The sequence below is a fragment of the Dreissena polymorpha genome, chromosome 12, assembly GCF_020536995.1.
Source record: "Dreissena polymorpha isolate Duluth1 chromosome 12, UMN_Dpol_1.0, whole genome shotgun sequence".
NCBI classification, from domain to species: Eukaryota; Metazoa; Mollusca; class Bivalvia; order Myida; family Dreissenidae; genus Dreissena; species Dreissena polymorpha.
The window spans coordinates 24911031-24983119 of record NC_068366.1 but is presented as its reverse complement, the minus strand read 5'-3'; the positions used below and the strand labels follow the sequence as shown (position 1 = coordinate 24983119).

The following is a 72089-nucleotide window of genomic DNA, read 5'->3' as shown; positions in this document are numbered from 1 at the left end:
CTTATACTATGACTACTGGTTCATACGATGCCATTTTTAAAAATATCTATGCAAAATTTAATGAAATAGACTTGAAAATGTGTGTCGCCAGGTACCAAGTAAGAAAAAAATCAGCAGTTTTATGTAGGGTCTTCACACAGTAACATTATTTGTGCCCAAATAATAATAGATGAATGCATATTAGGCTTCAATGTTGCTTATTCTATGACGACATGTTCATACAATGCCATTTTTATTAATATATATGCCAAATTTAATGAAATAGAATTGAAAATGTGTGTCGCCAGGTACCAAGTAAGAAAAAAATCAGCATTTTTATGTAGGGTCTTCACATGGTAAAATAATTTGTGCCAAAAATAATAATAGATGAATGCATATTAGGCTTCAATGTTGCTTATACTATGACTACTGGTTCATACGATGCCATTTTTAAAAATATCTATGCCAAATTTAATGAAATAAGACTTGAAAATGTGTGTCGCCAGGTACCAAGTAAGAAAAAAATCAGCATTTTTATGTAAGGTTTTCACACGGTAAAATTATTTGTGCCCAAATAATAATAGATGAATGCATATTAGGCTTCAATGTTGCTTATACCATGACTACTGGTTCATGCGATGCCATTTTTATATAATAATAAAATATAACAAATAATCCAACATGAGACAAAATGTCAAAATAAAGATTATTAAAATAACATCTTTATAGCACAACTTGAACAAATTACAAATTAGACAGGCACACAATATCATTATAAAAAATATGATAGTGATATGAAATGGCCGTAAACAACTTTAAATAAAAAATAATTACGAATTTGTTTAAACTGAAAACTTTTTTAAAATAGACTTTTTTTTCTCCTCAATTATTAATAGTGATAGCTGTTTTTGCACAAATTATAGGAATTCGCGATGCAAATGGTCAATGTTTTAAAAAGCGTGCAACTTATTTTTTCACATTTCACAACAGTTAGCGACTAATGCTGATGTTGTTACGCTGAGTGGCATATGGTTGCTGATGTCGTTACTGAGACTCATATTTTCACAAATTTGAACAATGCTCAATTAATTATTTTCACAATGTTCAACAGTCACAACTCATTTGTTCACAATTTTGAAAAGTGTGCAACTTATTTTTCCATAATTGTCAAGATTGCGAGGCTCATTTTTAAAAATCTTTAACATTGCACGACTCATATTTCACAATTTTCAACATTGCGAGACACTTGTTTTCACAATTTTTAAAAGTTTGCTACTGATATTTTAGGAATTTTAAACAATGCGCGACAATTTTTTTCACAATGTTAAATAGTCACCACCAATTTTTCTCACTTTGATCATTGCGCGACTCCTTTTACCACAATATGAACAGTGTGCGCCTAATGTTTTCACAAAATGAGGCGGCAGAGGTTGCTGCACAAAGATAAAAAAGCCCACTGCCATAAATTTTATCCAAAAAATAGCAACATGGCTTATTGGAGCTAAACAACCCTTTCTACATGTACTTTCAACAAGCACACAGACCAATGTCAATGACCGTAGGACTACTGGCACTGACCGTTGGTTCATCAGCATGAAAAATGGGTGTCAAAAAAAGCACAAATAATGTAAAATGTGTTATATGCATGTATAACGATGAAACTTACCAACCACTCGACCAGGAAACATCGGGATTCTCTCCCACTGGTATCATATGCAGATCGGTGGTCACAAGAACGTACACAACATCATTAATGTCAGCAATATATATCTCCAACTTCAAACACACAGCTTGCAAAATCGCTGAATATTGCACAAAAGCAGCTTCGTTACAAACTTCCAGCAACTCGAAATCCACAAGCAGTCTCGTTCCCCACCCACTTTGACTTCGTAGCGAAGGCATGTTTTTTTTTGGGAAACCGTTAACATCTCACAACTAAACGTATACTACGGAGATTGACAAGTTGAAAAATAAATTACTGTAATCACTTCCAATTTGCGCACTACGTTTAACTCCAGTTCAATTTTGTCTTTATTGTTGAAATGTTACTCTACACATTCGCTTTGAAAATAGCGGTTGGCGTGTTGTTGGAAGTACATGTACATGTCGAATGTGTTAATGTAAAAACTATTGGTATTGTGTTTTTAGTGCAGACATTGTATTTAAGTTTCGATTTCTAGCTTAAATTTATATATTTTGTTAAATAATTTGCGTTTAAATGTGATTGTTTGTTGCTTACTTGCGAACTATTTTTTATGTGTAAATATGCATAGACGCTAGTGGATATGTAATCAGGTTACCATATTTACAACAATAAAAAAAGGTTGTTTGTTTTTGTTTGTTTTGTTAATATTTTCTAAAACGTATGTTAAACGCAAGATGAAATTATTAATTAATTTTGGAATAAAATCGCATTATGTATTATTTAAAATCAATTTTGAATTGCCTAGCGCGTGAATTGTCTCCTGGGGTGAATCGGCTTCCGGCGAGAACTCATTTTACAATAAAAACCCACCACTTTTTCGTGATTTAATAAAAAACTAGATTTTTCCCAGGTATAACGCCTACGCCAACAGGTAGATCGCATTCTGGTCCATTTACATGTCAAATTTCAGCAAAAGTTACCGACCAGTTTTCAAGCGCCTCAAATCGCGACTATATGCCCCAGCTTAACGAAAGTTAGCCCCCTTTATCATTCGTTCGATTGAACGTCATCAATGATGACGTCCAATACATCACTCATTCCATAACTAGATCTAGTATGCTAATCTTTGTCGATTTAAGGCGTAACAAAAAAATATGTTTGTTTCCACTGACATGGCCTAAAAAATTAGGGTAGGTGGTAGGCAAATAATTTTATTTTTAAAAATATTTTTTTTTAGAAAATGTCGTACATGGTGCATCTTCTTCTCATTTTTTTGTGTATAACTGTATGAACAATAAATTTGATGATGTATGTAATGCAATATGGCTTTATTTAAATGCTTTAATGAAATAAAAACTTGCTGTTCATTAATTTTGCATTTGTTGCTTTACTTATTTCCGAGTTTAATGTTGACGTCTGGCAGCGGCTTTAATAGTCCATTTTATTACCAATAAAAGGCATAAGTAAAGTCGCAGTAAGCTTGACCCTCAGTGTCTATAGGGATTCAGTGTTGTTATACTTTCCGTTCCTTTGGAATCATGGAGTATATACTATATTATTTATAATTTATAATATATTAAATAGCCCAAAAGCCATGCTTGGGGGACGCGAGTGGTGTCGCATGTAACATTATCACCATGAACAGACCCAATCAAACTGGGTGTGCTATTATATTTCTTGGAGGCAGTTTATGCTTCCAAAGGACCACATTTTCAGATTATATTATATACTGGTGTCGTGAGGTCTATCTACCAGAGCTAGCGCTGTCCCAAAATTTCTTTGAGCCGACCAGGTTTTTGTTTTTCGCTGTGCGAAAACTGGTTTTGAAATAATTATATATACATTTACTATCAACTTGTTTATATTCTTTTAATGACAACAAGGGCATATCACATATCATAATGTAACATACATTTTTCAATATACAAATAATTAGTATGGTACTTGTCAAAGTACAAACATAAGTTATTTTATAGATGAACATTTAATAGGGGTGTCGATTGTTCCAAATTTGAAATCCTGAAAATTAGGCCGGGGGTCATGGAACCGCAGCCGCAGGAATCCAACAGGAATAAAGGGCAGATCCACCAACCCATCCAGAGCCTTTACTAATTGTTCTTTTTTATAGTCTTTCCAATTGTATTTTCAGGTGAATACAATTTAAAATATTATAAACCACACCGTCCGTATCACCGCATGTGCATTCGTCATTCTATTTCTTCTATAAAGAACTTCGAAAATAAATTATAATCGACGAAAAATAATGTATCCGAAAACGACAGTCCGAAAAATTGTACGCGTTTGCCACATTAATTAAAATGTGCATATCGTTTGACTGCAGACATTGCAAAACCTAGCAAATATACAATATGGTTGCCATATTGCTTAACAATAGCATTTTTATGGGTAAAAAACAACTTAATTATCACCTTTTAATTTCAAACGATAATCGGCAAAAAGGTGTAACATCGTCGAAATAGAACTAATTATTTAATTATCATCCTTTAATTCAGATCGAAAGTCGGGAGAAAGGTGTTAAGTAATCAGCTTATAAATAATTTATTTATTGGTACGCTTCTTTTGATTTGCTAATCTTTAAATACGATGTTTGCCATCGGCCGCTATATTGTTGGCAGACAACAAGATCAACTGACTGTGTATTCCAAGTGTACAGTGTCTGCGCATGAATGACCCAATATCATGTGTGAGCAAACTCATTGCTGATTGGCCAGCTACCACGTGCGCTTCAATAACAATAAAAATGATATGCGGATAACGTAGACAAGTTTGACAAGTTTATTGACCGTCGCCGAAAAATACGCCGTCCGATTTTTTTCGAATTTTGGGCTCAAAAAAGATTAGGACCGGCGGCAAAAAATTAGGTAGGGTCGGGCCACCGGAAACAAACAATTATTTTTGTTACGCCTAATAAGCATATGTTCAAAACAGATATGGTGCAGTTTCTAGTCACTCTTTTAAGTTTCAGCAAGTTTTTATGCATGTCTTTTTCGCACCTCTGTCTGTGTTGTTTTTTGTACTTACATTCTACGTTACATAGGACGGTATACTGTACGACCTGTATCAATATTATTTATGTACAGTATAAAAATAAAAGATGTTATTTATTTCAGAACTTTTTTATTGTTAATTAAGAAAAAAAAACAATGCTAAATTAATCAAGAAAAGTATAATTCAGTTGATTCCACTTAATTGAATATCGGATAATCGAATAATTCAGTTAATTGAATAAAAATTGAAAACACCAAACCATATGCATCTCTTCCCGTTGAAAAAACTCCACATATTCTGATAGCAAATATGGCGTATTTTGGTTAATTGAATAGCTAATTTTCTATTGAACACTATAATCCACACTATAATCCAGCATGTCACAAATCTCCAAGGATACGCATCGTATCAACGATTTTGACAGACAAGCTCAATCCACTGCCTTTGTTTTCATTTCACACTATGCATGTATGCAGCTTCTGTCAAGCGTCACGTGACTAACAGGTGTAGTATGCGAGCAAGTACAATGATAATTCATAAATCTCTTATTACATTATAATTAGTTTAATCCTCATTGTAGACATTATATTTGAATGGTTTAATAATAATGGGAATAATACAATTATTTATAACATATAAATTAACATGCAATAGGAAGCATTCAAGAAACACCCGCGCGCTCGAACGTGCCCTTTTCACAAAATACTGCGCGTCGAAAGTGCCCTTTTGACAAAATACTGCGCGTCGAAAGTGCCCTTTTGACAAAATACTGCGCGTCGAAAGTGCCCTTTTGACAAAAAAGCCCCCCTGCCCTTTTCAAATCCTAGCTGGAGAACTGAGTCAGGTGCAAACTTTCGAATGCAAACTGTTGAGTAACACACTTCAACAGTTTGTTGTTGCTTAGAAACAATTAAAGAGTGTGTTGCTGATTAGAAACCACTATATGGGAAGATAGCCCATGGCTTTGGAATTGGGAATTTTATCGGCATTTTCATGAAATTGGGAAAATAAATTCATTAGCCTTTTTTTCCACACGAAAAGTCCACTGATTAGGGAAATACTAAATTTGATATAACTTTTTATAATCATTCAAATTAAAAGAACAAAATCATATAATACTTTGTTAGATGTAATTGAATTAAAATTGAGATAAAATACACATTAGACTTCTTTCTAAAAAAAAAATAATAAAAATAAAAAAAATAAAAATTTGAAATTGGGAATTTTTTGCCACATTTTGGGAAAAAAGTATACTTTTTGGGATTGGGAACATAGCCGAATTTCTGCCATAAAATCGGGCCCAAAAAAACCCTGAACCTACACAACTGCGTTACAGTAAATCATATCTAAACATGATGTCGAACAATCGCAAACGCCCACATTTGTCAAAACATCGCAGTCTTAACACTGCTGATCATGTTTTCACAATAACCAAAATTAAATCCAGTATTGACCAGATTTTCCGGTAAATCAGTAAACAGTACATTATCTGTTTCAATACTAAACTACCTGAAAGAGCGTAACGTCAAAGATACAGCAATCTCCTCGCTCAGTCTCCGCCAAACATGGTCGGACCGACGGACATGTCCTGTAAAATTTTGTAAGGTCCGGCCTGTCGGTCTAATTTACAGGACCGATTGTCCGGTAAAAAAAAGAACGAAATTAAGGGGGCAGGGGATATATTTTTTACCAAATTCGAGTTCCGAAAGGCCGCAAACAGTCAAATCCATTTCATCAAAACAGAAAGTGACACAAGAAAGCCTTTTTGTGTCAGTGTCATAACATAGGCAACATACATTGAAAATACAACCAAAGACAAGGCTGGCTTCTTCACTTGTGAAACTATGGCCCTTGATCTTTCCCTCCACCCACTTCATTTTTAATGAAAAATTTAGAAATTTGACCCATTTCATGGCATGCACAGTACATTCAAAAAAAAAAAAAATGCAATCCTAGTTTTGGCTACATTAATCATTAATTTCATCCCTGTGCTGTGTTTATTCACATAGAAAAGTGTCTCCCATACGTTTAGATTTTTCACAATTTACCTTCAAAGTTCTGTTATGTTTCTGCAGCGTGAAATATTGACTCTGCCAAAAGTGAAAACCTCTTTTTTGAAGATTCAAAATTTCATTGCTAGGGAGCTACCACTAGTTTCGATGTGTTTTTCCAAAATTTTGAGACATTCTTGCTAAAACACAAGAAATACATCTAATAAATACCTTATTGATTTGTAAAGACAATAGGTTACCCCTACCCTAAAGATATGTAATTTTCATTTTTCACTGATATATCCCCTGCCACCAAATTGTGGTTAGTGTTATATATTTTTAGTGCAGATTATGATGAAACCCTATTCGTCTGCGTCAATAATTTGTCGTAGAATTGTGGTTTATAATAGCGTTAGAAAAAAAAAGGATTAAGTTCTGAGTACAGATTTATAGTGCATATTGTGTAACTTCTATATGCATGTAAGCGTTAGATGTAGACATGCACAACAGATTGAGTTCTGAATACAGATTTATAGTGCATTGTGTAACTTCTATTTACATGCTTCTATAAGATCTTTGCAAGTTTTATACGCGTGGTATAGCGTTGGAGAACAAATGAGCACCTATAAATCTGTATCCAGATAACTTCCACATCGTGCTTATACGATTTAATTCTGGATTATACGAGATTGTTGCCTATTGATCTGTGTACATTGAAATGCGCGTATACGGTCTTAAGGCCCACTCTCACTATGATGCTGGTGGAGCCCCGGTGCGTGATCCGTGATCTACCGGTATAAACCAGGGCTCTACCGGGATGAACCGGGGACGACAGGGATGAAAGGGGACGACCGGGGACAACTGGGGCTCCACGCTCCACCGGGTAAGTATTAAAATGTTTAATACCTAAGGGATGAACCGGTAGTCACCGTGAAGGACCAGCATCGATCAGCCCGGCACCGGGAACAACCGGGACGACGCCGGGAACAACCGGGACGGCACCGTTGCTCCACTGGGGCCCATACAGACTCCGGCCGAGCTACAGCAACGCCCCGGTTGTCGCCCCTGGTGCCCAGATGGAGCCGCGGTGAATGCCGGCAGAGTCCCGGTATAGCCAGGTACATTGGTAAACCGGCGCTCTGCCGGGACGCCACCGGCATTCACCGGGCAGGGCTTTTCATCTGGAAATTGGGAAGAAGCCCTAGCCTTGCAAATTGGGAAATTTAAGCGCGATAAATGGCCATTTTGGGAAAAAAACTTTTAAAGCATTTCATCACAGGTAAATCATTTAATCAATTTTAAACAGTCACAATAATGGTTTGAACTTTATTTTTGTTATGAATTAATGACCTGGAAATGTTCTTTTCAAAGATTGGCCAGCTATATTTTCAAACAGATAAACTTTTCAACAGGTAACAGCAGTTTTTGAACAGTAAACTAAAACATTATGTGACATTTTCAAACTGAAAATTCAGCGATGACACTGGTGACCTCCCTTGCGGCCCTCGTGCAAAAACCGACAATAAAACCCGTACTACGCAATATTCTGTTCTAGACCAGGTACACAAATACAATTAAAATTTGGCTTAGCGGTAGTGGGGAAATACCTGAACTGAACTGGTAGCGAAAAAATCGATACCAGACAACAATTACGCAAAATAAACCTTCATCTTCAGCGCCTTCCCCAGGAATTTTTTCAGGCGCCCCGGGGCCGATCGGGGGTGGGTGCGAGGGAGGGGTATCCCCTCCAGACGTAGATTTTTTTTATTTAACGTGTCAATTGACGTTCTGTGGTGCGTTATAAATCTAAGAAAACCAGATATGTAGTGATTGGTTAGGATAAATGTTAACATTGTTTTAAAGTTGTATCCAAATTAAGAGCATCTTAGTTTTTTAACACTCATTATATACCCGATATTAAAACTGTCATATTATCCTTTCCGAGCTCTTTTTCAGGTAGACGACGAAGATAGGCTAACAACAACTAAGTTAGAAAACTGTCGTTATAGCAGTTGCTTCCCTTTGATTACAACGATACAGAGTCAAACTGCTGCAACGATCGGGAACGTTCTATTAATGACTGATTTAGCACCAAGCTCACGTTTCTGTCACACTGATACTAAGCTTTGCATGCTGTGCCCCCTATTATCGGACATATAAAGAGACGTTGTGTTATCTGAGTAAATGTGTTTTTACTGTTGTTTTTTTACATTATGCTAACTTCTTCGGTGTTCGGTGTGTGTCCGTAATGTGTGCAACAAAGATGAAAGAACAAAATATGTATAACAAATATAAATTAAGCATTAGTTATTCAATCATTCTTATTTATTTTTTAAATACAAAACTATTTCAGGCTGCTGGTGACAAAATACAATGTTCATGTCACAGCACCGCTTACTCTATGTCTGTTCTACGTGGCCTGGCACCGTGCCATTTTCGACCGCAAGAGCAAAGTCAAAAACCTCCAACGAGGGACCCTTGATGCTGACAGTGAGGAGGGAGTTAAGAACCTTGGTTGACAGAGTAGCTCGGTTGTCTGTTTTGATTCGTTTGAGGGCGCTGAATCCTCGCTCACAGTCGGCAGTAGACGTGGGCAGGAGAAGACCGATGGTCGCAAGCTTGAAGATGTTGACGTGGCTCTCTTTTAAATTGCCCGTTACCCACGCCATTGCCTCATCTGCCGTCTTCCCAGAATCGGAGAGGGCACCTTTCACAGTCTTCCACTGGCTAACTGTGGCAGCTACGGGTAGACCGAAGTGTTCGGCCAGACACTGTATCTCCGATTCACCATAGCCCGTGCGGGAGCCCGTGACATCGTCTTCTGGGAGATCCCGTATGATAAAAACGTTGAAGTTCCTGAGAAGGGGCAGGTCGGGGAATCGATCTTCGATGTTTTCGATTTCAGCGGCAAGGAACGGCTGGTACACAGCTGTCTGGAAAGTGTCTGCCTGTTCATTTGTAGGAATTTGGATGTTATTTCCTCCTTCTCGAAGTTCGGTGACGCGTTCCTTTGCGTTGACGAAATTTTCCCCGGGCTTTTCTTGAAGAGCACGTAGATGTGCCAAAGTCCCACGAACAAACGGTCTCACGGTTGTAAATACAACGTCCCGCGTCTGCATTGCCTTCGACAGCTCCGAAAATGGCGGGAGAACGTCGCACATCATCAGAACTTTGCGGTATGTGGTATTTCCTCTTTCATTAGCCAATAGATGTTGCGGAAAGCGCAGACGAGGGCCCGTTTCTGTAATGTTCCCATGGTGGCTAAACCATCTTCTACATTCTGAGGGGCAGCGCGGGCAGCCTCCCACTGAACGGCCTCCATATGACAGGCAACTTCCGCATGACGTTTCACCGCCTTTCGGACGACCCACGTGCACGGAACGTCGACCCACGTGGCCGATCCTACTTTTGTTCGTGCCGGTCTTTTCCCGTGTCGTATGCACAGTGAGCACAACATGCCTGAAACGAGTTAAAATTCGGTTAACTTCAGTATGAAAAGGGAAGCCATAAATATGCATGTATTCAACAGATGCAATTGTTAAAATATATTATTACAGTAAACACGCTTCCATTTGGAATGTGTCTTCTTAAGTCCTCCTCGCAACCGCGCAAATAGTGTAGCCATACATTCAATTTGTATAATGTATTTTTATTAATTTATTTACGATTAAAACAAAGTTACATACAATATCACAGAAAGATAAAAGAACTACGAGCCTAAGTCCCTCATGTTAAAAACGTTGAAGATCCTGAGAAGAGGCAGGTCGGGGAATCGATCTTCGATGTTTTTGATGACAGCGGCAAGGAACGGCTGGTACACAGCTGTCTGGAAAGTGTCTGCCATGTAGGAATTTGGATGTTATTTCCTCTTTCTCGAAGTTCGGTGACGCGTTCCTTTGCGGTGACGAAATTTTCCCTGGGCTTTTCTTGAAGAGCACGTAGATGTGCCAAAGTCCCACGAACAAGCGGTCTCACGGTTGTAAATACAACGTCCCGCGTCTGCATTGCCTTCGACAGCTCCGAAAATGGCGGGAGAACGTCGCACATCATCAGGACCGCGAAGACGAACCTATAGTCTTGCGTGAACAGCGCAAGACCGGCCGCTCGGGCGTCGTGACGTTCCGATGCCTCCCGCTCCAAACTGGCAAAAACAGATGGCAACCACCTGCGCAGCGCATCTGTAGCCTGGTCATGCGACAGCCATCTAACGTCTTTGGCTTCTTTAAGCCTGATGGCCGGATCGTCCGTTATTACTTGCAGGTCACGTAATCCGCTCATTCGGACCGGACTTTTTGAGTAGAACCGATGTAGGTCGCCTAGTATGTCCTTGAACTTCAAAAGGTAGGGAATACCTTTTGAATCTTGGCCGACGGCTAGTGCCAACTTGTGCGCAACGCAGTGGTTGTTTACAATATGTGGCACTCTGTTTCGCAGGCGAGCAGCAACGCCATTCTCGCGGCCTAACATGACACTGGCGCCATCACTACCGAAGGCACACAGCTTCTGTATGTCCAATCCACTGTCCTCGATGAATGAAATCAGTGTATTAAAGATCGTCTCCGCCTTGCCGTCTTTCAGAGGAAGAACAGATTGGAAAACCGTTCTACTCGTTCCATCTTCCAGAAACCGGATGTAAACTATCATTTCCGACACGGTGGCAATGTCCGTCGTCTCGTCGACGAGAATCGTGAAATACGGCGAGGCCTTCACTTTCTCAAGATGGTCACTTCGTATCTGATTTCCCATTGTCAGAACAGTCTATTGAATAAACCGTTGCGAAGTCGCCTTGTTGTTTTCGCCGTGGTTTAGATTGTTGAGTATGCTCACTCCCTGCAGTTTCATGAGCTCCTGAAGATGGCTGAACTTTGCGGTATGTGGTATTTCCTCTTTCATTTGCCAATAGATGTTGCGGAAAGCGCAGACGAGGGCCCGTTTCTGTAATGTCCCCATGGTGGCTAAACCATCTTCTACATTCTGAGGGGCAGCGCGGGCAGCCTCCCACTGGACGGCCTCCATATGACAGGCAGCTTCCGCATGACGTTTCACCGCCTTTCGGACGACCCACGTGCACGGAACGTCGACCCACGTGACCGATCCTTCTTTTGTTCGTGCCGGTCTTTTCCCGTGTCGTATGCACAGTGAGCATAACATGCCTAAACGAGTTGAAATTCGGTTAACTTCAGTATGAAAAGGGAAGCACATAAATATGCATGTATTTAAAGATGCAATTGTTAAAATATATTATTACAGTAAACACGCTTTCATTTGGAATGTGTCTTCTAAAATACTCCTCGCAACCGCGCAAATAGTGTAGCCATACATTCAATTTGTATAATGTATTTTTATTAATTTATTTACGATTAAAACAAAGTAACATACAATATCACAGCAAGATAAAAGAACTACGAGCCTAAGCATAAAAAGACAGCAAAATGAGTAATAATATCAACGAACACAATATTTACAATTGTATGCGTTTGTGAAATAATTGCGTTAAAACTGTCAAACAACCGACACATAACTCTGCACTGAAACTGCTGAGCTAACCGCTCGTTCCATGAGATCTTGTAATACACTGAGCTTTTAACTTAGTAAAACTACGTAAGTTATCATCGTCTTACAGATTTATTAATATCTTAAAAAATGTTATTTGTTTGTACGTCTTGTTCATACAAATTATGTATATGATGATACCAACCGTTGTTTCAGAGCATGGTCGCACAAAAATAAGTTTGTAAAAAAGATAAATGTTAAATGTGCACATACCATTTTCCACTTCACGAACCCAAGGAAACTCCGATTTCCAAGCAGGATTGAACCCGGAAGATCTCTCCTTGTTGCTTGGTGTTTGGGGACTTAAACGGGCGTCTGACACAATGTCCGAGGAAGCACGTGCATCATTAATCTTTTGCACTTTTGGCGGAGGCAAACTTACATGTTCGTTTTCACTTTCATTATCGCTCACAGATGGCAAGAAAAAGCTTTGTATAGAATAAGAGCACCCAGGCCTCTTCTTACCCTTAGGAGTAGACATTATGTACAGGAAACACAACACTAGTAACACACACAAAGTACAAGATCTTTTCATGTGAAGTATTGTCAGTCTTGAAATGAACTAGATTGTTACTCTGTCCTATACAAAAATGACGTCTTAATATCCAAGTTCTCACTTAATGTAAATGAAATAACTGAAGTTATTATGTCGCGGTTTTGTTTAGAAGAAGGACATTTGATTTTAGTACGAGAAGATATAGCAAGTTCAGTTATTGACTCGCAACTTGACACGTTGCATTTATTTTTACAGTTGAGATATTAGGAGTTTTCTCGCTTCCTGACCCCTGTTATTGGTCGTTTATTGATGTAACAACAACATGTCAATAACATGCCAATTAGAAGAATAAACGGGTGCACAAAGGTGCGAATGCAAACGTGAGATTGTGGGTGTGAAACATCTAGATAGCGTCTTGGTTTCAAATGCGTTAATAAATAAACGATTACATGACTGTCAAACTTTATTGAAGCGATGGACATAAATAATAATGATAATAACAGAAACACATATTATTTACGGTGGTTAACCGGACATCACTTATAATATTTCAATATACTTGTATATTATCAACACGGGAAATTCAATAATAAGCATCGGGTGTCTTCATACGGCATCCGTCTTATTGGCTGCAGACCTGCATTAAAATCTTATAACAGAAATGATAACATAGATGATGAACGTTTGCAAAATATAAGCAGTATCAATTAAATATAACGCAACACATATTTAAGTGCATATGGACATTGATTGTGGCAGGGGTATCCCGACTGAACTTTCGTAATACACCTGACGTGATGTGTGCGCATAGTTTTCTGTTCGTTCTATTACAGTGACCAATCGACAACTGACTGTAAATTTAGAGTTCACGCAACATGTACATGTACAAGCCATTTTCTGAACACGGAAAAGTGAAAGTTTTTTTTTTTAACTATTTGTTTGTATTTTAATGGTCAAAATCAATTATATTTTGTGTCGTCTGCGTATGTTTCTTTCGTTTTCATTTCTATTTTAGATAATCTTATGCAAAAAATAACGTTATTTTCGTTTTCAATCAAGTCTCGTTTCCGAGATTATGGGATTTAACTGTGTAAGCTACTTCGTTGTGCTTAGTGACTAACAATATCATTGTTTCGACAGATGACACGTGCTTATCTAAATTTTGGATGTTATAATACACAAGCTGATGGATGTTTGGTTGCTTGATTGGGCAATAAAACAAAGACGCCTATTGAAGCGCATCTGTGTATTTAAACTGGAAGCTCCGTAACGACTTTCAGCTAGATTGAGCCGGTTAATAGGCCCCCTGACGATACCTTAATTACGTAACCTAGCAATAAATCGATGATTGAGACGACAGGCGTTCGCACACTTTGAATAATCATCACAGGGGACAAAAATTCCACTCGTCCGCTCGTATTGACGAGTGAAATCTTGAAAGGACGAGTGAATTTCCCTAAAGCTCTCGTCCTACAGGACGAGTGAAAAAAGCTGATGTTAAAAAATAATATTTCTGACCAGTAAGACTATTTTTCATTTAATAAAATCATTTTCTAAAAGCATATCTATTCCGAAAGTAGAATGCGAATGAACCGGAAATTGTAATTGTAAATTTTATACAGCAGGTGCGCGTTGTTATGCGAGACTTGTGTCCCGAGTAAATATAGACCAGTTCACGCGTGACGTCCCGCGCACCTGCGTGTTTACATCCGGGCTATATTGGTAGTCAAAAGAAAGATACAATCAATGGGGAGAAATAGAGCGTGATCGGTTAAATTTAAACGATTATATTTAGATTTTATTTTTCAACATGCCAACAAGTTGTTCTACATTACTGAAACAAATAAGATTGAACACAATGAATAAATAGATCAATTCCAAATAAAAAAAACATTTACAAATTAACCATAATGGTATTTGTCTGGGCAGGGACCTTTACCCTGGTCCGGGAAAACTAACATGTTGACACATTTAATAAACATTTAATTAAATTAAATGCAATAGTTTTCATTTGATTGTTTGCATCAATCTTAAAATCGTTTAAGCCGTTGTATTCCGGTGTTTAATTGCCCCTTTGTTCTGCCTAATCCGATTATCTCGTTTTGATCAGATATTGTCCACACCTAACTAACAACAGACAGACAGACAGACAGTTTATTCAGACTTATACACAAGTACATCGTCTTCATACCTAAGTTTACATATTATTTTCTGTCACGTAACTAGGTATAACAAATAAACATTACATAACATAAATATACATTTAGGAATACAAATCAACTATCAAAGCGGTAATGAAACTTATGGAACAGTATTATTCAGAATCGTATTTCTTATAACAAGCGCTTCTTTTATATATTTACATACATTGTAAATTACTGATTTGTCACATGAAAGTAATAACTTGTGGAATTTATATACAGATGGGTTTTCATAATAAATACGGCTTATAAATTTTTTCCTTAAATCAGAATAACAGCGGCATATACAAATAAAATGGTACTCATCTTCTAAATCCAAGTCATTGCAACATAAACAATAACGTTCATTACGTGGTATGTTATTTTGGGCGTATCTGCCAGTTTGAATTCTCAAAGGATGTGCAGAGACTCTTAGTCTTACAAAAAATAATCGCAGACGTCTAGTAATTAAGTCTAAATATGTTTCATATTCCAAACAGCTTTTAAAAACTTTATACATATCTAAAACAGTACTATTATTCATTTTACCGTACCACTCTTGTTTAAAATTGTCAACAAGTCTACATTTAAACTCGCTAATAAAACTATTAACTTGAACAACGTTTGGATTTTCAAATACATAACCAAATCCAAAATTATTTAACAACATGGTGTCATAAATCACACTAGGTGGCAGATGACAGTCTGGTCATTAAACGCAATTGATGATGCCACCATGTCTTCATTCTGGTAGTATTAAGTAACTAGGCATTTGGTTGAATAAATTTACCGCCGACATACTTAACAGTTGCTTAAATTAGATATGTTACATATTGTACAAATTTGAAGTCTATAGATTATCGGAAATTGAACAAGGTAAAGATACAAGCCCGTTTTATTTATAAAAAAATAAAGTATTTATGTATTATAACATGTAAATAAAAAATATTTAACGTATTTAGCGGGCATCGGTTAATTATAAATACGTCATTCCGTATGAAGATGTAATGTTACGGCAATGCACGAAATGCATCATAAAAACAAGAAATTACGTTTGACATCAATGGGGGTAAATAATAATGAAACAATATGTATATATTATATTATATATGTATATATATTATGTTGTGTGTGTGTGTTTGTGTGTGTTAAATGTTAGATAGTTGTCACTCATACTCGATCACTAGTAACGAGTTTACAAAATACATGAATACACAGTTCAATTTGCATCATGTGAGGTTGTGTTTTTCAGTTGAATGTTAATATTCCTCAAGTCATTCTCTGAACAACACCCATCCAAATTAAAATTACATGTAAATACCGTCATGAACTTCGCTTTTAATAGGGCTTTGTAGTACGTTTATTTTCAATGAAACACTGACACATTCTAGCTATCACTACTGTAATAATTTTTTATTACTCTAGTTTACGCATGCAATTGATAATTATAATTTTATAATTAAATGTATCATTATTTTTATTGAAGCTTTTCTGCAAATAATTATACGGCTAATGCATAGAGCTCTTTGTTGTGTCGAATTGTCTGTCGTTCAGTCTTCAGACAATCTTTATTACTTTGATGCTAATGACGCGTTCTTTTAAAATGCAAATACATGTGTTAATGCATTCTTTTGGCACTTAATATGATATTTTTTAAATATTATTTAGGTGTTGTTTTTTTAGTTTCTTTTCGATTTATTGACTAAACAAGTCTCGTTATCCATATGCTTTGCGTTAGCTGTAAGCCATGCTTTTGACTACCAGTGCATTGCGCATGCGCGAAAATCAGGAATCAAAACAATAACAATGAACTGGTCTATTGGCTTTTTGGTGTAAGCTTTGCGCGCACATGTTGACAGGGAACCATGCGACTGCAGTCACTGTTAGTATTGACTTTTAAAGAATTATTTAAGCGCGAAGTACGGTTTTAAACCAGATTTAAACCAGTCTGAATTTCGTTTGAAAAATGTCTGACATACGAGCGTTCTTAAAAGGGGGCGGGGGCGATGTTCAAACGTCCGAAACGGAAAGCATGCGAGCATTAGAAAAAAATATTTATTTTGTGTTCCTCATAAATAAAGTAACTTATTTCACTGCTTAGCAGTGATATACTTTAGGAAACTTTATAAGTCATATCAGCCCTTTGCAATCTTTATTTCACACATATTTGAAGGACGAGTGCGTGTGTTTGCAGGACGAGTGAAAATTTTAATGCACTCGTCCTGCAGGACGAGTGCAGTTTATGAATATTTTTGTCCCCTGCATCAGAAAGGGTAATTGCAGTTACTGATAAAACACACAGGTCGGAAAATTTCAAACGCCCCGGGGTCTCTGATTTCGAAATTCAAGCGCCCCGGTACCGGGGCGCTTAAATGGCCTGGGGAAGACCCTGATCTTTGTTTATCGCTCGTGGAAGCTTTCAATGAAATTACAATCATCTACAAGACCAGTAAAACTATACCGAATAGTAACTTGGCTACAAAACACTATCCGCTGTGTTTATTTTTTTGATTTTCAGGGGAATTTCAATCGTTTTTTTTGGGAAGTCTTTCAGCCAGAGTTGGGAAAAAATAAGGCTTTTTAGAATTGGGAAGGAGCCGAATATCGGCCTCTGTTATATAAGGATGAAAAGCCCTGCCGGGGCTTCGCCTGGTCATTACCAGCGATGACCGCCATTAAATCGGGGCATTGCCGTAGCTCTGCCGGGGTATGTTGCCAGGATAGCCCCGTTGAGTCTCGGCGGAGTACGGTAGACCGGGGCTTTGCCGGAACGCTGCCGGCTTTTACCGGGGCTCCACCTGGGCATTACTGGCAACAACCTGGGCTCTGCCGGGGCTTCACCGGGTTAAACCGTAGCTTGTTCGGGGTTGACCGGAAATCTGCCACATTCAGGTTTAATAATGATGAGTATCTGTTGATCTGCACCCAGTTAACATTCACATGCGCATATATACGAACTTACTTGCATTACAGAGCTAAAGGAACCCTATCAATGTGCATCGAGTTGATAGATTAACGTGGCTTATTCGCTAGTAATTGTATTAAATAACTAATGACATTATATTTATCTGCGTCCATACAATTTTCGCATGGCTTGAGACGTATTAAAAAGCGTTGTGGAACTTATGAAAGTCTATTAATCTGCGTCTAGACAACGATTACATCGTGCGTATACCATCAAACTAAGGTTGTTCACGGACCGTTTTACGTCACAACTGAATACATTTTACACATACTCTTGCATGTTTAATTTCCATTAAATGGATCGCGATTTTAACAAGGGCTGTTTGTAAAACATGCATGCCCCCCATATGGGCTGTCCGTTGTACTGGCAGCCATTGTGTGAATACGACTTTTGTCACTGTGACCTTGACCTTTGACCTAGTGACCTGAAAATCAATAGGGGTCATCTGCGAGTCATGATCAATCTACCCATGAAGTTTCATGATCCTAGGCGTATGCGTTCTTGAGTTATCATCCGGAAACCATTTTACTATTTCGGGTCACCGTGACCTTGACCTTTGACCTAGTGACCTCAAAATCAATAGGGGTCATTTGCGAGTCATGATCAATCTACCCATGAAGTTTCATGATCCTAGGCGTATGCGTTCTTGAGTTATCTTTCGGAAACCATTTCACTATTTCGGGTCACCGTGACCTTGACCTTTGACCTAGTGACCTCAAAATCAATAGGGGTCATCTGCAAGTCATGATCAACGTACCTATGAAGTTTCATGATCCTAGGCTCAAGCGTTCTTGAGTTATCGTCTGACAACCACCAGCGATTTTCCTCCTTCTTTATAAAGTCGCGGTAAACGGTACTTTCCCAATCGAACGAAAATTCCCAAATTCCCAAAACGGTACTTTCCCAATCGAACGAAAATTCCCAAATTCCCAATCGGCATCTGGAAAAATCCCAATCGGCGTCCGAATTTTTTCTCAAAACGATCGAAAGATTCGTAACAAAACCCAACTTTCGGCGAGCGAACAAAGAAAATTGTATAGTTGTGTGTAACCACGCGCTCGATTAATTTCGGGTTTTATTATTCAGCGCGTTCAATCAATAGATTCGTTACTGGTTTTAAGCCAGCGTTCTGTTTTACGTGGGTTTGTAACCTTAGTTGAAATGAGTCATAACAGCAAATACTATGCCAAAAAAATAAAAGAGTCATCAGGGATCCATTCCACTGACGCAGTTTGGGTTCAAAATATCAAACCAAGCCTCCGAGGCCTGTGTATATGATAATGAGGCCTTGTCAAATCAGGCCCCCGAGGCAGTGTCTTACCAGGCCGTTGAGACCGAATTACACCAGACCCCTGAAATAAATCAATCTAGTGACGCCGATTTCAGGCCCCTGAGGCTTCTGAATCAACTCAAAGTGGTATTGATGATAGTCAAGTTGAAGATCCATCCCAGTCTAGCCATGAAATATTTTCATCTGAAATGTTGATTGCCACAAAAATTGAAAATGATCCTTCCACTCTTGTCCCGCCCCCAAAAAAGCAAGTTAAAATCAATGCAAAATATGAATGGAACTATGATTGGCTATATTTTAGCAGCAGCAAAAATGGCTTTTTGTGCAAGTATTGTGAAATTTTTGGACCAAAACAGGTAGCCCGTGGTGTACCATCGCCTTTTTTAACAGGCACTGTCCTTGGGGATCATCCAGTTCGGAAACTAACTGCTCATGAGAAAACTCAATTGCATAAGGACAGCCTGAGCAGATATGTTAAGGCCAAAGAAGGTGTAGAGACAGAAACTATTCCAAAACTTTTACAGAGCCAAAAGGGTGAAAACATTTCAGAAACAGAGATTAAAATAAACAGACAATACATAACATGTTTAATTAACACTGCAAATCTTGTTGTGCGCAAACACTGGGCGCTGGATAGCATTCCTGATCTCGTAGAGCATATGGCCAAAGCAAACTGTGATGATATAACTGCTTATAAGCAATTAAGCTCTCCCATGTATACCTCGCCAAAATCCATCACACAAATAGTTTCTGCACTCAGCTCTTACTTTGAAAAACAACAACTTGATAAAATTAGGACAAGGGACTACGTTGCTCTGCTTGCTGACGAGTTTACAGACGAAGCTGGTCGCAGTCAATTGGCGATTCTCAATCGCTACCTGGACTGCGACAATGTGGAAGACCACTTTGTTGGACTTGTTAACGTCAAACGGGGAGATGCCGAAACACTCACTCAGGCATTAGTGAATTTTTTGGAGTCAAAGGATATCAACATCAACAAAGTGATGTTCCTAGGGTTTGACGGTTGCAATACCATGAGTGGAGAGCAGAATGGTATATATAAATAGTTTTCTCAGCTAATATAAAATGAAAAATAATATTAGCTCTTGTTTGTTTTCAGTTGTGCATGATTAAATAAAGATTCTTAAATGCAATTTTGATTATTGTTTTACATTCAACTGCATTGGATTCAATTAGCACCATGATCTAAATGCATAACATTATGCTTTTTTTTGACAGGTGTGCAGAGATCTTCAGGAATATGGTTCCTCATTCCCAGTACATCAACTGCAGATACCATAAACTAGCTCTCTGCGTGAAACACCTGATGAAACACTTTGAAGTTCTCGTGGAGGTGGATTATGTCCTGCTGTCAGTCTACAAGTTGTTCCAGTATTCACCCCAGAAATTTGCTGTGTTCAAGGTAGTTTCAATCAAACAGTATCATGATTTAAATATACTAGTCTTATGCTTTTATAGCAGCGTTTTTTTTCCCCAAAGGGGAAAGGTACCTGTACCCCTACAATTGGGAATTTTTCGAGTCGTGAAATCTTCAAATTGGGAAAAAAACGAGTCGCGAAATCAATGAATTGGGAAAAATTCGAGTCGCAAAATTGATGAATTGGGAACCTTTAAAATGCATGTAATCTATCATTAGGGGCTATATTCTGCATCACAAAGCATTTTAAATTCTAGGTTTTGACAGAAAAACTACAGTACGGTTATGCTATTTTGACTATCGTATCATGTCATGTGAAAATTGTGTTATTGCCACTTCAGTTAGGATGTGCCCGTCAATTGGAAAAAAATATCTTCCAGTGATAGGCATAAGAACTGAGGTTCCATAAAAAATAATATTAATAATTTTGTTTTAGCCCTTAAAAGTCTTACAAGCCCTGCAATGTTTCATGTGAGTTAAATTAAAAACTTAAAAACTAAACAAAAACAACAACAATGGATCTTGTACTGGTTTGACATCTTTTAACAATAGACAGTGAGAATAGTCACACGTAACCAAAATGAGTTTTTAGAGTGGAATGCTTTAACAATAATTTTCAAAGGTAAGTCTTATATTTTGTTTTGATTTTTTTTCATATCATCAAATAAGATATTAAGATCATCTGCCATTAAATGCTTATGTATATGTTGTAAATAACTATAGGATTTTACACCCATGTCTCATTATTTTTAATTTTATGTTAAACTTTTATTTGTTTATATCCGTATCCGAATAGTTACTGTCCGGATTTAACACTTAAAAAACTATACATAGAAGTAATATGCGCATTTAACTCAATACGGTTACGTTTTTTTTAATGTCAACGAAAAATTAGTGTTGAGAAAGTTTATTGATGTAAGGAAGACTGGTCTTAGCGATGGAATTCTTTCACGGGAAATATCGATCACTCGTCGCGGTTATGTAATCCATTCACATTTTACACAGCGGTTAGAGTTGCGCCCCATTTGAAAAGTTTTGTTTACTTTCTACGCAACAATGTCCGGCGAAAATAAATGGCCGAAAATGAAAGGCTCGACAATATCAAAAGATATTTCCAGCGAAAATAAAAGGCACTAGCTATTGGGAACGGCACCTAAAATCGTTCGGAACGGTAGATATCGAGATTGGGAAAGGTCCGGTGCTAAAATTGGGAAGCCTCCGGTAGGCTTTGGGAAAGGTACCGTTCCCCGGTACTAGTTAAAGAAGGAAAAAAAAACGCTGTATAGTCTGTCAAATATTGTGTTTTCTTTGTTAAATGCATGTGTTTCTTCATTGTAAACTGGCCATCTAAATAAATAATTTCCTTTTATATAAAATAATGATGCTTAGCTGCCTTATTGAACTCGAAATGACAGGTCAACATTTTGAATATGAATTTTATACTTCAAATGGACAATTTAATAGTATTCAAGTAGTGGCTCTTGAACAACAAACCAAATATGATAATTAACTTAGATCAAATTTTGCACTAGGTTGTATAATGTTTTTGTTACTCAGGATGTCCAGTCTTCATATGATGTCAAAGAGATGGTGATGGTCAGAGCAGCAGCTACTAGATGGTTGTCTGATGGCGTGGCCTGTAGGAGGTTCATAGATCGATTTGTCCAGGTAGCTACACATATTACTTCTCATTACATATTGATTGCAACATAAAAATCAAGAAACATTTAAATATGTTATTATATTAACATCTGAAACAATAATGTCAAAAGTTATCTTAGATATTTGACAATTGATCTTATTAGCTTTTAAAAGTCAATACATTCCTTTCACAATCTACAGTTAGGCTATTATAATTTCTTAACATGCAAATGAAGTTTGACACGGATGTACTTTTTTAGTCTTGCTACTTTTCAGTCAGCTGTTTGGTTTGTTCGACTGCATATACTTTTTTTCGGGTTGTAGATGAAATTTCTCATACAATTTATAAGTGATATAATTTAAACTCTAATCATATAAAAAAAAATCATGCTCTGGGATCGATATGTTGTTGAGTTATGAGTTCAGTTAAACTTAGCCACAGGCTTGTCATTTACTATGCTTGCTTCAAAGTGGTGCGGGGGATACTTTGAGTCACTTTCAGGCATTTTTTTTTTCCATTGCAGATCCTTGATACACTTGATGAGCTTCTGGAAAGAAAAGGGATTCTGAGATTGTTGCCATTCGAGACAAGATCACGAGCAAAAACACTGTGGCAGCTATTCTGGTCATGTGCGATATGCTCCAGCCAGTGAACATCTTCTGCAAGTTTCTACAGGGTTCTGCAATGGATTTCTCAGATGTGACAAGAAAATAAAAGGTATTAGTTACGATTTGTTTTATGATAAAAGCGAATTCATTTACAGTTTCATATGACAAACTGATCTTCACTGTATTTTATAGTGTAAGGTGCTTTAATTATAACATATAATATAATATAATTATAACATAAGCTTCATACTATTTAAAGCTGAAAGACTGCAGTAATATCAATACTCAGTATCTGATTTTTTGTAGGAGTTGACAGACAACCTGGAAATCTTAACCCAGAGATTCAGGGCATGCCTACAACCTCCAGGAGTGGAAGATGACCTATATCTGTCGCGCATGAGCACCCTCTTTGCAGAAATTGATCAACGAACAGTTTATTCAAGAAGACTAAGGTAGTTCACAGAAATATTTGCTTGTCAATGTGATTGACATACATGTTGTTTACATTAGTTGATTAATTTTTGGGATCATTTAACAATTATTTATTTTCAGAGACAAGGACAGTTACACCCCTACTCAGGTAGTGGAGGAGCTTGCCATCCCTATGGTCAACAAACTCCTAGAAGAACTAGATAGCGGTTTCAACTTCGTGTCGCCAGAGCTTAAAGCCTTCTCAGTCTTCACATTGACAAATCTGCCTGAAACCATTGTGGAACTGCGAGAATCAGACTATGGAAAGGTATAACTGGCTTTATGTGCCTGAAATTAACAATATACTGAAGAATAGTAAAGATAGACAGTTTATTTTATTCTTTGGTACTTTTATTTACAAATTATATTACTTTTAATTTTGAGATTTTTTTCGGCGTAAGCTGAATAAGCCAGCTTTTCACCCTGACTTGACCTTTGTAAGTGTCCAATAAAATTCAAATAAAATTTCCCGCGGCTAGGTACGAATGAATACACTTCATTTATTCCATTGGCTGATTTGAGTATACCACCAGAACATTGGAAACATATCCGCGTCTTTGTAACACTGTTTTACTGTATGAAACAATTTTATCTCTAATGAAAAGGTTTAATAGATAGAACAGTTTTACACTCAATTCTCGACATCAATACAGTTTGTGCGTACACCTTTTATTTTCAGAGTATTACCAGCGCAAAAGCGTTTATACTTAAAAGGCTATGTTCTCATATTTAGTACTTACTTCCATATTCCTGTCAACATGTTAACATGTAAAAGTATAAAGAGCAGTGGAAGCGAGGCCTCACTTTAAAGAATTGCATTTCAACCTGCAAGGTTTCGGGTCAATTCGCGGACATTCAGAGTTTATATACAGGTCATCACCGGAGTTCGCGGTCAGTAAAATCATCGTTATATAATAAAGACGCTATCCGTGAACTAGGTGACCTGGAATTTTCTTTAGACCAGAAATATGTTAAAAGAAGATATTCAGCAATATAATTATGGTATGTCAATAATAGATTCTTAATGTGTTTTCAACAATACAATGATACATATTATTTTTAATAAATTTAACAATAATTATTCCACCATATTGCCTAATGTACTAAAGTGATATTATGAGCATGTAACAGTTTATAGGTGTCTATCGCAACCGTTGATTATTTTTGATGTTTCTACTTCATATACACTTATAGTAATTAATGCAGCATCAACATACTAAAACAATATACCAGAAAGAGAAAAATAATGCATTTGAATATCAACCGTACTTTCGTTTGACAACTGATCATGCGTTTACGAGTTGAACCTAAATTTAGTTTTAGTGCAGATTTGTTCATACGACACAAAGACACAATATTGTTTTACGGATCATTTCGGCTTACAGGACTGGGTGGGTCACGTAAGAATATCGAATCTAAAATATATTTTTATAAACAACTGGTAGCAAGGTGAGTTGCAGGTAATTGATCAGTAACCACATTTTAACTAACTATTTTGACCTGTTAATTCTTTTCAGCTCAATTCAACAGTGCAAAATGCCCATAATATCACTTTAAGCATGAGCACGATGATTCTCGATACTGTTAATAATCGAATCAAATAGCAATGCCCGACAGACCACTAAAACAGGTTTGTTCTCGTGTGGCCGGTTGACTCATATCTTTAAATTTCACTTCCATTCTTCTTTTGGTTTTCTGTTTTGTATCTATAGGTTTATGACCAGCAATATGTTATAATGTAAAATAAGCCGCGAAAACTCCCCGTAACATCCCGTACTGCGTGTGATGCAGCTAAGAACTGCACAGAAAAAGACATTCGCTATCCTTGATCTCATTCATTAAACTATTTACGCCGTATATCTTTTTTAAAGATATTTCTTGTTTAAACTCTGGTCATCAAAAATTTTAAGTAGTTAAGTCACCTAGAGACAGAGAGGCCTGATATGATTATCCTTACACAAAACACTAATTTTATTAAGGCGAAAATTGAGACCTTGACCTCACACTATGGGCTTCGAAAAGAAGACACATACAAAGGTCAAACATTGCAGAGCCCACCATTGTTCGACAAGGCTACTGCCCTTGCAGAGTTTGACGGCTTTAAATATGTTATGTTCATGCATAGGTATTAGTTGATGTTTTGGACAGTTCAGTTGTGATCATTCCCATTGTTAGTTCCAAAACGTCTGTTTTCTATTTAGAGTGTGATTACATTGATTTAAATTCTGTGCTTACCCAAATGTATAAGTATGATTTTTGCAAAATACAAGTTTCAATTAAGGTATTACAAATACTGCTTATGTTTAAAGCAACAACTAACATGATGTAAATTTAACAAAACTGTCAAAAAATCTGTGAAATAAAAGGTAGCGGAAACAATGATTCACACTCTTAAATGAACTTACTTGTTTGCTGTTATTTAGCTTTGTTCATTTTAGACTAGTGTTGCAGATTTATTTATGTTATGGTTTATGCAGTTCTTAGTTAGCTACTGTTTCAGAGTTTGCTTGCTTTCTTTTTCTTTCTCTCATTACAATTTTTTCTTCTCAAGATCATGTTTATATAAATCAAAATGTTTGTAATGCATGCATATTACATAATATTAAAGAAATATTTATTATTTAAAATACATAATTGTTCCAGCTCTCTTCATGAACACTCCATGATCATATATCATTTAATTAGACCCTGGTAGACATAAACATATAGTTTTATATTATTTCTGTTTTCAGAAACAGCAATCCACCTGTGGATTTGCTGCAGAAGATGCTGGGGGATGAACATCTTAGGACAACCTACCCCTGTATGTACCAGCTGTTGCTGCTGTCAAGACTTGTGCCCTCCAGCACTGCCTCTGTGGAAAGGGTGTTTAGCCTAATGAACAATCTCTGCACAACAAATCGAAACTGTTTTTCTCAGGAAACATTGACAGCACTAATAATGCTGTGCAGGGAGGGATGCGAGCAACTTAGTGATGTGCAAACATCACAGACTGTAGAAATTTTTAAAAAAATGAAAGAGAGGGACATTTCTTTATAAGAGATATAAGAGATCAAAACAACTAATAATTGATTTTGTGTGTTCTTTATAATATTTTGTTATTTATATCAACTTTATTACTTAATGGTCATTAAGGCATGCCTGCAAATGATTATTTTAATGGGTTTGTTCAATTAAGTATGAATTGTATGATGTATTCAATAAGACCCATACTTCACGACGCGATTTTCCCAATTTAAGGATTTCACGACTCGATTTTTCCCAATTTTGAGGTTTTCACGACTCAATTTTTCCCAATTGGACCGGTACGGGTACTTTTCCCAATTGGACAAGGAAAATTGCTGACCCCCTCTTCTTCGAAGGGGGGCATAATAAAAATAAAATAAAAGCTGCGCCATGAGCGCATGATACGCCCGTCGTTCGCCAATGAAGTAGTAAGGTAATAAATAACCCTTTGAATCATTTTTTTACTTCAGTTTATTTGTATTTGAATACATGGTTTATTTTATAAGTACATGAGCATGGAAATCACGAAATTTTGACGAACAAAGTCCCATAACTCTGGAACGACAATTCAGAATTCCGTCAAAAACGAAAGGGGATCAGGGTTTATCAATATTAAGATTGTGTTGAAATTTGAAAAAAATCCATCGAAGGATATTTGAGCTACAGTAGGACATTCAATGAAATCACGAAATTTTGACGAACAAAGTCCCATAACTCTGGAACGACAATTCAGAATTCCGTCAAAAACGAAAGGGGATCAGGGTTTATCAATATTAAGATTGTGTTAAAATTTGAAGAAAATCTGTCAAAGGATATTTGACGTAACGTACGACATTAACAGACGGACGGACGGACGGACGGACGGACGGACGGACGGACAGACGGACGCGGGGTATACCATAATACGTCCCGTCATAGACGGGCGTATAAATACTTAAGTCGCAATTAAAGCATCGCAATTAAAGCAGTATAAGAACGCACATGGATAAGGATTGCTTTACTTATTTAATACCATAAATTAACATGTTTGTGTCGACTGAGCGCAAATGTATATGGAAAAATCCCATACAATCCCCGATTGTAACCGTATACGCTGTGAGTGCTGTCGTAACGCATGCAGATTAATAGGACTTATTAGTTTTCTGTTGAAATTAAAATCAATATAAAAACCTGTGAAATACACTGTGAAGGTTGTTGGCATGCATAAGGATTAATAGGGTATCACAAGTTCCCCTTTGAAATTAGATCCATATAAGAATCTGATAGGATGCGTTGAAACGCATGCAGATTTATAGGGTTTTATTGGTTGTCCGTCGCAAGTAAACTTTATAAGAATCTTAGAAATGCCGTGTGAATGTTGTCCAAACGCCAGCAGATTTATAGGGCTTTATTATTTTTCTTTCGCAAATTAATCACATATAAAAACCTGAGATATTCCTTGAAAAGTTTATCGGACGCATGCAGATTGTTTATCCGTCGCATGAAACCAAAATCGGAACCTGCTCAGACTTTGGACCTGGACGCAGATGATTAGGGACTCACTACGTTTTAAATGCAATTAAGAGATTATAGCACACGGGATAAAACACTTATAAATCTTTAATGCTGTCAGAACACATGCAGATTGATAGGGCTGCAATAGTTTTCCGTCGAAATCAACCACATATAATTCAAAGAATCTTCTTAGATTGTTTAGACGTAAATAAGGTGTTCATATCGCATTTAATGGAATAAAGCCCATATAAGCATTAGTTTAATAATATCTTTTAATATAGCACAGAGACCGTATAAGAATACGGGAATGTCAACTGGGTGCAGATTATAGGGCTTCATTTGTTATCAATTGCAATTTAAATAGCAACCCCAGCTAATTTTTCATCAACACCTGTTTTTAAAGGCAATTGCATATTTGAAAAGAGCTCTTTAAGAGCTTTTCAGAACCGTTTTTTTTTTTAAATATCTTGAAAAATAAAAAAGTTATGGTAATTTGAATATTGCTAAAATGCGCGCAAATTCTGAATTTTCTCCCTATATAAAGTGAACAAGGAAGCGCGACATTCCCAGCACCAGAAATTCAAGTTCATACATTTTTACATAGTAAAATTGCCATAACTTTTTTATTTTTAGAGATATCTTCATGAAATTTGGAACATTTGTAGATCAATGTATACTCTGTTCATTAAAGTATTATAAACACTTATAGTTATTAATACACACATGGTAATGATCAACACATTTAGGAAGTATATACATAATTTTATTAGAGACATAATTTTATTAGAGACATTATCTTTTTTTCGAAAGGCATCAGGCTTAAATATCTACAATTAACACATTTATTCACTCAAAAGCAATATTGGAATTACTTAAAATGGATACCGGTTTTTAAAAGCAAATTTAACTAATTTATGATCTTTTGCAAATAACTATCACAGTCTTAACTCTCTAATCAAATGTTCACAGGTGTTGGGGGGGGGGGGGGGGGGGGCGGAATGTCTTCATCGTCTTGGGACGGGGACATGCACACATTCTATAACTTTCTAATCCTTGAAATAAATCTATGAATATTTCTTATATTTGTTATATATGTTGTCTTTTGTTGGTGTCTCTTTCACATTCACCATTCAAAATTCAAACAGTCGGGCACAAATCCAGCAGAATTTAGGAATTGTTTCTGAACCGTCTGAATGTCTTCTCGTAGAGGCCATTTGTACTGGCCAAGTTTTCTGGTGGTAGTCATGAATTTAACCACAAAGTTTTCTTTATCTTTAACTTCAAAAACCATACCAGGATACCAAGCATCCTGGTATGCAATTGCAACATGTGCATTACAATTTAAAATTCTGCATTTAGATTCATCAAGTCTTTCACATTTTTTTCACCGGGCACTTTTTTAAAATGACAAGTTTTTTTTCTGGTCACATGTTCTTGAAACTTTGGTTTTGACATATTTTGCTGTTGATGCTTTGAATGCAGGGTTAAGATGACACAGTACATTGAACAACACAGTTGAAATTTCCCCATTTTTTTCTAGAAAAGTATTTATTTCAAGAATGAGTCCATTCTTCAGCCTGTTTATAGGCTACAAGAATTCTGCCTTCTTCAAAAGAAAGGTTGTTATACCATTTTCATGACAGAATGGTCCTGGGTAGTCTGCCATTGACTTCTAAGATCTACTGAAAAAAAGGAAAGAAAAGCCAGACCTACATCATCAGTACATGTATAAATCATGTTAATATGCAACTTTTACCGTGCAAAAACATTCTCACAGGCCAGTGGGGATATGCACATTTGGACAATTTCTACGTCGGGGCAAATTTATCGATTTAATCATGTCAATGATTGTTTAGATACTTAAGAGAACTTATTTTCATACATATAATTTACGGATAAAAACACCTTTGAGGGCATTTCATAACAATAACACGGAGTTGGTTTTCCTATGATTCGATCGCACGAGCAGGTTACCGTCCGTACATCGAAATTACATATTTGCACTGAAATAAATAATTAATCGAGTCAAAATCAAGGTTTCTAGAACTCACCTTTGTATTTAGAATAAAGTTGAACCACATGAAGATGTTTTCTATCGGTAACATGCTCAAAATCGTCGATAGAAAAACGTGTTTACGATGCGTAATAAGTTAATCAAAATGGCGGTCAAAGGTGAAAAGCGAGGTCGCCGCGTGACCGGAGTAAATTTGAATATATTACTACGTTTGGCTTAAAATGCGGGAGGGTTCCTATTGTTTCCGACAAAAGATTTTTATATCAAATTAAACTTCAGAACATTCCCTACAATATGATATATGATGCATAGTTCGGAAATCAGTACTTTTTGTAAAAAATCGGCAACACTTTAGGGGACTATATCTTTGGTTCGGATGAACTTAAAAATTTGCATCAAAGTCATGAATGGAGGTCGTGAACTTTTCTTAGTGGATTCGTCCATCTCATTAATATTCATAAAGTTTAAGTCACCCGCGAATAGGAACGAAGAGTACATGTGCCACGCGCCGAGTGCATGAAAGTTGATAATCACGCGCAACAGTGAAAAACCATAATATTTATTGTTTATTAACAGATAAAACTGGGTTATAGTGGGTAAAATACAAATGTAAAACATGCATTTTGTAGAGAATTTTATTAGCTTTAAAATGAGACCAAATATAAAAATATTCATCTACAAATGTAATTTTAATCCCTAAAATGCCACAGGATTTGTAGACTTTTCACAGTTTTCCAGATAAAATGTGGGATTATCGGAGATTAGCTGGGGTTGCTAATTTAAAAACATATTCAGGGGTTTTTTTTACTAAGAAAGTGACGCCGATATTCGGCGTCTTCCCCTTCCAGAATTTTTCCCCTAAAAATACCACTTCCCTCCAAAAATATAATTTTTCACCAAAATATAATATTTTACCCTCAAAGAAATGTTATCCAATTTGTACCATGTACAACGATCTCGCTCTCTCTCTCTCTCTCTCCCGACGAACACTCAAATCTGGGAATCCCAGTGATTCTATATATAGCTCTTAAATTACGTCATGGAAACCGGGCAACTAATCGTATTAATCATGTGACTATTTTACTGGATTCCGGTCTTGGGCGAGAAGGGTGTTTCGTCCATTAATTACCGGAAACCAGTCGAATTTTCATCCGGGTTATGTGAAAGCCAAGATATAAACGTTAAAACAGAAAAAAGTCTCACAATTGGCGTTCATACACGAACAAAATAAAACGATCGGACTCAGAAAATATTAATTGCGTTGACGCATTTTTTAAGAATGAATCATCAAAAACGGTTGAAACCCAGCAGGATTCGGAGGTACATGTAATCAACATCGATTAATACTGTCGGATTTTTGTGAAAGTGAAAGTTGACAATCGGCAGCTGCCGCACCTTTCCCTTCCAATACTGTAGCAGATCTAGATCGTCAACCCATTCATCATGAAATTGAAATCATTATATTGACATCGTTCTCCGGCCCCAGTTGAAAACATTTCCCATTATTAGATCTACACCTGCAACTTTATTTAGGACTTTGACTTTAATATCATACTTGTTCATGTGTTTAAGAACAAAAAGGTCAGAGACATGCCTCTTTTTCTAAAAAAAACCCTGAAGTCTGTAGGTGAGTTATAGACATTGAAATGAACAGTTTTTATTTTTTCCCCAAATATGTCTCTTTCGCGCTCGATTTTCCCCTTTTACCCAGCGTCCAGCGTCTTCCCCTTTTTCTAAAAAAAACCCCCTGATATTGAAACATCTGAAGATTGTACGGATGTATATAAATATAGTTTATTAAATAAACATCATACCATAAGCAGACAAATAATGTTTATTTAATGTTAATTAAATAAAATTCATACAATTACTAGTTGTAGTCGGCATCTTTATACATCTGTTCCGGAGAATACACCTGCATACAAACTGAAAATACTCAATTTCTGGTGACGGATAAACACTGGGATAAACACTCAATGACAGTCTGCTCTATACGATCTGTTATGCACGTCTGCACATAACATCAACCTCAAATTGTTGATTATGTTTTTACGGCTCTGAAAGTTTTCCGCCGTATAAAAATAGCAATCGCGTCTTTCCGTTCCAACGCTCTACTCTACGGAATTTTGCGATGCACCTGATTGGTCCATTTTTTTGCGTTGTTACCATATGACGAATGCTCGTCAGGACGGTCTAAATCCACGACGGCCTAGTCGCTGATTAAGATAATTATAAATCTGATTATTAAATGATACAAATATCAATTTGTATGGACGTAATCGAGATATTTATTAATAATTGTGATCATCTTCATTCGCAATGTCATGATATTGACAGTCAATGTCCCTGCGGGAAAAAGGCTGGTGATTAATTATCTAGGTCGTCGTCGGTTTATGCCGTATTGACCAGAATCCTCTCTGACATGCGCATTGAGACTAAGCAACAAGAATCAAAAAACGATATGGATTATTAATTCTTAAAAATCGCCATAAATTCGCTTCTCTTGTTTTGTGAAGACAGCATGAAAATATTCTGTTTCAATGCACCATGTGGGGGTATACGTTTCGTCTTTTCGTGTTATTTTATTAATATATTTATGTAGTTGGTAGGTCCTGTAAAAACAGAGGAGGTCCTGTATTTTTTCCCAGTTTACAGGACCTACTGTCCTGTAAAAATTTGACTAGTTTGGCGGAGACTGCTCGCTACAAAGTTTTCCTTCGACAGTGTATATACACCCACGCTAATTTTGGCACGCTTTTTACCAGGACAATACATGAGCAATGGATTTGCTAGCGTAAGCGTTTGGTAAGCAATAAAATGAAAATGGGAAAAATCATTACACGCACTGTATGGCGTGACAATGTACATTGCTGCATAGTTTTCGCTAGCTTTTTGTTGGGGGCAAAGGAAATACATGTGGACGTTTTATTTAAAGCTAGAAAGTGTGTTTTGGATTACAAAATTTGTATTCTCATTTGGGAATTCAACAAAACATTTATATTATATTTATAATGGATTGAATATTTAATTCCAATATTAACTTTTTTAAACGCTTTATGTGTTGAAACGATGTTTTAATTATGCATGAAAAGCACAATTTCCAGGCGGCAGGGCTTTTTTTCCTTCTTTATGAGTGGCCGTGGAAGGACATTTCACAATTTTGAAAAGGACAATTCACAAACCTAACATGGCCGTGAATTTTTACAAAATTGGCCGTTTTTCACAATTTTAAAAATTTCACGACTCGGTTTTTCACAATTTTAAGAAGTTCACGACTCAATTTTTCACAATTTTGCAAATTTCGCGACTCAATTTGTCACAATTTTGAAAAGATTGCAACTCATTTTTTCACAATTTTGAAAAGTTCGCGACTCATTTTTTCACAAAGTAAGGGGGCCAGGGCCGCTTCACAAAGTCAGGAAAAAAAGCCCTGGGCGGATTACACCCGGTTAGTGATAACATTGGAAATATAACAGATTCCGTATAATTGAATACTCTGGATAATTGAATATTCGGACGTGACAAATGGGCTATTAAATTAAGCGAAATCGGTTTACTATGTAACGCTCTGCACCACAACAGACGAACGCAAACTGTATTTTACGTTGTTTATTCTTCCACATTTAAACCAGATGCTTTACATCGAGGTTGTGTTATAGATTTATATCTACACAGCCAGCGAATCGAGAGATATTGAAATATTGAAAAGTGGTTGGATTTAAATTGCTAAGGCATGCAAAATTCAAAGTGTCATTACATAAATTTTTACGGAACATTATCGAGAAATGATTTATCTACACAGGTATGTAAATATTATTGCAATCCGTTGATATTAAGTGTCTTATATCGGGGCTTGAATGTTGCGCACAAAATCCTTGCGCAACAATATAGACAAAGAAGGAAAACAGTCCAACATATTTAAATGCCAGCCAGGTTGGTAGCTCCAAATATTACCAATATAAAAAGTAGCTTAATATTTGAAAGCGTCAAATAGTTGGACTACGCGGGCAGGTGATGACAATCAACAATACATGTGTCATAACCGCGAAAGCATGATTACCTTGCTTTGTGGTAAAGATATTTTCTAATAAATGGGTATTGAAATAAATAAAAAATGAAAAAAGGTCCTTGCTAGGGGGTTCAGGTCATGTGATGTTATCGTGTAATCGGAGTGGAAATGGCCAGAATTACTGGTGTGAAATAAACTGTTTTTTTTACCATTTCAAAGATTGTTTCATAGAAATAAAGGTTATCTATTATAAAATTAATATTTGTTTTAACTATAAATGACATTTTAAACTATAACGAGTTTTAGAAACCTTTTTAAACTTTATCTAGAAATGCGCCGATTCGACGACGTTCTGCATGTTTAGTGTATTACGGCCGTGGTTTAGTCTGTTCTTTAAGAGGTAGTCGTTTTTTTATTGGCTATCCGGGAGCTGTTTGATGACGTATCGCTTTGTAAAGCCAATGAAATAAAAGATAACACTCCAAGCTACATGGTGATATATTTTCGCATGGCGTATGACCTTTAGAAGTTGGTGAAAATGTAAACAGAATAAAGTCATCGGAGAATTTTACGGTAAATAGCTTATATATTCTTATTGAAATGGTTGATTTATCAATTTTAATTATTCCTCTCGTGATTTAAACTAGTATTTTGGTTTTGTAATGAGTAAATCCTTCCGGAATTGGCTTTATTAACATGCATGTTTAGTGACCTTTACGGCCGCTGTCTCTCTGAGCCTGAGGTACGAAATTTGGCACCCCTGTAAATTCGCACTCGTTGTAACGTATGTTATTGGAATATTAGATTTATAAATATATTGTCTGTGAATTGTTTCCAGTTGTGTATAAAAGTGAAGAAAAATAAATATATTGCAGTTTTTGATTAATTTATTGAGGATTTGAATTAATTATTTTTCAGATAAATAAGACCTTTTCAGGGACTTATGTCATGAAGTTATGACTTATCGTCTTATGTCAATACTCAATAGACTGTATTGTTTGAGTCAAAGATTAGGTGTCTTAAAATGGCTGGGATTTTATTAGGTACATTAAATTCCTCATTTAATTGTTCTTGTTTATGTTTGACTTTGTTTGTTTTGTTTATCTTTGTGTTCAAATATAAATAACAGCAGACTTGTGATGCTCACATTCACAATAAAAAGTATAGATCAAGACCTAAATATAATCATAAATGATGTCCCGGGAGTTTAATTACGTCGTTAAATATGCTTGATTTTACAAAAGTTAATCGCTACGTATGTCATAACTGTTTTGATCCTCGTGCGCATGCATAAACGCATGCATTTTATATTAGTTTTCAACCCCCAAGTATTCGTGATATAAATAAAAGGTCATATTCGTGGTAATGTAATAAGGAAATAAATATATCCTTCTATAGATATAATTAATAATATAATTTTGATGATTTTCTCAACTTATATCCAACCATAATTTCTTTTTAATGTATTAAATGGTATATGTGCTCCTTTGGTGTATCTTTTTGAGTTTGACAAGTTTGCTGTTATTTATAATTGCGAGTGAAAGAAAATTGAAAGAGCATGGTTCTTTGTGGTTAATTCTTTTTGTTTCAGTTCCACATGTTGTGGATTGTGACTGTGGGCAGTTGTGACCATGTTCTGTTTTGAAGAGTTGAGTAGTAAACAAGAGGGCCATGATGGCCCTGAATCGCTCACCTGACTAACCTTGCTTCATAAACTTAAATTTTATTAGACCCATATACAATCCCAAGCCAAATTTTATTAATTAATACATTCTGACAAAATTTCATCAAGACGTGATGAAAACTGTGACCTCTTTCATCTACACAAGGTTTTACTAGAATTTGCCCGGTGACCTAATTTTTGACCCCAGATGACCCATATACGATCCAAAATCAGATATTATCAAGATAAACATTCTGACCATATTTCATTAAGATCATATGAAAACTATGACCTCTATTGTCTTCACAAAGTTTTTCTATGATTTGACCTAGTTTTTGACCCCAGATGACCCTAATACAATCCCAACCCAGATTTCATCAAGATTAATATTCTGGCCAAATTTCATAAAGATTTAATGAAAACTGTGACCTCTACTGTCTACAAAAGTTTGTTTTTTTCATCTGACCTAGTTTTTTACCCTAGATGACCCAAAGTCAATCCCAATCCAGATTTTAACAAGACAAACATTCTGACTATATTTCAATAAAATCTGATGAAAACTGTGACCTCTATAGTCTACACAAGGTTTTTCTATTATTTGACCTAGTGCCTAGTTGCTGACCCCAGATGACCCAAATACAATCCAAACAGGGCTCCTCTTGCCCAAAAATTTCTGTGGCCAACATTTTAGCCAAATGGAATTTTGTGTAGCCAAATTTTAGAAACTGTAGCCAAAGTTTTAGCAAAGCATTTGCAGGGGTCAAAGTTGGATATTTTGAAAATCCTGAACTTAAAGCTGGGGGCCAGGGGGCCGCAGGGCCCTAGGTGGGTCCAGGGCACAAGGGGGCCAGAGGCCCCCAGAAGCTCCTGGATTCAACACATTTAAAGGGTGCCTATACCTGTTCTGGTGATTCTATTTTCTTAAAAAAACAACATACACATATATTTAAAAATCTTCATGTATTTGATAAGGAACACACAAAACTTAGTCAAAAGGCAATTCATTCACATGCACCCTCTGTCTGGCATGGACTCGACTGCAGGTGTTGCTTTTGAAGAACCAGATAAAACCTGTAACAGTGGTTACAAATTATATTTTTCACACATACTTTAAAAAAGTCAATAATACATGTTTAATTAATGCAGAATCAAATGTCACCATTTATATTCACAGAATCATGCTGCCAGAAGCCTCCACATACACCTAAGAAAATTGGGTATGGTTGCTTCTGCTAAACAGTTAAAATTGAAAATTTCAGCATGGCTTCCCCTAGTTTTTATCCCAATCGTTGTTTGAATGCTAAATAATTGTATCCTGGTGTGACCCAAATTTGACGATGTAACGGTTACATGAAGCAATATTTAGCAAATAATTTAAGAAATAATGAATGTTTAATAGCACAAAATAATAATTTTAAACTCGGCTGTATTACTTTGAAATGATTCCAAGACAATAATCATCCATTTAATCGATAAAAATAGAACATCGTCGAATTAAGGTGTCGGCAAATTTGGATTACGGTAGGTTGCCCATATTTGTTTTACAAAAAGTAAAAAAAACAACATTTCTTGCTGCTGGGCTCATATGTTGGGGACAATAAAATATTTTATTTAACTAAAAAAGACCTGTCCCAGTCAGCAAAAATGGCGTATTTGATCGTATTTTCAATTACTGTTAAAATTCTTTTCCTGATTTATGCTTTATTCAAAGGTCAAAATGTTTTAAAAGCTCACAATCAATGAATCATACGTTATTAATAAAAAAAAATTGGCAAATTTGCTAGATCTATCTTGCCGATTTTTGATGCAAAACAACCTAAACAGTAAACTTTAGCAACAGAAAATACGACCAAATTCGTGGTGTTAGTTTAAAAAAATAAAAACCCTACCTGGTTGGTCTTGATGGTTCTTATATTCTTTACAAATGCATGTGATAAGGGCCCTCTGCGTGGAGACGCAATGCCTTCTTCCCACAAGACTGATAATTCAGGGTTTTCTTACAAACTTCTCAAACCGCTTTTCCACAAGCTTCCACTTTTCTCAACCAGTTCACTACCCGCCCGTAGACTACAGCTGGGAATCAGCGTTTTTTTTCCTTCTTTAACTAGGACCGGGGAACGGTACCTTTCCCAAAGCCTACCGGAGGCTTCCCAATTTTAGCACCGGACCTTTCCCAATCTCGATATCTACCGTTCCGAACGATTTTAGGTGCCGTTCCCAATAGCCATTGCCTTTTATTTTCGCTGGAAATATCTTTTGATATTGTCGAGCCTTTCATTTTCGGCCATTTATTTTCGCCGGACATTGTTGCATAGAAAGTAAACAAAACTTTTCAAATGGGGCGCAACTCTAACCGCTGTGTAAAATGTGAATGGATTACATAACCGCGACGAGTGATCGATATTTCCCGTGAAAGAATTCCATCGCTAAGACCAGTCTTCCTTACATCAATAAACTTTCTCAACACTAATGTTTCGTTGACATTAAAAAAACGTAACCGTATTGAGTTAAATGCGCATATTACTTCTATGTATAGTCTTTTAAGTGTCAAATCCGGACAGTAACTATTCGGATACGGATATAAACAAATAAAAGTTTAACATAAAATTAAAAATAATGAGACATGGGTGTAAAATCCTATAGTTATTTACAACATATACATAAGCATTAAATGGCACATGATCTTAATATCTTATTTGATGATTTGAAAAAAAATCTAAACAAAATATAAGACTTACCTTTAAAAATTATTGTTAAAGCATTCCACTCTAAAAACTCATTTTGGTTACGTGTGACTATTCTCACTGTCTATTGTTAAAAGATGTCAAACCAGTACAAGATCCATTGTTGTTGTTTTTGTTTAGTTTTTAAGTTTTTAATTTAACTCACATGAAACATTGCAGGGCTTGTAAGACTTTTAAGGGCTAAAAAAAATTATTAATATTATTTTTTATGCAACCTCAGTGCTTATGCCTATCACTGGAAAATATTTTTTCCAATTGACGGGCACATTCTAACTGAAGTGGCAATAACACAATTTTCACATGACATGATACGATAGTCGAAATATCATAACCGTACTGTAGTTTTTCTGTCAAAACCTAGAGTTTAAAATGCTTTGTGATGCAGAATATAGCCCCTAATGATAGATTACATGCATTTTAAAGGTTCCCATTTCATCAATTTTGCGACTCGAATTTTTCCCAATTCATTGATTTCGCGACTCGTTTTTTTTTCCCAATTTGAAGATTTCACGACTCGAAAAATTCTCAATTGTAGGGGTACAGGTACCTTTCCCCTTTGGGGAAAAAAAACGCTGGGAATGGCCACCCATTATAAACTGTACGCTGAAGTTTCTTTAGCTACCAACAGGCAAGTATCTCGTTGCCATTTTTCTCAATTTAAGTCTAAACACAGCTTCCCATTCGGCATCAAATATACGCAAAAAGTACTCAAATTGATTTAAATCGGCAGCAATCTTTAATCTTTAATCAGATGTAATTGTTTATTTAATCCTCTACGATGTACAGTACACTCCACGCGTTTTCCCCAAATTCCCTCCAAACTCCGCGGGTTTCGACCTGGATGGAGATTAAGAAAGTCCCGCTATACGCGGCGTTTGCATGATTTTGAACGCGGCGGTTAAAGATCGGCAAAACTGATAAGCCGACGCGGCGGCCCTCGGCGTTGGCAACGCGGGGGAAACGTTTTACGAGATAACGATCAATTTAATTTTGTTTGACTTCCTGATTTTCAAATAAAATTACATTTATTACAAGTACAAACATGTACATGTAGTATAATATTTACAATTAAAAAAAACACAACCAAGATAGATCGATCCCGACGTGGTTGTAGAAGAGTTGTTGTTTTATAGAAAACTCGTTGATTTACGACACACAAAACGTCGTCTTTTTAACTAATACTTACCAATTAATATAAACACAGTTTGCAACATTGTTTTTATTTTGATAATTTAATCCAAAGTTTTCATGTTAGCAGGTGATTTTCTATACTGAACATGTATACAAATGACCAAGGACCCTAAAAATCTCGCAAATCTGTGTGAATTGACAGTTTGACGTAATCAAAGAAAAGCCTCTTCCTGTCTAAAGGCATAACTTACTCAAGTAAACACGTTCAACGAATGCATAAGGAATGGTTTTAATTGTCGGAACAAAGTCAATTCTCTGCTCGCTAATGCATTGATTTTCTCTTTGTTTGTAGGTTATTCCATTGATTGCTAAAAGGTGGTAACTATTGAGTTGATAATTGCATTTAATATTCACAGTTGTATTCTTGTTGCGTCGACATTCTAAACAATGTTTACCAGTAATTATGGACCAAATCGGCAGAGTGACATTCACACATGTTAATCCCTTTTGTCAAAACACCGCAGACAGCAGTCTACACAATAGGTCAGTAAACAAGCTTTGCGTGTTTTCATAACGTCAAACACTTCAAATCCAGTTCCGCCCAGATGTCTTCTTTAGTCAGTTTACTATACAATTAGTGTTAAAATAATTACTCTACTAAAATACCGTAACGATAAAGATTCGGCGTGTTCGATTTAAAATTATTATAGAGGAAATATCAACTTATTCGCGATATAATTTCGTTAATAAATACCAAAGAAACTTTTAACCGAAATCAACAAAATTCAATGTTCTCTGCGCTACAAAGTTTGTATAAAAAACCCTTGTACATTGCAGCATAATTTTCGCGCGCTTTTTGTCGGGAAATATACATGACTGTATATTGGAAGCATTTGTAAACGTCGTGTTAACAATTAAAAATCGTAGTGTGTTTCGGATTACGAATTATTATTCTCATTTGGAAATTTTACGGAACATTTATCCTTGTGTCACATGTGTTATGATTTAAATATTAATTTGTCAAATGTATTATATTAGACTAATTCATATTGTAGACGTACCTGTGAATTAAAAAACATAATTTTTATACGTATTAATTTTCTATACAATTATCTTTTTTATACATGTACTACAGTATTTAAACAATTTATTATAACAATGTTTTTATTTTTTGGCATGCCCACACTGCTAACGCGGCGTTGCGCGGCGATCACTGATAAGAACGGAAAGTGTCTGCATTTACCGACTAGCCTAGAGTAATACACGCCGCTGGAATTAGCGAACGCGGCGTAACGCCGAGCGTTTTATCAAGTTCACCTCGCTCTTCCAACGCCGCGTGAACACTCGCTAGCAGAAAAAACCCGCGGAGGGAGCGCGTTTTTTGGGGAAAACGCGTGGAGTGTACTGTACGATTTGTTTTCACATCAGTAATTTGTCTCGATGACCGGTGTTAATGCCGACTGCGTATGAATTTTTCAGGTCAATAACACGGCGATGTATTGATGCATAGTCTACAGCTGAAAGCGGTTAATATCTGGGACGGCATGTCAGGAAAAAAATCAATACCGATAATTCGCATTGTTCATTAATTAAGCAACGATTAATAACACTTATCCTTTATGGATTTTCATGAAAGAAAAAACATAACAGGGCTTTTCATCTGGAAATTGGGAAGAAGCCCTAGCCTTGCAAATTGGGAAATTTAAGCGCGATAAATGGCCATTTTGGGAAAAAAACTTTTAAAGCATTTCATCACAGGTAAATCATTTAATCAATTTTAAACAGTCACAATAATGGTTTGAACTTTATTTTTGTTATGAATTAATGACCTGGAAATGTTCTTTTCAAAGATTGGCCAGCTATATTTTCAAACAGATAAACTTTTCAACAGGTAACAGCAGTTTTTGAACAGTAAACTAAAACATTATGTGACATTTTCAAACTGAAAATTCAGCGATGACACTGGTGACCTCCCTTGCGGCCCTCGTGCAAAAACCGACAATAAAACCCGTACTACGCAATATTCTGTTCTAGACTGGTACACAAATACAATTAAAATTCGGCTTAGCGGTAGTGGGGAAATACCTGAACTGAACTGGAAGCAAAAAAATCGATACCAGACAACAATTACGCAAAATAAACCTTCATCTTTGTTTATCGCTCGTGGAAGCTTTCAATGAAATTACAATCATCTACAAGACCAGTAAAACTATACTGAATAGTAACTTGGCTACAAAACACTATCCGCTGTGTTTATTTTTTTGATTTTCAGGGGAATTTCAATCGTTTTTTTTGGGAAGTCTTTCAGCCAGAGTTGGGAAAAAATAAGGCTTTTTAGAATTGGGAAGGAGCCGAATATCGGCCTCTGTTATATAAGGATGAAAAGCCCTGCATAATAAAGAAAATTTTATTCTCTTTAATCTGATATATAAACAAGTTTGGAAAGAATTGGATGAAAAATTTGGACTTTATTGCATAAACACCATTTTCTCAATTCAAGGGGAGGTAATTCTGTACTTCATGGACCAATAATGCTCATTTTTTGTAGGGTTGGTGTCCTCATTGATATAAAGACCCTGTGCAAATTTGGAAAGGGTCGGACAAAAAATGTGGAAGATTTTTGAAAGTTTTCACAAAATAGGCAAAAACGAATAAACATGCAAAGTTCAACGAGCTCCTGCGGCCATGTTTTTTGACGAATCAAATTTCTTTGAACAACTTTTTCAGGGGAGCCTTCAAAGGTCATCCCTGTGAAATTTTTTGAAAATCTGATGAGCGGTTTCTGACAAGAAGATTTTTTAAGGTTTTTACCATATATGGTCATGGCGGCCATCTTGGTTATGTGATCAAATTTTTTTAACAATTCTTTTGTCCCATGACCTAGGGATGCTCCACATAAAATTTAGTTGAAATTGGCTCAATGGTTTAGTAGAAGAAGATGTTTACAAATTGTTTACAGACAGACAGACAGACAGACGGACGGACGGACGCCGGACGGTGAGTGATCACAATTGCTCACCCCGAGCTATCGCTCAGGTGAGCTAAAAACCATGAAGCCATCGTGATGAGCCATGATGTGGATATAAACAGGGCTATTTTTTTAATTTTTTTTCTTCACATTTATAATTTGTATACATGTACTGCTGGTCGGGACATGTAGAAGCATAACTTACAACTTATAATTAAATTCTGAAATTGAAGAAAATTAACAAACTAAATTCCTAAGCCTAGCATGCTAGGCTTTTAGGTTTAACTTACTATTTAACATTTAAGTAGCAGTGATTCACTTAAGGTTCATGTAGAGGCTTCATTTTGAAAAATGTGGGACCCCAAGCATTGAACTCAAATTTGACTAAAGGAAGAGTGCCACATTGAAAATCTATACATACAGCGGTTTTTTTCCCTAAAGGGGAAAGGTACCTGTACCCCTACAATTGGGAATTTTTCGAGTCGTGAAATCTTCAAGTTGGGAAAAAAACGAGTCGCGAAATCAATGAATTGGGAAAAATTTGAGTCGCAAAATTGATGAATTGGGAACTTTTAAAATGCATGTAATCTATCATTAGGGGCTATATTCTGCATCACAAAGCATTTTAAACTCTAGGTTTTGACAGAAAAACTACAGTACGGTTATGATATTTTGACTATCGTATCATGTCATGTGAAAATTGTGTTATTGCCACTTCAGTTAGAATGTGCCCGTCAATTGGAAAAATATCTTCCAGTGATTGGCATAAGCACTGAAGTTGCATAAAAAATAATATTAATAATTTTGTTTTAGCCCTTAAGTCTTACAAGCCCTGCAATTTTTCATGCGAGTTAAATTAAAAACTTTAAAACTAAACAAAAACAACAACAATGGATCTTGTACTGGTTTGACATCTTTTAACAATAGACAGTGAGAATAGTCACACGTAACCAAAATGAGTTTTTAGAGTGGAATGCTTTAACAATAATTTTCAAAGGTAAGTCTTATATTTTGTTTTGATTTTTTTTTCAAATCATCAAATAAGATTTTAAGATCATCTGCCATAAAATGCTTATGTATATGTTGTAAATAACTATAGGATTTTACACCCATGTCTCATTATTTTTAATTTTATGTTAAACTTTTATTTGTTTATATTCGTATCCGAATAGTTACTGTCCGGATTTGACACTTAAAAAACTATACATAGAAGTAATATGCGCATTTAACTCAATACGGTTACGTTTTTTTTTAATGTCAACGAAAAATTAGTGTTGAGAAAGTTTATTGATGTAAGGAAGACTGGTCTTAGCGATGGAATTCTTTCACGGGAAATATCGATCACTCGTCGCGGTTATGTAATCCATTCACATTTTACACAGCGGTTAGAGTTGCGCCCCATTTGAAAAGTTTTGTTTACTTTCTACGCAACAATGTCCTGCGAAAATAAATGGCCGAAAATGAAAGGCTCGACAATATCAAAAGATATTTCCAGCGAAAATAAAAGGCACTGGCTATTGGGAACGGCACCTAAAATCGTTCGGAACGGTAGATATCGAGATTGGGAAAGGTCCGGTGCTAAAATTGGGAAGCCTCCGGTAGGCTTTGGGAAAGGTACCGTTCCCCGGTACTAGTTAAAGAAGGAAAAAAAACGCTGTACATATATGCTTTAAAGGATGTTTTTCCTTCAAACTGCTACCAATTTTGTACATCAACGTATCATACCATCCACAAAATCAATCAAAATACAAAGCGATTTTAACACTAAAATATACATTATTTTCAAAAATCTGAATCATGTTTATTCCACGTATTTTGGCGGAAAATTATATAACTAGTGAATAATATCAACATTGACGAGGGCAAGTTACGCTTAAATAGTAAAAAAAAGTTTACATATCTAGAAATATCAAAACTCGAACACATGTCATTTCATCACCATGGGGGCAGCCATTTGTAAATTCATAAAATAGAAAGAAACATGCTAAAAACTCACTCATCGCCTAATTGACATTCCAAACGGTTGACGATGACAAATGCATTGGATTGTAATCTTTCCGTTGATGTTTGCAAACTGCACGATCAGACCTCATAAACACTCAAAAGAATAACTATGTAAGAAGCATTTCACCAATGTTTACAATTGTTGTCGAATCACCATACTTATATTATTGCGCATAAAATAGTACGCTTACAGACTGACAGAAAGATCGATACGTAACTCTAGTGCTGCAACAATATACCGGTATATCGGTATATATCGCAATTCGCAATCCGCATATTGTATTGCGATACGATTTTCATCATACCGGTACGAAAATTTTACAAAAATTCATACACATTTCGTCCAGAAAAGCCATTCGAAATAATGATAACAAGGTAAACAAAACAAAGCAGTGTATAATGTTTTTCATAGAAAAAGCATTCTGGAAAGTGTATTATACGGAGTAGCATTGTTACATCAGAGCATTCGTTCGATGCTTTTGAACAGATTATCGTTGAATTAATTGCGCACAGCTGTAAATGTTTCGTTCGATTCTGAATTGAGCATTATTAAATTTGTAATCCGAATTTCGGTAATACGCTTCCAAATTTAAATGCTAATGCGACAATACAAAATTCTAGCGTCAAATAAAAAGTGCTTTATTCTTTGTCTCAATAAAAAGCGCGCGAAAATTATGCAGACATGTAGAACGTAGCATGGAAAGTATGGGTGTATTTTGTGTTGTATAAAAACGGGAACATCACGTAAGGTGAATAACGCGTGTTCAGTGGAAAAAAACGCCCCGGTTGGACGTTATTTCATCACATCTTTAAATAGTAACAAATGCCAAAATGTATTTGATACTTAAGAAAATTTGCGAATGTTTGTGTTTCTTGTTATTCTTGAGCACATTTATCGTAAATATTTACCAGAATTTGCTTTAAAACTGGAATATACGGAATTATCGGGTAATTGGCAAGTTATAATTTTGGTACAAGTTAGCAATATATTGCGATATATTGCAATACGGGTTTTTGAATTGACAATATATTGCAATACGGTTTTTGGCGTATTGTTGCAGCACTACGTAACTCCGTTAAATTCATCACGGTATACTATTCTATTGATAATATATAATAACACATCGCTTTAACAATTTAAAAGGAGAAATAATTCTTTTAAACAAAGTTTTTAATAACGAAAGTGAAAACAACGGAAGTTAGATGGATATTCTGTGAGATGGACTTCGGCTCCAGAAAAACAATACAAATAAAACTAAAAAAGACGTGTGGGGGACAATTTTCAGCTGGAAAATATTTGAAATAGGGTAAGTGATGATATCTCTACGTGGTCATTTCTGTTATTGAGTGCGATCTATTGCTAATTAATGTTAATAGTTGTTTGACTAGTTGTCACACAACTGTCAAAATAAGTATGTGTTTTCTCAGGTATGTGTATACACATACGGTGACATACCCGGTTTTCTCACCACTGCACGTGGTTTCGACCGATTTGTTTTGCACGTTTTTCTACGGAGCACAGCGAGTGCCACGCTTTCAAAATGGATAGAAGGAATCGAAATATAAAATCACTCGGTTTACCAATTTCTTTATATTCCTTTACAATTTTATATGTCGTCTGCAATCTATTTCAATTTGAGATGGTTTAAATTTGCAATTTGGTTGAGAGGTAAATAACAAAATTGTTAAGCCTTTGAAAAAGAATTGTGACTCTTATTATCCACCATAACTGGATTTTTAAAAAGTAGTTACGTTTTAGTTATTTTTAGAACTTTGTTTAGGAAATTTATCCAAAATAGGCAGTTGAATAAAAACTCATTTGTTGTTTTATGACAATACTTTTCTGTGAAATGTTGCTAACTTGACCTTGTATATGTATATAGCTTTGTATTTATTCAACTTAAGGTAGTGCATATCCTTCCTAACTTTAGATTGAGGTTTTGTAAATTAGTGTAAAAATGTATTGGTTTTAAACCAAAATATGAATAAAGCACACAAATATTGAATGTCAAAAATGTGTTTATGTTATTCTATCCGTCTTTAGCTTTAAAATGATATATAGTTTGACCATATTGTACCACATTGAATGAAGAAAAACCAAAGCGAATTTTTAATGAATTTTATCCCCCCCATGAACCTTAAAAAAAAAAAAAATTACATGACTTTATTTACATACTTAACCATAAAATATTTACATAACATGCCGTCATGCGTTTAAAAGGCCCAGTTGTTTCTGATTAATACTAGCCCGTGTCTAGCGTGCTATATTTATAACTTTAAAGCCGTCCTGCTATTATGACACAAGGCGTGCCAATATGACAAGACCGCACACACCAGTTTAATATTTAACTTTTTAGCTACATGTATTGATGCGTCTATTTTTGCCATTTCAGAATCGCATAACCTTGATACCGGGAAACAGGCCTTGACCAACAAAGATGTTATCACAGCTTTTGAACAATTTTGTTGCGGGAAAATTACTTTTAAATCTTCTTTGTGCGAGTTCAAAGAGAGGTATGGTACTCAGGTTTGTGATCAAACTGAGGCCAGTCTGAGAATGAAGATTAGTAAATTGTACAAAAGGGAAAGAAAACTTGTGCGTGATAAGAAAAATGCAGAGTTGAAAAATTTTAGAGCTGAAGTATTTGTCTTTCCCAAGAGCAATAATAACTTAACTGTTGATGATGGTGCTGGAAGTGTTAATTCTGATAAGGTCCAGTTATTAGCCAGTAAAACAAAACATGTTGTAACTGAAAACAGAAATTTGAAAAGGGTAATACAAGAAATAGATAATGAGAATGAAATTTAAAAGGGGAGGACACTGGAGACATTGTTATTTATTTAATCATGATGATGATGATGATGAAAGAAGTTTTATATATAATAAATATAGTTTTAATTATCGATCTAACATGCACAAGGTTATGTGCCTTACAGAGTAATTTCACCACGGCATGAGAATGCTGCTTAAAACTGAAAATTGTTATTTCACTAAAGATGTACCAAAAGAAACTGAAGTATTTTTATATTTTAATCACTGCTCTTTCTTTTTCAGAACTTAGTTTTCACAAAAAGCATGAACAAAATGTCATGTTTTAATCTGAATAATACCTTAATATAAGAAGTGAGAGAGACAAAGGATGTAAGGTTGATTGAAGCGACTTTTTGCGCGTACACTATTGTTAATACACTGTTGTTATTGTACCTCATTAATTTTAAATTGTTGGTTGCTATGGAAACAGCTTTCTGCATAACCTTAAGTTTCACAATATACCATTCTCAGTAAGAGAAGTCATTTGGAAGTACATACTTATGAAACCAATCAAACACTTTTCACAAATACCCTTTTTCGCACTTTTAAAAAAATTTGGGTGTTTTGACTTGTTTCTATGGCAACCCTTTTTCACTATTCTTTGCAAATAGATGCATGTACATGTCATGTGCAGTGATGTATGGTTATCAAATTGATAGTGTTTTGTGCTGATTATGAGTATTGGGATAAGAGTTTTATTGAACCTAAATTATTTACAAATTGCGTAGTTTTATGCTTTCAATTCTTCCTTTTATGCTTTTGATTTTGGTTGCTATGGAGACAGATTCCGTAAAATGTTGCTAAATATTATTAGTAATGGTCTTAACTTTGCAAACCACCATATGTAAAAGTCTTTTGTCTTTTAATTGACAAAAAATCTTTAATTTTAGCAATTTTCATATTGAATGCTTTTATTACCCGTTTCCATGGCAACGGTTTTTTCTGTTATATGACTGGATTTTCGTAAAAAATTGTCATAATTTGTTAAAAAATATCTCTGATCAAATTACCTTTCTAAAAATGTATACTTTATTATGCATTTACTGAATAAGCTTAGCGAAATAACATTTAAAGAACAAATTTGCATTGTTTTGTAGTATTTCAGTGCCATCTACCATAGTACTTCCCATTATATAATTGCATAGGAACTGCGCACAAAAATCCCAAAATACGAGATCTTAAAAATTCCATATCTTAAAATAGCGTCGGAAACGATTTGGACGCCATTTTGTTTCGCTTCTACTGTAATGTTAAACCGGTATTTTTGATAGGATAATCTCAGACAGTCAAAGGTAAGTTTTTAAGTTTTATTTCTTTTTAGTATTTTAAATGAAAGTTGATTTCTAGGTTTTGTTAGTTTTGGTTCATTACTGTGATCAAATATGACGTCAATCTTTCACGAAAAAGCAAGATTTATTTTGCTTCCGGGTTTGAGGAAGCCATTTTGATGCCTGACATGATGTCACTAAACAACGCTTTTTACACGAGATTTAAAATTCCTGGGAAATCCTGTGACGTCATTCGATAGTCTGCTTCTGTGCGCACCTAGCGATGATAAAAAAGTTGCAAAATAATAATATTTACTCGATTTAAATCGTAAAAATAGGTTTTAGTTGGTGGAAAAACAGGTATTTTTGCCCTTTGACTTGGTTGTGGCATTGATATTTTTACGGAAATGAAGAAATTTGCCATTTTTTTATACGAAACAACTTAAGAAAAAGTTCATTTCCGCTGCGCATGTCATTGCGCGGGTATTTTAAAGGTTAAGGTCGTTAACAAAACTAAACCGGAAGTCATCCGAATTTCTCCCGAAATGTGTTTTTGAATTCGGATATGTCAACAACAATGATATATTCACTTAAATATTCACTTCGAAATGGTATAATGTAACATATTTACGAGGTTATTATAGAAGAATAATACACATTTATATTTTGAAATGTTTTTACCATGTAAATAAATGATTGATGATAAATTTTAATAAGTAAATTTAAATTGATGTCTGATGACTTTTACGTTGAGACTGAGTCTGCAATTGTCATATGTTTGTGTCATTTTTTATGCTGCATGTGCATACTTGCATGTCAAAATGTGTCAACAATTTAGTGTTTTATTTTGTTCAGTTCACATATTTTGATCTATTTCTTTCGACTTTTTGTTTTTCTTTGTTTAAGTTTGTTTATATTGTTGTTCCATACAGGTTGACAGTTCCAGTTGAGGTTGGCAGTTCACCAGTTGACATCTATGGAGTATGCGTATATCAGTTCATGGTATTAAACATCCAGTAAGTATTGATTTGTATCAATTAATTGATTTTTCAGGTACATTGCTCAACATGGATGCAGCTGACAAACCAAGTCACAAAAAAATAATTGAATTAATAAAAGAGAAGTCTGTGAATGTAGCGTGCCATTATTTGATTGAATCGGTTGTAAAGCATCCTTTAACACACTGCACAAAGATCTGTCAAGACTATTCCAAAAATTCCAGCATTTAAACAAAAGTAAACACCGAGTAAAAGGGACACAAAATCTTGATAAATTCCTATATGACATGTACCAGTTCCCAGACACAATAAATAATACCATTGATGACTGTCCAACACCATCTGAATGCGCTTCTAGTTCTACTAGTGAAGCCATGGTATATAAATCCGTAAGTGACAAACTGGCATCAGAAGTGTCTATCTTGAAAATAAAAAATAATGAATTAAAAGAAGAACTAAGTGGGGTGATATTAAAGAAAGATGTTCTAACGGAAAAAAGTGTTTTAATGGATGCAAAGTTGGAAATGAACAAGAAAAATCTGAAAAGAACTGCAAATCGTGAAAGCTACTGGCGTGAAAAAACTATTAAGCTATGTGAAAGGAGTAATGTTGATAACTCAAATGATGGCCTGATTATGAAAGTTGAAAATTGTAACCTTAAAGGAGCGCTTAAATGTAAAGATATTGAAATTAAACAACTACAAACAGAAATATATGAACTCAAATCTGAAATTAAACATTTACAAAGTATACATGATGCTGATTTTTTTGATGAAACAAGCAAAACATATATTCCGGAGCTGCATGCTTGTGTTTATGCTCTTTTAGACTCTCAGGTTTCTTGTGAAAATGTGTCAAACGTCATTAAAGCTGTTTGTCAGCTGTTAGGTAAAGAGCCACACAAATTACCGACATCACGAACAGTAAACAATTGGTCTATAGAACGTTCTGTAATTGCAAGGCGACAAATTTCTGAAACTTCAGCCAATATAAATACGACATTGCACACTGACGAGGCTTCCAAATATGGACAAAAATGGGGGGCATTTGGAACAAGGGACTCTGAAGGAAATTATCGTCTGTTAGGCCTTAGAGACATGGCAACAAAATCATCGCATGATACTCTGGAAACATTTAAGGAAATTCTTTCGGACATTGATTTAGTTAGTAAAACTGAAGAGATAACTTCGGCAAAAATTTTAACCAACATAAAAAATACTATGAGTGATAGGGCAGCAACTGAAACCAAATTTAATACTTTGCTGAAGGAATATAGGAATGAAATTTTACCATTAGTTTATAAGAATTATGAAAAAATGAATGAAGAATCACAACAAGCTTTAAGTCATATGAACAATTTCTTTTGTGGACTGCATACCCTAGTGCATATGGCCGATGTTTCTCAAAAATCTTTATATGAGGTTGAAAGAAGTTTTTTTGAAAATGAAGTTCCTATTTATAATACAAGTTTTTCAAAACAAGGTAATTCCGGTACTGTCAGGACTGTTCTAACAGCATGCAAAGCTTTCGCACGCAGAGGAGACCAAAAGAATGGCTGTTACCAAGGATTTAAAACTTTTATTTGTGACTTTTTGAAAGAAAATAATATGCTGTCTTTGCCCCTACAACCTTTGCGTGGAAATCGTTTTAATATTTTATTTACAAATGCTGGCCATGTTTACTTTTTGAAAGAAAAAATGATAGAATATTTAACCAAAACGAGCTGCACAAATGGTCTTTTACAAAGCGTTTTACAAGATTTGCAGACACCGTTTTTTGTAAGTGGATGTAAAGCTCTTGGTTTAATATCAAAATTTATAACAACCCCTTTATGGCGAATCATCGAAAGCAAAGATATCACAATATCCGCAATGAACAATAAATATCTTGAACTTTTAACTTTTTTGAATGACATTGTAAACAACTTAGAAGATTTTATTGCTGGAAAATTATTCCCATTTAAAGAGGTTGAAATTAAAACTGACAACATGCTTGAAAAACTGTTGCAACCAAGTGAAAATGATGACAATGTGGTTTTGATTCTATCTGTGATAATTCCTGCGTTGGCTAAATTGATTCAACACCAATACGGCGATCATTTACCTGGTGGTGTTCCTGAAAACCTTAATCAAAATGAAACTTTAAGCGTTGACAAACACAATAAATTTCCCGAACGTGTGTTTTCACTTGTCGACCACATTTTGTCAGCAAAGCCCAACATATCAACACTTGCTCTGGAGGCCCAAATAACATTTTCTTTAAATAAAACAAATGAATGGCTGCATGAACAGGAAAATATAAATCAAATAATATTAGAAAGCAGAAAAGAAGCATCTAAAGAAAGACAGCGTTTTCAAGAAAGAGCGAAATCAATATTAAAAAAAAGAATTGAAAAGCAAGAAGAAGATTTTAAGAAAAAAGAAACACAAGAAAGGAATAGAGTACAAAAACTTGAAAAAACAACAAGCGAAATGTTGTTCTTTGGGCTGTGGCAAACGCCAGGGCAAGTGGAAAAAGAACTTAAAGAAATTAACAGCGTAAAAGAAAAGGAAAATGCCCTAAAATCACAACTGAGATTTAGAAAAGACGTGTTTAAACAAAAATGTAACAAAAAAGATGTATATGCCTTTTCAAAAATAGTGGACGGAAAAAGACAGCAACTTTCAATAGAACTATTAAAAGAAAACGTTATAACGTTAATTGGTCAAAGCTACGAAACCCCACCAGAAAGCAAACACTTTTTGGTGGGCCATGACATTGAGCATAAGTGGATAGAAGATGAGCAGGCGAAATGGTACAAAGGGAAAGTCATATCACAGGTATATGACAAATGTGCATGGGTATTTTATGTTATTTCTTGAAAGCTATACATTGAACTTGTTTTAATGCGTCAACGTCAAAAATGCACCATTACAGTTAGTTTTAACCAACTTATTTTAGCTTGATTGCATCAACAGCTTTCGGCTAAGTCTTGAGTCGGTTTCCTGGGAAAGACCAGTACTTGGATTCAGTAGAAAGATCTTCAAAATGACCTCTCGTTCACAGGGTGGACACCATATCCACTTGACCATTGCGACCTTAATTAATAAAAAATGAACAGTACAACTTATTGTATACAACATTATACTAATAACATAAATACAACTTTCATAAACATACTTTATATTGATATAAAACATACTTAAAACATGTTTGTGCTATTTTTCAGGTTCCTGGATATCCTGCCTGGTTCAATGTCATTTATGCTGATGATCAGGCGGTCTATTCTATTCAGCTTGGTGATGATTATCGAGAGGGAGATGTAGTCATCAAGGCTTGATGTTAATTTTAATAATGTTAAGTATGTGAGCAAACAAGAAATAAGCTGTTGAATGTTTTAGTTGATGTCCTTACTGTTCATTGAATTGTTGGGAAATGTTAATAAGTCATCAATGCTGGCCGAAAAGCTTGGGGCGCAGTTTTTTTTACTTTGTTGATAGTAAATGCAACTAGGTGTTAGTTATTCTCGTAGATTTTGAGAAAAGTGGCATAAATATTATTTATTAAAGTTTGCTGTAATATAATGTGTAACAGTGTTAGAAAATAAAGCTTGATGAATTACTGTGGTGGATCTGTGTTCGTGTGTCTTTTTTACTACAGTTACCCGACACAATTTACACAAAGAATAAAGTGCCTTAAATAGCAATTACTCAATATAGAGTGTTTATACATTGAAATTACAGTAATTTTGAGTAATCATTGTATTCCTTTCATTGAGACCTTTACGATGGTGTAAGACAATTGTATTTTTATTGTATTTTTATTGGAAAAAAATAATTTGATACGTATGCACCATAATCTGGCAGACAAAATTAATGTTCGCAAAATTTCAAAGGGCCATAACTCTCTTCAGGTTTGGTCTAATTTAAAACCAGTGGTACCATTGTGTTTCTCTCAGTGAGATCTTTCCAATGATATATAAAACTTGTATATGTATTGCAAATAAAAAAATGCCTTTCTGACGCTACTTAAAAAGTATTTGTGCTATAAAGATGATATTGGTCTTGTTTTGAAGGTAATGATATTCTCTATCCAAATAACGAGAAAAACACAACAGATTCAGTACATAAAAAAAAATAACCTGAACCCCCTATCCTTGCCGAAATTTCATTTTTTCCCTGAACCCCCTATCCTTGCCGAAATTTCATTTTTTCCCAAAATAGTGGGGAGGTTGCAGCCGCCCCTGCCGCCCCAGCTTGGACGCCTCTTCAGTGGGCAGAGCCTAATATTTGCAGTTGCGTGTGACATCACTTGTCAACTGGTTAATAAACAATATTTTACATTGAAGTACAAACATGCATAATAACATTGCAAACCTGTCTGATGCTTTCTACAGGATGCTGCGCAGCCAGCGTACCTCAGATGATGCAAAGTTATTGCAGCAATTAAGCCCACAAAACAGCACTGTTAACAGTTCGCAAATGTTTGTGTACTAGCTGATCACATCAGCATTGCGTCCATTTGAATCAGAAAAACATATCCTAAAGTAAACAACATTTTACAAATCACGAACATTTCTTCGGTTTCAAGTTCAACTGTTCTCGTCACCAATAAAGTGTTTCATTTGATTTAAACTAATTAATTGTTGTTTAAACCTTAGAGGTTGCTAATAACCAAGTACAATTTCCTTTAACCGTAGTGACCATCGAAATTTACATTGGGATGTCAACACGATGTAATTCCAGGCAAACAGACATAGATTTCCCGCTAAACTACATCACGTGGGGCGCTTACGATATAATCATATTGTAATAATCGCTCGATTTACTTAGGTCCGAACTTACCAAATCTATTTCACAACGAAGTCAATGTCATGTCGTTTATTGGGCGAATTAGATAATTTTGTGTCATGTTAAGCTGTTCTCACGAACAAGTCTGAAAGTATAATTCCGTTGCTTACCACTTAAAAGCAGTCAAACCGGCCACAAGTTAAACCGGTCACAAGCAGATCGCAATAGCAAAACGGCGTTTCCGACTGGTAGCCGGCTTAAGATAAGATTTAAAGCCTTGCCAATCTCCACGCAGAGTCGTCGCTCTCACATACTATCCATGCCATCACAAGAAAACCAGATTTTGAAGATATTTTTTTTATTATTATGTTATGAAAATAGGTTCATTTATTTTTATATTTTGAAAACAGTGTATAAGTTTATGTTGCATAGTCGGTGGAACACAATTACCCAGTGGGCATCAAACGTTGTGCGAACGTTGCTGCAACGTATTATTTAGGTCGCAACGTCGGCAACCATCACCGAACGTTGCCACAACGTTGCATTCAAAACATTACCCGGACGTTTCATCAAACGTTGCAGTTTGGTTGTCACAATGGTGTATATAAAAGTTTGCCCGACTTTTTTTTCCAACGTTGCTGCAACGTTGTATTTAGGTTGCATTCAAACGTTGCAGTTTAACGTGCACAATTCCAATACAACTTTCATTTCAATTTATTTTTGCTGATGTCACGGTCTGAACTTGGTCACGTTACTGGCCGGACTGGCCGCACGATATTCTCACCCTGTGAAATTGGCGCCCAACGTGGGGCCGTGACGTTACCTGGGTATACTCCTACTGAGGCCCATGCCTAATTATATATCACCCCGAATCCCTGTATTCAAGGACGAATACATATTCAAGAGGGGGTTGCATGCCACGGTCTAAACTTGATCACGTTTGGGGAGAAGTGTGTGGGAGCCCGGTTAGCTCAGACGATAGAGCATTCGCCCTGTTATCGAGGTGTCCTGGGTTCAAGTCATGGACTGGCCGCACTATATTCTCATGTAAAAAGCCAAGAATCTTTCGTTCAAATGACCAACCTCGTATTGCAGTATTTTCATGCATTTACACACATATATATATATATAACAACCTTTTTTCAAGCGTGACTTCTATTTAATTTAATAAATTTAATTTAATAAAATTAAACACTATGAAAACATGTAAAATAACACAGGATTTTTGTGTTTTCTGATCATAGAACGGAACGTCATTTGGACGAAAAATTGCATGGCTGATCACAGATGTTATTACAATTTTATTATGATAAACATCGCATTAAAGTAAAAAAAAAGAAGCAGTTCAGATGATGTACTCAACCGTTCAGACGATATACTCAAACAAAAAACGTTCAGACGATGTACTATTATCCAAATTCCTCGGCACAGATCTTTAAAAGCTTAAACAACGTGCAAAACCTTGTACGAAATATTCTAATCATGTTATAAAGCATAAAATGTTGTATTTATTTCGTTGTTTGTCATCTTGAATAGCAAACGCGTCAAAATAAATCGTTCAGACGATGTACAATTGTCATTGTTTATTGTTCCTGAATGTTTGAGAAAACTGCTGAAATCTAAGAAAAACGACAAATACCAGAGTACATAAGGCGACTAAGCGGGTACTCTGCGCATAGTTATTCTTTATTTTGATCTTATAAAATATGAAAATACCTTGATTTTCGTCATTAAGGTAGAGCTTGTTCCGCCATTTTGTGCGTACGATGTACTTTTTGATCACGTGATTCCCCGCAGTGAAAACATTTATATTTGCCATGAAACACCACATGATTGTCCTCTATCATGTTTGTTCAAATTATTTCCCTGCGGTCAATATTTTCCATGCCCTTAGGGTAACTTGTTTTTAGATATTTTAAGTGTATAATTTTTAAATCGCTGAAACTTAAAGGCAAAGATGTTTGGAATTCGGCATGCAAAATCGCATTATGGTCCAAAATAAATTTTAAAAAATGCAATCAATACCATGGGGTCGAAATTAGCCCCGCCGTGGTGGTATTTGTTTTTCTTCGTATGAATACAGTCAATACTCTAGACAATTTCTCTTCAACAGCAAGGCCCAAAGGTTTGGTATTTGGCATGCAACATCATGTGGGGTAATTAAAAAAATCTAACCATGTAGTCACAATTGGTCCACAATGTTTATAAATTGACGGTACACACGGTTAGCAGTATCCCATTGTTAATTAAATATAAAACATCACCATTTTACCACCCAATTATCATGAAACTTACTCAGAACATATTGTTTAATAACATCACGCATAAATTCTAAAATGGTTACGGAAACGCCATGAAAGCTGCGTCGAACAGTTCAGTTTCCAAGGATCTCAGGTAAGCGACCTAGGTCCTTTGGCCCTCTTGTTGTGATTAAAGTGTGTGAAATACACAGGATACGGTAAAATATCTCTGCTTGGCAAATTGACAAAGCTTTATTAAATAACATGACCAACAACACATTTTTCAATTGCAAAACATTTTATAACACATGAAATATGTTTGTCAATCCTGCTTGCAGTATGCTCGATATAGCTTTCAAAATGGCCGAGTGCATATCCATACGTGTGTTTGTCAGTCCGTTATTGATTGTTCTGAATTTACAGGTAATTTCATGATTGACCTTACAAGTTTGAATTTTAAAATAACCTACCACAAAGTTAACCATGTGGATTATGCATATTAATGTGTGAATGTGACTTAAGAAACATTTTACCCTTACTAGTAAAGACTATACAATGCTACCTCGGCTTATTTATAAATTAAGCAGTATTTCTATGACTGTTTGCTTTTTGAGGCCAATATGAACGAGGTCAATGTTACGCAGAATAGAAAAAATGTTTCCACTCGATAACTCATATTTCAATATGTGCGTTTCTATTTAAAATATATTACATTTGATTTTTGCCGAAGTGTTGCAGGGTTTATTGCGATATAATATGGCACGACTACCAAACTAACCTTCAAAGGCCATGGTAACAATAAAAGTCAGAGCAAGTGTTGCCAGAAGCTACTTGATGGGAGTTAGCATCATTGTGGGACAATGTGTCACAAATCCTGCGCAGTTCTATGGTTGAGGGGTTAGACATTGTTCCAAGGAATATTTTGAATGGGAGAGGATAAAGATGATCATATGTAAGAATAATAAAATTCCAAATATATCTGGTATATAATCTCGTCCGTCAGTCATTTTTGTAGGCCAATAACCTACACAAGACTGTATATGCAATATGACATTAAAGCCCTATATAGCTCCAAAAAGCATTCATACATTGTTTTCTTAGAACGAGTTTATATGCCAAACAAGAGATGTGTATGTCAGAAACACAATGCCCCCTATTGCGCGGCTTTGAAGCCATACATTTGACCTTTGACCTTGAAGAATGACCTTGACCTTTCACCACTCAAAACTTGCAGCTCCATGAGATAAACATGCATGCCAAATATCAAGTTGCTATCTTCAATATTAGAAGGTTAAAGTTTTAGGAAAGAAAAATACAATGACATTTGACCTTTGACCTTGAAGGATGACCTTGACTTTTTACCACTCCTTATGTGCAGCTCCGTGAGATACACATGCATGCCAAATATGAAGTTGCTATCTTCAATAATGTAAAAGTTATAAAACTTTAACCAAGGTTAACGTTTTGAGACACACGCATACGATGACACAATGACAGACAGACAGGCCAAAAACAATATACCCCCGATCTTTCGATCCGGGGGCATACAAACTTTCAAAGGAATGAATTGAAAAATATACTTTTTAAAATGGCACTAAGTTTGACTGTCAAATACATGTCGGTTTTAAATAGTATGGTCTTTGCTACAGTAAGAATTGTAGAAAGGACTAAACAATGAGTGATGCTCTTATTCAAGTATTTCAGTTTAACATGATTTGCTAGTTCTATTTTGAAGATGACGAGCTTGTATTTCAAGAATTCATCAATCGTTTCGCTTTGCAACGCTTTATAATTTTCAGGTTTTTAGATCGTCAAAGGATGCATATAATGGGTATATTACAGCATGGTTAATGTTCAGTATTACTGTGTCCTAACAAATGTCATAACTACAACGAAAGTTTGCGAATCTGAAAAAAAGTTAATTTTGTGAATTTATCAAAACATGAAAAGGCCCCTTCAAATAATAAACCTTTCATTAAACAAATATGTACAACTGATTTGACTCGTAGACTTTGCAAAACTTATTCAAATAGTGTATGCATAATTACAAATATACTGAAATGTTTTTGACAGATTGGATACTATCGGCTTATTAAATTAACATCACCGTATAATAATGTAGCTGTCGAACCGTTGTTTGTTCAATAAAACAGACATGCTATCAGAATCAATAAGAATACATTTTATATAACCTTTATATAATTTTTCGTTTTCAAATGCTGATGACGAAAACCGTATTGAAGTAATATTTAAATACATGAATAGTTTTATTTTGCTTCGGTCTTGGTCATATTCCTTTGATCTTGTAATATGCGATATGCGAAAAAACAGTTGTCAAATTTGAAATAGTTGATCAGGACCCTTGAAGCTGATAGCATCAATTGAAGTGAAGTACACCCACATTCCGTGCAGTCAAATGCTCTTCCGTTGATCAACCGTCTCGGAAATGACCTCTTCACTGGTTATAAGAAGGTCCTGTCTGCATCATCAAATAACTCATTTCTTCATAGTTATTTGGTAATTTAAATGTGTTTTTTCTCGATGTTTGTATGGTATATAAATGAATGCACTGTGCTGCTATAACAATTAATTGGAGATGCCAGAACTTAAACTAAAACTATAAAAGCATTAAAATAAAGAATTAAGAAAATAGAGTGAAGCATTTAACCCGTGATTTTTTAATATTAACGCAACAAGTGATGAGATGTCAACGTTGATCAATATTAAAGAGTCAGTAAACCGGTTAATGCTGAAAACGTCCGCACTGATGCGACTATCGTCGGACCTTTTATTTGTCGGTGTTTACTCCGCCATAACTTTCCAACCAATAGCCCTGGCAGACAGGGAAAATGTTCAAATTCATCTGGATAACAAAGGTATCGATTGGAAAAAATTTCGCATCGTTATAAGTTCTAACCAGGTCCGCGCCATTGTCGCTCATATCGTGTCGTCTTCGCCTGCTTTGACACGGATTGACGTAGAAGGTTTGAATTTCCTTTGTTTAAGATCTAAAAGCAACGCAAGTCTCACTGGAACCTCCAACTTCAACGTTGATCACCACAACCGGAAATGCATACAGGAGTCATATGATCATCTTGATGAGGGTACAGACCACAATTTCTCTATGGAGGATGTTGATAAGCTTACACATCCCGTTCAAATGTCGGCGGTGCTCAAATATGACTTTGTTGTGATCGGATTATGCAAGGCGACATCGTCATCTTTAAAACTCGTCCAGGAAATAGTGGAGCAGCCTGCGGACGATGCAACACTTAAGGTAAAGGAATATTGGCCGGATGCATCTTTTACTAATATTGAAGGTGAAAGCCTGTTTTTGACATTAGAACGAGTGAAACATACGACCGATAGCAATACTGCTTGGCATATTTCATATGCAGAAAAAGGTCATCAACACTCTGGAGCGCACTCTCGAACAGAAGATGAATACGAAACAACACCGAATCATGCGACCAGTTTCAAATATGGCAACGACGATGTAGGTCAATGTGGTTTTGTGAAACGTAGGTCAACGCGTCGTAGTTTTGACGTCCGTCGTCAGCAGCAACGCAATCGCGAGACGGAATTCTGCGAGGACTGGCACACGTCGACCATCCGGTCCCTGGAGGCATTGAAGGCGATTGGTCCAGTCGCTAACAACGCCCCTAGCGAAAACGACAAAAGCCCTTTAATCGACAACATCCTCACCAACATGGTAGCAGAAGTTGAGGATTTTCATAAGGAAAGGTCGCCAATATCTCGATCGCATTCAGAGACCGGAAACCGGAAGCGTTCTAGACCAAAGGACACCAGGAGACAATCAAGAGCCACTATGGTTTAAAACTGTCGGGAGAGTTCCGCCTGCATTGCATAAATTACTTGGTAGAAATTGTCCGGATGAAAAGATCTATGCAATACTGAATAACTGTTTCTTGCAATAATTTTTGGATTCTATTACATAAATAACCTACAATCAGAGAGTATATTTTTCTGAATTACGAATACAATTCATAAAACATTATTATTACTACAAGTTATGTGTCTTTTCTTGTATATGCAAGTGGGATGCTTGCTATTGTAATTATGTGTCATGTTGTATTTACTTTCAGTACTCAAATAAACGTGTGTGTATCGGGGTTGGCATATTGACCGGTCAATTGAGTATTGACCGAGCCGGCGGTCAATATTCTATTCTATATTAAATCAATAATTATTCTGTAATTGATAAACTTGTTTTTAAGTTATTTATTGTAAAATAAATCTTTAAAGCTGTAAAACAATACTTCGTTATTATTTATGGAAACGGCCTCAAAAACATAATGACTTAAACAATATCTTTATCTCAGTGTATCACATCTGTTACTAAAGTACAAATGTAATTTACTATTGTAGTTACCATAGTATTTCACTGATCTATTGATATACCTATTTGATAAGCAGGTGGACAAACAGAACTCTTGTGTTTTCTAGGGTTATAAATCTAGCCCCTAAGCCTTAATTGGTAATAAAATGCATGCAGTGTTATGTCTCTGATATTGACAATGAAGCATATCTGCCATTAGGCTATTTCATATCATATCAGAAAGCTGCCAAGTTAGTTGTGTGTTACCGGTTTCTCCATGAAGATCTAGACGTTACCTGCGAATTTGTGTCAGTTCAACAACACACATTTTGACGATACCTGTATGATGTGATGATGATGGCATGTTCAAATGAGTATAAACTTGTTTGATCTAAAAAACATTGAATTTACTTTTGATAATGCACATCATTGTTCAATATTCAGTTATCCAAAAAATGACTAATGACCACTTCTGGAGTATTGACCGGGGCGGTTTTAACCGGTAAACACCGCCGGTTAAAACCGGGGGCGGTCGATTGGTGCCAACCCTGGTATGAATGAACATGAGATAATATTTATTAAAAGCTCTCTCTCTCTCTCTCTCTCTATCTCTCTCTCAGTCATAGAAAACGAGGGCATACACTTTGCTTTCTAAGTTGATTTTACACATATGAAATTGTATGGTATGTAACAGTCAGGTTAACGTTGCGCTGAGGGGTTATATGCTTAACATTTAAAGTTATTATTATGTTTCAAATATTCTAAATCGTACTGTTCATTGGCCGGTAGCCTTGACAAGAGGTCCAATGCCCGGGTTTGGGGCTGATGTAAATCGACAACGTTTAGATGGCACTCGTGAACTCAATACGCATAAATAATACGCTCAACTTGTCATTATTAAATATGTATATTAAAGTACTTCGGTTTTTCCTACCTTGAAATTGCCATTCTACATGCATTTATTTTGTTAACACAGTCAAGTTTTATAAAAATGATACCTCTATTATTAAATGAACCTCGTGCTCATATTTCACCTATCTGCAGTTTTTGATAGCCCTTTCATTCATTCAATTACACTTCAACACCGTTATTTCGAAGTCGTCGAGACCGTTAAAAAGAAATAACGGTGTTGAAGTGTTCAATCAAATCTTTAACACAGACAGTGTTCACTTCGAATTACAAAATGTGAATGATGTAACATCAATGAAAATTGGTACGAATGGGGTCAGGTACAAGTATTAAATAAACTTTTCATTCATTTAACACTTGAATTTAGTGTTTATTCATAGCTTTGATACACTCACCACGTAAAATGAATTAATATAATGAAACAACACAAACACTCACAAGTTAGGAACATAATTATTTTTAAAAACAAACAAATACAATTTTTATGTTTGTTTAAACAAAGTTTGTCGTATATTTTTAATTACAGTTATATACCTACTTTACTCTTTTTTATACAATGTAATTAAGAAATAAAACATACGATCAAAATCTTTCCGTTATGTGTTTTAAATTGTAACATACTGTATATGGATTTGTTTTTCATTAAACTTACACTAATAAATATGCAAAATTTAACTTATTAATAAACATTTAACAAAATTTAAACTTAAAACTCACCTTCAAAAATGTGCATGGCATTTCACATGATGTTGCGAAGTTTGTTTACATTCTTAAAAATTGTGCTTTCTTATATTAAATCCTTCAGTTTTTTTATGTCGTGAGAATAAGTTTTCTGCAAGTAAATCATGCCTTTTTTCGGATAGCCACAGTGACGTCAGTTTTCGGGAATATACAAATTTGTTATCTACCCTGATTGACGTGGTCGTTTATATTTCAATAAGACCCGCAGTTAAAATCATTATACTATAATAAAGAAGTTTGTGTAATTTTTAGCGAGGCTGTTTTCGGTGAAAACCCGAGGTATTGTCATAGCCTGCTCGTTGTCCGACGTCCGCCGGCGTCGTGCTAAAAACTTTATATTGCCTCTAAAATCAAAGTGCTTCGACCTACAACTTTGAAACTTCATATGTAGATGCACCTTGATGAGTTCTACACGCCACACCCATTCTGGGTCACTAGGTCAAAGGCCAATGTTACTGTGACCTCTAACAAAAAAAGTTCTGACAAGCTTTCGCAGCCGAGCGTGGCACCCGTAATGCGGTGCTCTTGTTAATATGTGTCTTGCATGTAATTGCTTTTAGCTTTTGGCTTTGATAGTTGGCTGAAACTATTTTGAATAGGGTATAATTGTTTTGCACACATGCTCTTGGTTGTTTAACATAAAAATCTATACTTACCAACACAGACAAAATGTAGATCAATGGCCATTGGTGGCCATGTTTTAAACTCCACAGAAGTGAGTAATTATGTAACTGGTTGATGTATTATTACTTAATCTGGCGTCAATTCATCACAGTGTATGGAACGAAAACAACAAGTCAACGCAGATTGTATAATCGTTTTTATTGCATATATATAGCAAAGCAATTCAAGTTACATACTTTTTAATTCTCATATGTTCGCTGTAGTAATGGTGCTACTTTTGTAAGAAGTATCGATCTACGGAAAGATTATTTCATGCTGCAAACCTGGTATCAAAGCGCATTTTTACGCATACTTATGTACAAATAGTCGTGAATGTCATGTATACATGATTTTTGTACATCATTATTTGTTCAGTTTTAAGTTTTATTTGAGTCTTGAACTATACCAATTGACTTGCATTACGCTATGGGCTATTTACGTTCTACGAGTTCTGTTCGTTCTATTATATATGCAGGTCGGGTCATATATCAGTATTAATCATGAACGATATTTATTTTCTTATTAAGAATCAGCTACGATTATCTTACCGTGAACAACCGCCCAAGTTCTTTGTAATTGCTTCACTTTATATAGTTTTACCCGAATTGCAATAGACTTCCTAGTATATCCAGTCTGTGACCGCTCATGGTCCATACTGCATATAAAGACTTTGTAGTGTATATCCAGTCTGTGACCGCTCATGGTCTATACTGCATATACAGACTTAGTAGTGTATCCAGTCTGTGACCGCTCATGGTCCATTCTGCATATAAAGACTTAGTAGTATATACAGTCTGTGACCGCTCATGGTCTATACTGCATATACAGACTTAGTAGTGTATCCAGTCTGTGACCGCTCATGGTCCATACTGCATATAAAGATTTAGTAGTATATCCAGTCTGTGACCGCTCATGGTCCATACTGCATATAAAGACTTAATAGTGTATATCCAGTCTGTGACCGCTCATGGTCCATACTGCATATAAAGACTTAGTAGTGTATATCCAGTCTGTGACCGCTCATGGTCTATACTGCATATACAGACTTAGTAGTGTATCCAGTCTGTGACCGCTCATGGTCCATTCTGCATATAAAGACTTAGTAGTATATACAGTCTGTGACCGCTCATGGTCTATACTGCATATACAGACTTAGTAGTGTATCCAGTCTGTGACCGCTCATGGTCCATACTGCATATATAGATTTAGTAGTATATCCAGTCTGTGACCGCTCATGGTCCATACTGCATATAAAGACTTAATAGTGTATATCCAGTCTGTGACCGCTCATGGTCCATACTGCATATAAAGAATTAGTAGTGTATCCAGTCTGTGACCGCTCATGGTCCATACTGCATATAAAGACTTAGTAGTATATACAGTATATGACCGCTCATGGTCCATACTGCATATAAAGACTTAATAGTGTATATCCAGTCTGTGACCGCTCATGGTCTATACTGCATATACAGACTTAGTAGTATATACAGTATATGACCGCTCATGGTCCATACTGCATATAAAGACTTAGTAGTATATCCAGTCTGTGACCGCTCATGGTCTATACTGCATATACAGACTTAGTAGTATATACAGTATATGACCGCTCATGTTCTATACTGCATATACAGACTTAGTAATATAACCTGGTTATAACCGCTCACGGTCAATACTGAAAAGACTTGGTAGTTCAATCTCTTTTGGACCGCTCACGATAAATACTGCTTGTCCAGTCTAAGTAGTATTACTTTCCTGGGACGTCTAATGGTTTATACCACAGGTATTGACTTAGCATTATCATCTTTCTGTCACCGCTTATGATCAGTACAGAACTTAATATTTGACGCAGTCAAGGATTCGAAAGCATTGCAGTTATTTAAATACAACACTGATTAAATACACGTCATCGTGGCTTGTAAGTACTTGATAAACAAGCACGTATATAAAGGAAGTTAGTTAAACAGGAAGTATATGTTTACAGCGGTTATAGTTACACTTTTAACATAAACATAACTTTACATCACTTGGGATAACTGATCACGGGTGCATGCATGAAGATTAGCGTATATGAACACATATATTTGCATCTCTTCTTCGTATCGAACAGTATTCATACAAGTATTCTAATTAGGTTAATGTGTATCTAACACGGAGGCTTGCTTATAATAGTTTGATGATAAGATAGTAATAAGTTCGATCAATAATTATTATTTTTATTACCATGGTTTTATTATTAGATACCAAACAGCGTTTGTTCTCTTATTAATAACACACGCTTAACTACTGCATAAATATCCGCATATTGACAAAAGCTTTGAGGTAAGAATCCGTAATGACAATATATAGCCATATAGAATTAGATGTACTTCATTTTATTTGTACCTCGCGATACTTATCGCGATACCAATATGCACTGAATTCCAAAAAACTAAACCTTGAAAACATATACAAACCGGTTTATTAAATGGCCCTGCGGGTTTAAACCATTTTCTGAGCCCATTACAGAGGTATATTGAATAAAACCGACGGGCGATAGATGTTCTTAAGTTGGCCACTGCAATATCTAGTTAAAACCTTCCTGATCTTAAAGGACAATCAGTATGCATTTTTTTCTTATGAAATGTGTATACAAACTCACTTATAATTGGTTTTCAGTAATATTATAAATTGAAGGAAATAATAATAACTATTTCCAATCATGCATTTGAGTTATTTTAAATCAGCGATTACCATTTTCACATGGTGTTTAACCTCGTCCAGAATTTGATAGGAACGGTGCTCGGTACAAGCTATAGCTCTGCACGGAGGCAGCTTGCAACATCCGCGCAGCGATTTGACTGACTCCGAGCTAAATCCTCAATTCAATTGGCATGTAATCTCTCTATGAAGTTTGGTCCCATTTCATTTTCTGTCCAATACGACATACAAAAGGGGTTGGGCTCTCCCTTACCTAATGCGACCCTAATGTTTTGGCGTGTCGACCTACACTTTGTTAGGTATCTTAAAGGGGCCTTTTCACAGATTTTGGCATTTATTGAAGTTTGTCATTAAATGTTTTATATTGATAAATGTAAACATTGGATCTAAAAAGCACGAGTAAAAAATCAATAATACAATTTAAAAAAAGAAGTAACTCTCAACAGGGCTCGAACTGTTTCCTCACAAATATTATAACTAAAACGAAAATTTGCGAATCTGAAACAACTTTTTTTTAATTTTGTCAACTGGTAAACATAAAAGGCTGATTGCCAATTGAATAATACATGCGTTTTCAATAAGAATTATATGTATGTGTAAAACGTCTTCCGGATATATTCAATTAATCGTAAATAAAAAATTGGCAGCGGTGGTATTTGAACCCACGCCTCCGAAGAGACTGGTGCCTTAAACCAGCGCCTTAGATCGCTCGGCCACGCTACCGTTATGAAATGAATAATTTATCAAAATATCTACCAAGTATTGTAAACTATATTTTACTGTAACTGTCAATTCAAATATTTACATGCTCTAAAGATAACACCCAAAGGCTATTAAAGTTTACAGTCCGAACACGGATACGCTTAAATACAGACATCATGAGTGATAATAATCTCAGTTATAGGCCTACCTGTTTTATTAAAAAAAATGTATGGAATTGATTCTTAGTTTTTATTATGCTACTTTATCTACTTATTGACTACAAAATATTACACACTTAATGAAAGAAAACAATGAACAACGGGCATGACTAGCAGACTTTGCAATGATGATTAAGTACTGTGCAAATGGTTGCACATGAAATTTAGTGCTTTCGTTATATAAAACATGACTCTTTATTAGATTAACATCCACTGGTGACAATTAAGGTGTGCCAACTTCGTTGTTTAAATGAAAAATATATGCTTTCAGACTCTATTCATTTTACTCAATATACATTAAAACGATTTGATTTAGGACAAATCAGCTTTAAATTTAAATAAAAATCAAATCGAAATCTGTTAGTTTATTATCGCATATTCACAGTTCGTGTACGGCGGATTTGTCGACTTCGAACAAATATAAAATAAATGAATTCTTAAGAAATTGTGATTTAACCCGAGCGGAAGAATTACAGTTTGAACTTTCTAACTTGTAATTTCCCGATTGTTTACAGTATCATGCAAGCAATCTATCTTTGGTGAGCATTATAAACAATAAAAATTAAACGTTCCAAATTCGCGCTCTAAATCCCTTATAATTTTCCAATTTTCAAATGCTGATCACTCATAAGCAGGACCTTAGAAGGAAAAAAAAACATTTTAATATTGGCATAGTTTTATTGCGCTCCTTTATTTGCTGCATTTATTTGATTTTGGAATGTGTTAAAAGAATACACAAAAAAGAATACGTGAAAACGTCCCTTTAGGTTGTCATCATTCGTTGAAGTGAAATACGCGCGCATTCATGGCAATCAACAGTATTTTCGGTTATCAACCATCTCGGAAATGACCTCTTTACTTGTAACAAGAATATGCTGTCTGCGCTTCAGTAATTCATATATATATATACTAAATGTCCTTAAATGGTTGTTCAGATATGTGCAATATTTATTTTCCTGGTGTCATTGAAAATTGATCGTTATTTGGTGATTTAGGGATACATGTTTTGTTCCTTTGTTGTAATCGTATATGGATAAATGAAATGTGATGATACCATTTTCTCAAATAACCGGTCAATAAACTGTTACTATACCATACTTGGTATAGTGTAACCTGTACAATAAGGTTGCGGTTAGTGATGTATTGGTTTATTCTCGGTCAGCAGCTGGAGCGTGCGCGTCGCGACCGATGCGAGAGTCACCCGCAGAACATTCTCTCACCTGTACATATTTCCTTATAGAGGGGAGCTTCTGCGGGTGGCTCTGCTAATCCAGCTGAGTCCGCCACCATCGAGCCGGGCGGCTTCTACACTGCTAGGCTCGCTGTCTTCTCCAATATGCAGCGGTCTTGTCAACGGCTGTTTATCGTCGAGAGTTCGCTGGCCCGGACCTGCCAGAGGTACCGTATGAAGAGGGGCGGGTACAGCGGGACAGCGGGATTACCAGTGTGGAGGCCATACGGGGCGGACCTGGTGTTGGGACATGACATGAATTTGTCTTGAAATTGTCTACCAGTGCACATTAAGGTCTCATTGGCCACCTTGCACTGGTCTTTTTTGGATCTAAATTATATCTTTGGCGAATACCCGGGCAGCCGGGGTAAATTTGACCTACTTTGGCTCAAAATTAATCTTTTTCCCCTGAACGGTCACAGGGGCAGGTCCAGCCAAAATGACTCCGTGAAGGGGCGCGCATGGACCTGAAAATAAACTCTGAACAACAACACAACAAGTATTGGTTTATTCCAAAGTAATTCGTTGGTCAACTTTCATCTAGCGTAATTGGAGGTGTAAACAGAAATCCAGTCAGTTTAATAACTGTCAATTGGAATCAGTTCACGATAAGTAAGTTATAGCATTTAAGAGGTATTATTGCTTTTGTATGTGTGTGTATCATCTCAAATTCTTTCTTCTATTCTGTTATTTATTTCTTTACTCAAACGAATGGGCTATCGGTGAAAGATACGATGTCTTGAATTGTCACTTTCACTTAGCAATATTTCATATTTCAGCTGTCAGAACTAACCCCGCCAGTCTTTAAGGAACAGAAGGGTCGTGAGTAGCATATATTCAGTAAGTAAACCGTGTTAAGTGAGTCATTTGTATGTATTTGTTAACGTTGTATGTTTGTATGTATATTACCATATAATCTATATTGAGGGGAGCCACACATGTTTTAATAAATGTATGTTGTTTTGTGTATTTTCAGGACGTCTCCTTCCACTCCTACCGTCATGAATCATTACAACTATATTGATTTATTAATGGAAATAAATAAACTGTAACTTGCTTGTTACAAGTAGATGAATTATCATCATTACCCCAAAGTAATAGGTGGTTACAGAACTCGAACACGTTAGTAATTAATATTCATAGTCTCGGAAACAGTGTGAAGCATTTAACACGTGATTTTTATATTAACTGAGAGGAAAGATCATAGAAGAAAAAAACTTGTACGTTCACAAAATGTATGCTCAATGTTTGTGAAAGCTGTTGGATGATGATGTATGGCGGAAGCTGTGCTGTGTGTCGAACTGTCTTTACTGGTTGGGTTGGATTTGACATATTAGATGTTTTTACTCTGTGCATATGTTTATTTGTTTGTTTGCATATGTTCGCAATAAAATGTTCAAATGTATTACATGTTTGATCGTTAGTTGGAAAGGGTAGATATAGTTAGATTGTAGAGTAAAATAATGTTGAGCTCGCAAACAACTTCTTATCGAACTGCCCTATATGGAAGTACTTGGATCATACAGTTTTCGACAGAGTGCTCCTTTGTAACTAATGCGATGAAAACGGGGTTTGATTTCAGGTTCTAACATCATATACGTACAGGGTAACAACATTTCAGACATCATTAGCTGACTGTCCGGTCTTATCACTTTAATGAACGCTGAAGAACTTTCCCGTATCAATGTTTTACACCAGGAGACCATCTAGAGTCACAATGGTTTAAAACTGTCCAGGAAATTCCGCTTGTATTTCATACCGATAAACGTGTATGTATGAATTGTTTATATCATAATATTTATTAAGTCATAGAAAACTAGGGCCTAACGTACGGAAAAAAATACAATTTGCTGTCTTAGTTGGTTTTACACATATTGAATGGTATGTTTTATAACAGTCAGGCTAACGCTACGCTGAGTTGTTATATTCAAAACATTAAATGCATTTATTATGTTTTAATTATTCTCACTCTAACTGTTCAAAGGCTTAGGTCTATGACGCTGGTCTAGGGCTTTTATAACACGACAACGTTGACCTGGCTCTCTTGAACTCACTTAGCATTAGGGGTTTTCATAATTCTTTAACGACAAACGCCAAAACGTTTAATTACACAATTTATTATCTTACAGTTTGGCATCAACATTTTAAGACTGGGATTACTGCCTATCTCCCTTACAAGTGGGAAGTGTATTCGTCGAAACTATGCCGATAAACAAAATAATCTGTTCTCCAACACGGATACAGTCAATTACGCAGGATCCTGTCGTCGGGGCTGAACTGTGTAGACCACTTGGCAGAGTGACGGTGTTCCACGCGCTGCAAAGTCCCAGCCATGACGATGTAGGTTTTAAGCAAGCTCGTAGAACACTGGCATATAACAAAAATCTGGCAAGCATCGCATTGAAATAAGTTATTCAGTGTGAGGGAGGGTGGGAACATGTAGAATTGTGTAAACCAGCGACTTACTCGGATATGCGAAACGCTCGATTCTGCACGAGGGCATTGGTATACGAGTCTAAGTGTTACCGTAGAATGGGTTATGCCATAGGGGTTTTGGTTCCCGGCGTTCCCTAATGAAAATATCCTTTTCGTTGAGTAGTATCGAGCTTTTTTAAATGACATTACATTTTGTCCGTATGCCCTGTATAAATTTCATATGAATCATGTTCAACAATAACATAAATACACACCACCGTTAAGTATAATAATTATACTTATTATTATACTTGTATCTGTTAAATAACTCATTATTAAATGCTCATAAAGTCTGCTGTCCTTTTGTTGTTATTATTGTGTAAATTTTTAAAGATTCTCGTTATATGTGTAGTTTTGTTCAGCATCCTTATAAGTTTAGTTAGTTTAAACAGATTCATTTAAGCTCGATTGTATTTAAATGTTTCGAGGCCGTTTCTTGGGTAAGACCAGTACTTGATGTCTTTTAGGCATTTCTAAAGAATGCACCCACAGAGGGGATCGAACCCGTAACCTTCCGGTGGCTGGATGCACACGACGTGAAATACGCCACGGCGATCAGCATTCTAAATGTCCACCGGGAAGTTAAAATTGACCTATATTATTTGAGTATGAAATCGTAGACATTTTACACAGATAAGGTTGAATGAGTGACTATTGGAATTGCGAAATTTGTCTTAGCTCAGATTACATTTGAATGGAGAACTAAGACCTTACTTTAGCAAGCACATGAGTAAGTGTCGCGCACCTAATATCACCTTCAAAGCCATAATGGGCTGTCGGATAGAAGACTGGTCAGTTACCTCTCTTGAATACCCACATGGTGACAGATTATCCCTGATGCAATTGGTAAACTCGGATTTTATCGTTGTTCATATAATAAACTACCCTGTACATATTTTTCCCTGAAATCTTTGCAACAGGAAATGTTTCTAGAATTTGCATAGGATAGATCATTTCCAAACATATATTTGATAATGAAAATATGAGATACAACATATCACGGACAATAACATTTAAATCGTGCATATTTCACATTTATACAATAAAAACCGAGGATCCTTATTTTTAGACTTATGTAGAGTTTGGTCTTCATTTCGTTTTGCTTTTATTTAATGAGATGCAATATGTTATAAGTGAATATACATAGCGCATTACTTGGTGAAATACTCGTTCTGAAATGGGGCGAAACATTTGTGTATGCTAGATACAAATTGTCTGCCCTTTCGTACTTAGAATTTAAACTATCCATTAGAACTTGTTTTAAGCGAAGGTTACGAAAACGCAACCTGTATCCAATTTATTATGAAACAAAATTACAATCGTTGCGCACATCTTATTTCATCATTTTGCGTTTCGGTCGGTAAACCAAATACCAGTGGTATGCATGTTTGATACGCGGTTTTTAATACAAATTATTTCGCAAGAAATATTCATGTCGATATGGAATCACATTTATAATATGAATCGATGTAACACAATTATATCAGATCTGAAAAGACGCAATCACAAATGTTTTACACATTATTATTTGGAATATCATAAACACATTTAAAATGCCTTAAACGGACAAACGCTTCTGATGATGATGATGATGATGATGATGATGATGATGATGATGATGATGATGATGATGATGATGATGATGATGATGATGGTGACGATGACGATGACGATGATGGTGTTGGCGATGATGATGATGATGATGATGATGATGATGATGATGATG

General features: G+C 35.8%; 2 protein-coding genes and 1 long non-coding RNA gene across 4 annotated transcripts; all 3 read left to right on the top strand.

Annotated features, from left to right (window-relative positions):
- Positions 1-22174: 22174 nt before the first annotated feature.
- Positions 22175-26606, top strand: LOC127852977 (uncharacterized). 2 transcript variants are annotated; one of them, XM_052387091.1, is made up of 6 exons: positions 22175-22215; positions 22713-22906; positions 23104-23249; positions 23350-23536; positions 25248-25393; positions 26001-26606. In XM_052387091.1, the coding sequence occupies exons 3-6, from the start codon at positions 23194-23196 to the stop codon at positions 26305-26307; spliced, it is 696 nt and encodes a 231-aa protein (XP_052243051.1). In that variant the 5' UTR covers positions 22175-22215; positions 22713-22906; positions 23104-23193; the 3' UTR covers positions 26308-26606. The 2 variants fall into 2 exon arrangements, with proteins under 2 accessions (XP_052243051.1, XP_052243052.1); XM_052387092.1 differs by lacking the exon at positions 25248-25393.
- A 7611-nt stretch (positions 26607-34217) lies between these two features.
- Positions 34218-46934, top strand: LOC127852993 (uncharacterized). The gene is made up of 3 exons (XR_008036394.1): positions 34218-34364; positions 34710-34834; positions 46695-46934. It is a non-coding gene; the product is annotated as an uncharacterized LOC127852993 (long non-coding RNA).
- Positions 46935-49448: 2514 nt separating this feature from the next.
- On the top strand, positions 49449-52684 carry LOC127852453 (uncharacterized). Its single transcript, XM_052386407.1, has 3 exons — positions 49449-49470; positions 50364-51441; positions 52588-52684. The coding sequence occupies exons 1-3, from the start codon at positions 49449-49451 to the stop codon at positions 52682-52684; spliced, it is 1197 nt and encodes a 398-aa protein (XP_052242367.1).
- Positions 52685-72089: the final 19405 nt, after the last annotated feature.

Coding starts and splice junctions, on each gene's coding strand:
- LOC127852977 (XM_052387091.1), top strand. CDS start 23,194: ATGAGCACCCTCTTTGCAGAAATTGATCAACGAACAGTTTATTCAAGA. Junction 23,537..25,247: donor GAGAATCAGACTATGGAAAG/GTATAACTGGCT, acceptor AATTTTATTAAG/GCGAAAATTGAGACCTTGAC. Junction 25,394..26,000: donor TATGTTATGTTCATGCATAG/GTATTAGTTGAT, acceptor TTCTGTTTTCAG/AAACAGCAATCCACCTGTGG.
- LOC127852453 (XM_052386407.1), top strand. CDS start 49,449: ATGGATGCAGCTGACAAACCAA. Junction 49,471..50,363: donor GGATGCAGCTGACAAACCAA/GTCACAAAAAAA, acceptor CTGAAACTTCAG/CCAATATAAATACGACATTG. Junction 51,442..52,587: donor CTATCTGTGATAATTCCTGC/GTTGGCTAAATT, acceptor GCTATTTTTCAG/GTTCCTGGATATCCTGCCTG.